This window comes from Diplotaxodon limnothrissa, linkage group LG15 (assembly GCF_057381915.1).
Source record: "Diplotaxodon limnothrissa isolate DT_005_m linkage group LG15, D_limnothrissa_male_GT1.1, whole genome shotgun sequence".
Classification (NCBI taxonomy): Eukaryota; Metazoa; Chordata; class Actinopteri; order Cichliformes; family Cichlidae; genus Diplotaxodon; species Diplotaxodon limnothrissa.
In genome coordinates, this window is record NC_140610.1 from 26,828,187 (window position 1) to 26,899,069 (window position 70,883).

Sequence of the window (70,883 nt, forward strand, 5' to 3'; positions counted from 1 at the left end):
AAGGCACAGCCATTCACATTGGCCATATTTGTCACATGAGGTAGGACTCCAGTAGGACTCACCGCTGGGTAAATGAGACGTTGACAGATCGTTTTTTGTTTTTTTTTTCTTTCTATCGGGTTTGATTTTCTTTACTCGAATAGATCAAATTATTGGTGGGGACAACTCAATAATCGCTGAATATTGGTGGGGACATGTCCCTTCCGTCCATGCCAAATCTACGCCCTTGCTTTATATATATTTTCTTTGGATCAGTTCCCTTTGCTCATTCTCAATGTAGGGATACCTTCAAATGCAGTAACCATCTCAAATGCATCACAAAAGTAATTGAAACAATCAAAACAGATGTAAGACAAGAAAGAAAAAACAATATTTCAACACCCCAAAGAAAAGGAAAAAGAATGGAAAATGTGGTACCACTGGACTTTTACTGGTTGTCAACAGTCAGTTTTTATGATGTCAGTTTCATTTAGTTACCAGTTTATTTGGGTTTGAGAACAAAAAACAACCTGAGTCCCAGGCGAAGAAAAAAGTAGCAAAAGAAAATGATAAGGTATCTCTCAGGTGGACTTCCTTTTGTTTTTTCTCCTACCGCCCTCCTGGTACGGCAGGCATCAATGTGTCGGCGTCCTGACACACAGAAGCTCTCCACAGCAGCAACAGTGTCCTAGATCCACAATACCAGCTCTTCACTCGGCACACATGGAACTGTCCCTCAAAAAAAAAAAACATTCAGAATGGTTCAAAAGGTTCAAAGAAACACTCCGACTCCTTTGAGGTAGGTACCCGTCTGTGGTTCACCGCTAACGGAAACTCTCTCACAAATGTTAATGGAACCTCTTTTTCCCTTTTAACTGGAGTTTTTCCTTGCCGTCCTTTTTCCTCTGCACCACACCTTCACGCGCACCAAGCTGCAGGTAATGCCTTCAGGGCAAGATCAGAAATTAAACTATCAGACAAGAGCTACAATATGGGAAACTATGATGCATTTAAAGAACCCTGTACTTCTGATTGCTGTGAATCTTACCAGGGTTACACTTAGCTGCTCAGTTTCTACAGGTTAAACTGGTTTTGACGTCACTCTAAAGTTAACTTACGATAACACGTCAGTGTCATCAGATCAGACGCTCACAGACACCAGGACTAACAAACGGGCTGAATGAGCAGCTACTTCTCTCCAGATGGTTCCTCCACGCAGAAAGCTGGGAAGTGTCTGGAAGATGATGTGAAGTGAAATCAGCGGGTAAGAATCCCACCTGAGAAATCTGTAAATGTGCGAACAGGATCAGTCTGATCACAGTGAGCTGGATCACCGGCTGTACAGGAGAGATGTCTCTTCATGCTGATTGGCTGTTTGCTGCTTTAGGGTATAAATGTTGTAAAGGTCTTCTCTCTGAGGTAAAGAACAATGACTTTCCAGTGATTTTCATGTGTTCTTGTTGTGATTAGCAGGTAATGTGAATTACAGTTTGATTGTAATCTGAACCTGAGTCTGCAGGGAAAAATGTAGAGAATGTGTGAAGTGGTTGAACGGCCCACATAAGCTTGGCTGAGGTTCAATTTTAATTCACAAGGTGTGGATTAAACAGTCTACGGTCTAAGCTCAGCATAAAGAGACATTTTTAAATCAGTCACCCTGGGTGGACGCCTGAAGCTCTGGGACACCAAAGTGAAATAATATACTAGTTACATCATAGTAAAAATATAATAAAAAGTTATTATTAATATTATTATTACATAATGATTCACTAGCTGTATGCATTTGATCCATAACATCCTATTAGGTGTCACACATACTGAGTGGATTTTGCCACAGTTTATACAGGTTATGAAGTTTTTGGACTTTGAAGTTCCAACATATAGATTTTCAACAACAGTCTCAGTTTCTATTAGAGAGAAAACAGTAATCTAAGACGCTTTCTCCAGTTACACAGTAAAAATGCCTATTGCAGCATAACTAAGGGAAGATTCAGCCCTAACTATATGCTTTAGCAAAAAAACAAAGTTTAAAGCCTAATCTTAAGAGTAGAGATAGTGCCTGTCTCCCGGATCCAAACTGGAAGCTGGTTCCACAGAAGAGGGGCCTGAAAACTGAAGGCTCTGCCTCCCATTCTACTTTTAAATACTCTAGGAACAACAGGTAAGCCTGCAGTGTGAGAATGAAGTGCTCTAATGGGGTGATATGGTACTACAAGGTCATTAGATACCATATTTCAAAGATTTTCAGGGCACAGTACAATAACCTCAGTTTTATCTGAAGTAAGAAGCAGAAAGTTAGTGGCCATCCAGGTCTTTATGTCTTTAAGACATTCCTTCAGTTTGACTAATTGGTGTGTTATCTGGCTTCATGGACAAATAGAGCTGGGTGTCATCTGCATAGCAGTGTAAATGTATGCTATGTCTTCTGATGATACTGCCTAAGGGAAGCACATATAATGTAAACAGAATTGGTCCTAGCACTGAACCCTGTGGAACTCCATAATTAATCTCAGCATGTGAAGAGGACTCTCCATTTACATGCACAAATTGGAGTCTATTAGATAGATATGACACAAACCACTGCAGTACAGTACCTGTAATACCTACAGCATGTTCTAATCGCTCTAATAGGATATTATGGTCGACAGTATCGAATGCTGCACTAAGGTCTAGCAGGACAAGCACAGAGATGAGTCCACTGTCAGAGGCCATAAGAAGATCATTTGTAACCTTCACTAAAGCTGTTTCTCTGCTGTGATGAGCTCTGAAACCTGACTGAAACTCTTCAAATAAACCAAATGGGTGTCCATTCCTCATCATGCTTGGACATTGCTTGTGGTGTTCCACAAGGCTCTGTACTGGGTCCAAAATTATTTATTATTTATATAAATGATATTTGTAAGGCATCTGATATATTAAAATTAGTATTATTTGCAGATGACACAAATATTTTTTGTTCTGGGGGGAATCTAAAGGAGCTGCTGGATACAATTACTTCAGAAATGTGCAAAATTAAAAAATGGTTTAACAGGAACAAACTATCGCTAAATCTAAGTAAAACTAAAATTATCTTATTTGGGAATTCCCTTAGAAATGCACAAGTGCAGATTCATGTAGATGGTGTGGAAATTGAAAGAGTACTTGAACATAAGTTTCTTGGTGTGATTATAGATGATAAATTAAACTGGAAGTCTCATATAAATCATATACATAACAAAATTTCAAGAAGTGTCTCAATCTTGAGTAAAGTAAAACACATTCTGGACCACAAATCACTCCACGTTCTCTATTGTTCCCTGATTGCACTGTATTTGAATTACTGTGCAGAGGTTTGGGGCAATACTTACAAATGTTCGCTATCATCAATCTTTATATTACAAAAAAGGGCCATAAGGATAATCCATAAAACTGGTTACAGAGATCATACAAATCCACTATTCTTAAAATCAAAAATTCTAAAATTCACAGATCTGGTTCATTTTCTCACAGCACAAATTATATATAAAGCAATAAATAACCTGCTTCCTGACAATATTCTAAAAATGTTTTCTAAAAGGGAACGGGGATACAATTTGAGGGGGGAATTAAATTTAAAACATCCTCGTATCCGTACAACATTAAAAAGTTTTTGCATCTCTGTGTGTGGAGTGAAGCTGTGGAACAGACTAAGTAAAGATATGAAGCAATGTCCAAGCATGGCGCAGTTTAAAAAGCGGTTTAAGGATATGGTTTTTACAGGGTACAGGGAAAAGGTAGAGATTTGATAGGGTGTTCTTGTCTAATATTTTCATGTGTGTGCGCATGCACGGGTTTGTTGGTATGGGTATATATATATATATATATATATATATATATATATATATATATATATATATATATATATATATATATATATAATTGTAGGTTGTGTATCCTTGAGGTGTTAATGGGGTTATTGAAAATGTGTATATGTGCGTATGTGTGTATATACGTATGTATGGATAGATAGAAACATATATGTGTATATATTTTTAAAAAAAATTACACATAACATATAATGTAATTGCAAGGAGGTATTTCTGTAGTCTATTGATACTAGATAGTGGAAAAGGGGTGGGATTAAATAAGCTTATGCTTCTTCCTGCTCCTTTTTGAACATGGACGTTATTTGGAGTTGTGGTTGCTCGTTTTCCTTTTGTTTGCTTTGTTCATTTGTCTCTTTTAATTCTATTTTTTTTATACTTTTTCAACATGTTCAAAATAAAGATTCAATCAATCAATCAATCAATCAATCCCTCTGCAGATGATCTGTTAGCTGTTTGACAACTACTCTTTCAAGGATTTTTGATATGAAAGGAAGGTTGGAGATTGGCCTATAATTAGCTAAGACTGCTGGGTCTACAGATGGCTTTTTGAGTAAAGGTTTAACTACAGCCAGCTTGAAGGCCTGTGGTACATAGCCGATTATTAGAGATAGGTTGATCATATTTAAGATCGAAGAATTAATTAATGGCAGGACTTCTTTGAGCAGTTTTGTAGGAATGGGATCTAAAAGACACGTTGATGGTTTGGAGGAAGTAATTATTGAAGTTAACTCAGAAAGATCAGTTGGACAAAAAGAGCCTAAATGAATATCAATGGTACTAAAAGTAGCTGTAGATAATATTACATCTGTGAGATGATTATAGGTAATTTTTTCTCTAATGATTAAAATTTTATTTGTGAAAAAGTTCAAGAATTACTAGTTAATGTTAAAGGAAAAGGAATAGGCTCAACAGTGCTCTGACTTTTTTGTCAGCCTGGCTACAGTGCTGAAGAGAAACCTGGGGTTGTTCTTATTTTCTTCAATCAGTGACGAATAGTAAGCTTTACGGAGGGCTTTCTTATAAAGCAGCAAACTATTTCTCCAGGATAAATGATGCTCTTCTAAATGTGTGACACGCCATTTCCTCTCCAGCTTACGAGTTATCTGCTTTAGGTTACGTGTTTAAGAATTATACCAGAATGTCACAGTCAGCGGGGGCAGACCATGTGGAGGGTGTTTGGAGGACCCAGGTGCGGACACAGACGAAGGAGGCAAAACTTTTACTAAACTCAAAGCCAGCCTTTATTAGGGCCGGTAAACATTAAAGCAAAAATAGCCAAAAATAAACTAAGGCAATGACCTAAACAAAGAGCCTAAACTGGGAAACAACTAAAGACTAAGACAAACTAAGACTCTGACTTGAACTGTAACTATGAGCTATGAACACAACATGAAAAAGCTAAGAACAGAACTCTGGATTGGTACATGAAAGACTATGAAAACATGACAGGAGCAGATTACTATGAACATGACTAGTAACAGAGTTCGAAAAACTATGACTCATGACGTGTAGCTAGAGTGACAGGAATGATAACAGACAATGCAACACAGACTGAATGAAACACAGAGACTAAATACCCACAGGGATGATCAGGGGAAGTGGAAACACACGAGGAAGAACAGCTGACACACATGAACCTAATGACAGGATAGGGGAAGTGAAAACTAAATACAATGAACAAAGAACACCAGACTCTTTCAAAATAAAACAGGAAACATTGAGACATAGACATGACACAAACTTCAAAACAAGGACCACACAGACATGAAACATGACAGGTAGACGCATGGCCCAGGAGACAGTAGAGGGGGAGATGACAGAAACAACTAAGAAACAAAGGACTAAACTGTAACCTAGAAATTAACTAGATGAGCTAAACTAGAACACAAATGAATACAAAAGGTAAGATACATAAAAACTCAAACACTGGGTCACACGACCCAGTACCTTGAAACAGGGAGTCAAGCACATCTGATTTGAGGCCTTATCCAGTGTCATACATGGCGAGGTAAAGCACAGGCCGCCCCTCGAGGTTTCTGGTAGTTAGAATGACTCTGGGGTGTTGATTCATTTAAACTAACATAATCATCCTGCTGCAACCAGGTTTCTGTAAGGTAAAGTAAATTGATTGTCTCAAACAAGGATGCTGTGGACTCAAGAGCAGACTCAATTGCTCGAACTATGTACAATTTATTTGTAGGAAAAAAGTACTTAAACAAGGCTGATTCTAACAGAAACTATACGCAGGAACTGAGGGAGACCAGAGGATGGAGAAACGGACGTGGAACACAAGGAGAACACGAGGTTTTACTGATCTGGAAAACAATTAGAGTGGTACTAGTGGAGAGTCTTGTGCTTACTTGAAAACACCGGCTATTAGGCAGAGGAGGGGTTGCCGTGGGAGCGTCCCAGGGATGGCTGAGAATGCGGGGAAGCTGGTCCAGGTTCCAGGGTGTCCAGGGGAGAGGAATTCACCGTTGAAGTACGGGCTGGAGGGCAGGCCGAGGAGATGGTGAGTCCTAGGGTTCTAGGCAGACTGGAGAACGGAGTGGAAACAGAACCAGCGCTGCTGATGAGCACGACGGGTGATGCATCTGGAGAACACAGGATCAACCCACGATCCAGGCAAACGGAGTCCAAACACAGCGGAGGCCAAGTTTACCACTAGTGGTAGCAGGATGAATTGGCAAGGAGTGGCAGGAAACGCTGGCTTAAAAACCCTCCAGATGGAGGCCCGGAAATTGGAAGCAGGTGATGAGCTGGCCAACTCCACCGCAGGAACCTGGACCACATCCGACCAGACACTCCCATGGCATATGACATCGATTTATTGATCAATTATTAAGACATGTACCAACAGAGACTTGGAAGAGAGAGACCTAATGTTTAATAATCCACATTTCACTGTTTTACTCTTTAGTTCAGATGTGGATGCTGTATTGTTCTTTCTTTGTGTTTTTTATGTTTGTTTTTTGTCTGTTTGGGAGCTGACACAGTCTCTATGGAGATGGGTTTTGGGGAGGGTAACAGGAGGAGAGAAGCTGCAGAGAGGCGTGTAAGACTGCAACTCTACTTCCTGGTCCCAACGCTGGCTAGCCCTATTTTGGAGGGTTTAATACATTTGTCCATAATTGTCCAGCCTGTCTCAGCTTGTCTCACCAATGTTTCTTTCACTGTTAACTATTAGTTTGCTGTTTCCGTGTGAAGGTGTGGGCTTTGCTATGGATCAGTGTGAGCAAAGAGAGGAGGGAGTCCCTCCCTCTGCAGCCACTCTGTGTGGGGAACATGAGAGCCAGACCAAAGCTCAGAGGTGAGAGGACCGTCTCTGACTATCAGGACTCTTCTCCATGTCACAGCTCAGCACTCACATCACTGCTCCATCATTATTCACATTCAAAGCTCTGTTTGTGTTTGTGTTAGACCAAAGCTGTGGTTCAAATCACACTCTGCTGGACCTGAACATGAACCCAGCTCTGTGTCTGTAAAGAGTGACAGGTCCCTCGACAAGCCGATTGATTATAAAGAACAATGGTCTTCAAAAAGTTCTAAAAGGTACTGTAAGTTTTTGTTTTCATGTATATGTTTCAGAGGACAGTGACTCAGGGCACTACACCAACATGAGGTTGGATTAAACAGAGAGATACAAATTTTACACTGACAGAGTGAAACTTCAGTGTTCTGAATAAAGATATTACAGCAGTCACCTCAGGCCCTTAATACTGTAATCTAGACCCAACAATCATAATCTCCTATGAGAAAGTAGAGATAGTGTCTGTCTCCTGAATCCAAACTGGAAGCTGGTTCCACAGAAGAGGGGCCTGAAAGCAACATGAACACAGAAATTACATCCTGATTGTTTCCCAGTAAACCTTCTCACTGGTTTCCTGTTTTTCACTACTGCTCAATGGCTGTATCCCAATTCAGGGTCTGCAGCCTTAAAGTACACAGCCTCAACGATCCTCAAGGGCTGCGTACTTAAAGACCGCTAAGGCCAGAAGTGCGAGGCTTGTGAAATGGGACAGTCTAGCCTCCGTTGCGCTGCCCAGGTTGCCTAGCAACCATGATACTAACAGCTGGAAACGTTTCATACAGCTTTGTTTGACAGAAATGAAAGAGAAAATCTTTTGTTCATTTGTTTGTTTGTTTCTACATGAGCTTTGATCATTCTCTGTAAGATTAAGGTCAGCTATTGAACAGCGTATATTTTAAAGTAAAGGCTTTAAAACCAAGTTAGTACAAACGTCACTAATGTCACATAACTTTGCCGACATGTGGCCAACAGTAATGTTTAATGTTCTTTGTTATTAAACATTTGCACATAAATAAGTGACATAATATTCAGTACTTACTTAAAGTTTACTCTTCGGCCGCCCCTCATCCGCGTTTTTTTTTCGGCAAAATTATCCACACCCACCGCCGCGCTATGCATTCTGGGATATGTTGGGCCAAGAAGTCTACACCGCCACGTCCTTAAAATTCAGGGAAATGAAGGACGCATTTCAGGGCCGCATTTCGAGCAGCCTTCGAATTGGGACAGCCTTCGTCACGTCGCTGTGACGTAATCGGCCTTAAAATGCGGCCTTTCAGGCTGCAGACCCTGAATTGGGATACAGCCTTTGTCTCCACATTACACTGCTGTAACCTCTGTGAGTTCAAACTGATCAGAGATGCTCATGTCTGACCGATGAGGCAGTGATGTCATCACTCAAATCTGTGTGTGTGTTTTATGTAGAAGAAAAAAGCTGTGGTACAAATCATACTCTGCTGGATCTGAACCTGAACCCATGTCAGCGAGCAGCAAACATCATATCAGACTGAAAAAGAAGCCCTTATTTAAAAAACAGTAAGTCTGTTTATTATACAGAAATAATTAATCAGTTATTATTCAGAAGTTAGCATGTTATGACCAGAGCGATGTGTGTAAAATGATAACATGTCCCATATAAACCCAATGAGTTAAATAAAGCACAGCTCCACTCTTTGCACTGCTAACCACTTTGCTTTAAAGTTACTGAGTCTGAGTTAAATTGCTGCTGCAAATTTTAGAGATAAACATGTCAAAATTACATGTCTCAGTTCCCTGTGAACCAATTACTCTTCTACTCCTGCGGCCTTAACCCTTGTTATGGGTTAAAAAAAAATAACTCTTTGAAAAGTACATGTTTAAAAAAAAAAGAAGTTCAAAAATCTTCATGTTTAAAGATGGATGAAAATACTTAAGAAAAAAATCCTGGTTGAGGTTGTCATAATTCATGCAAGAAAGGGTTAAAGTTCACTTCATACAAATCAAGGTTAATCTCGGCGCACTTTACAAAAACAACAAGGTCAGTGTTGAGGGGGCCTAGGGGCGGATGTTTGGGGGTGGACCCAAATGCAGACTCAAGAGGACACAGTGATGAGATTTAATAATCAGAATCAGAATACTTTATTGATCCCTAGGGGAAATTATTTTTTATTACAGTGCTCCATTATAAACAAACATTAACAAAGACAGACAATACTCTAACTAAGAATAGCACAATATATACAGGTATATATATACATAAAAGTCACTTATTAATAAATAGCTGAAAAAGAACATGTGCAAGAAGGGTGTAGCTGTTAAGATAAGATAAGATAAGATAAGATAGAACTTTATTAATCCCTCGGGTGGGTTCCTCTGGGAAATTCGATAATGCCTGTTGCAGTAAACAGTGTGTTAAGTGGATGTGTTGTACAGGGAGATGGCCAAAGGCAGCAATGATTTCCTGTGTCATTCAGTGGTGCTTTTCGGTAATCTCAGTCTCTCACTGAACGTGCTCCTGTGACTGACCAGCATGTCATGGAGTGGGTAGGAGGTGTTATCCAACATTGTCTTTATCTCCGACACCACCTTGAGGGAGTCCAGCTCCATCCCCACATCATTACTGGCCTTACGAATCAGTTTATCGAGTCTGTTGGCATCTGCGACCCTCAGCCTGCTCCCCCAGCATGCAACAGCATAGAGGATCGCACTGGCCACAACAGACTCGTAGAAAATCCTGAGCATTTTCTGGCAGATGTTGAAGGACCTCAGTCACCTCAAGAAATAGAGACGATTCTGGCCCTTTCTGTAAAGTGCTGTGGTGTTTGTAGCCCAGTCCAGTTTATTGTCGATATGTACTTCAAGGTATTTATAGTCCTCCACAATGTCAACTCTGACCCCCTGGATTGAAACAGGGGTCAAGTATTTCCTGGTCTTCCTAAAGTCCACGATCAATTCCTTGGTCTTTGCCACGTTGAGCTGCAGATGATTCTGCTCACACCACGTGACAAAGGAGTCGACCACAGCCCGGTACTCTGTCTCATCATCCCTGCTGATGCATCCAACCACCGCAGAGTCATCAGAAAACTTCTGAAGATGGCAGGTCTCTGTGCAGTGGCTGAAGTCTGTGGTGTAGAGGGTGCAGAGGAAGGGGTGCCCCTATGTTGCTGATTACCTTGTCAGACGCACACTGTGGGAGACGTACATATTGTGGTCTTCCTGTCAGGTAATCAACAATCCAGGACACTAGAGAAGCATCCACCTGCATAAACTTCAATAAAGCAGGAATGTAGTGGACATCTCTGAGGTGATGTAGAACAAACTACAGAAGTGATCATTTGTAAAGTTAATAACAATCAGTGTGGGGTCAGTGGGGTGGATCAGAGAGCGTGGAGTGGTGGAGGTGTGCTCCAGAGAGAAAAGGAATGTCAGTAGATATGGAACTCTCTGTGCCAGGAACTCTCTGCAGGAGGGGGAGATACAAGGGTACCTAGACCCGGTTCGTAGAGTACGCTTGGGGAGTGTGATCGTGTGTACAGCGTCTCTTTATGTCTGTCTCCACGTTGGTTGAGTGTGGAGTAAGTGCATATGAGAGCATGAGGGTGGGAATGGATGTTTGTGTCTGTGTGTGGCTGTATGTCTGTGTCTATATGTCAGGTTGGGTATCAGACGCCACCTCTCTGGGGACATCTCAGGCCCTCCAAGGTTTGGAGGCCTATCTCCACCCACCACCACTTCCCCTGCCAGTGGCGGACTCCCTCAGGTGTCGGTGCGTTGGTGGTTCTTTGTGTCTGGGGGTGGGCGTCCGGGTACACACCAGCTCACTCCTTGGCGGCCGCTTATCGGGGCCTGGAGCCTGGGGCTCGCTCGGGCCACTTCAGAGGTGGGGTGCCCCCGGCCTCTCGGCCTGGGGCTCGGTCACTCAGGCACAGCTGGCTGCCGGCGGAGCTCACGGGCGCGTCACTGCAACTCCCCCTGGCTTCTGCTCCGCGGCTGCTGAGTGAGCCCTCATCTGGGACTCTCCTCAGCTCTTACTGGGACAGTGGCGCAGCTGCCCCTCTGTTGGTCTTCCTTGGTCTCTTGTGTTCTGGGGGCCTCTGGATGTCTGGAGTTTTGATCTCCTCCATACCTGCTTCATACCCTGGAGGACGGGGCTGTGGCTCCCCACACTCCCTAGCAGATCATTACATGGAGAAACCTTTGGAATGCAAGCATGCTGATCCACACAGGTATGCACACAGGTGTACACACGGGTATTCACAGACGCGGACTACAGCTTTCTTGGCTGCTGCCTCAAAGCACATTGTGCGCTGTCTATCTTGCGTGCTGCACAATATCGTTTATTATTTAGTATCTACTGATATCTACTGCTAGCTAGTTTATTGTGATGGTGCTGTTTTTTTATTATGTTGCTCTTTGCTGTTTGCTTTCTCTTCTGTTTTTTTTCTCCATACAGGTGACCCAGGTGTTTTGTTTTTTTGTTTGTTTGTTTTTTTCTCTTTCTTCCCCCCCTTCTCACCGTCTCTTCTCCCCTTTGGTTTTCTTTCTCTCCCTCTCTTTCTTTCATTCTTTCTTTTCATTCTTTCTCCCTGTCCTATCCCCCAGTCATGTCTTTATTTTATTTTCAGTTTGTAGCAACTGAAAATAAAATAAATTCATAATTATAATAAAGGTCAATCAAATGGACCAATATGGCAAGGCCATGATGATCCACTTGGTAAAATAAATCCGCTTGGCATCTTTCTTGGCCTTAAGACAACAATTCTGATGGCTAAAGATCCAAACGGGACACACAAAAAAAAAAAAAATAGATATGGAGACCGAAACTATTATAAAGAAGGGACAAGTCCGAGTTCAGATTTTCAGAAAGATTAGAGATGAGTAAAGACAGTTTGGACATGTGCAGAGCAGAGACAGAGGATGTGAATATGTAGCTGCCAGGCAAGAGGAGAAGAGGAGCTCATCATCACTTAAAAACATAACACGTCTTCCACCTGTGCTCTTAAAGCACTTTAACTCGGTGGTTTATAGCATCAGTTAACAAGCGGAAGCTGGAATGTAGCTCTATGTCATCAACTTCTTCTCTCACAGCCTGTTAAATTTCAAGTTCTTTTACTGATTAGTAGTGATTTGCATGTTGTGCACAGCCAATGCAGCACAATAGCCCCAAGCTTTAGGTGATGAGATGGGAACAAAGTAAATGTGGGGCAGAGATTACAATGGTGAAGTTAACAATGTTACTAATTCTCCTTATTTAAAAAATAACTCAATAATCCTAAAGTTTGATACAGTTTGTTTTGTGCTGAGTCTTCTTGTTCTTCTGTATTCACTTGTGTGTGTGTGTCTGTGTGTCTGTGTGTGTGTGTTGTGTTTAAGCAAAAAGACACAGAGCAGCTTGGACTCTGCTGTAACAGAAACTGGACCTGAATCAAGTTGCGAGTCCGCGAAGAGCGAACAGACGAAAGACAGACGCAGCAAATTTCAGAGCTGGCAGTTGTCTAAAAACTAGTAAGCTTCACTGTGTGTGTGTGTGTGTGTGTGTGTGTGTGTGTGTGTGTGTGTGTGTGTGTGTGTGTGTGTGTGTGTGTGTGTGTGTGTGTGTGTACGTGCGTGCATTTGCATATGTGTGTTTGATATAGTTTCTTGCGCCCACTGGTTTTGTTTCGTTATGATGTTGCAAAAAAAAATAATTTGTATTCACACATTTTGAGAGCAATGGCCTCATAAGGAGAGTTCATGATGGTCAGATAATCCTGAAAAAGGTAATATCTGTCTGGAAACCCTCTTCTTGGCTACACCAAGAAATTTTGTCCATAAAACCAGAAGTTTTTTACACACTGAAAAAAGCAGCTCCAAGAACACTAAGTACAATTATCTGTGTGACTGCAGATTACAAGAAAGAGCTGGAACAAATATAGTGACATGCAATAGCGTCATATAAAAGTATAGAGAGTAAAGGAGAAGATTGAGTGCTCAGTGCATCATTGGAGATCCTTCCTAAGGACTCCTTCAGTATGCCTCCTTGTACTGAAATCATTTGACCCATGTGGTACCAGTTTTTTTTGGTTTGATTGCATGTTTTTACTTTTTGCCTCCACACCAAGTTTTCACCTTACATGCCCTACTTTTTTTTTCAGTAGATGTTTTATGCTGAATTTTTCAGTGGAGTGTGTTAAATCTGTGTACTTCTAACAGTGTCCTTCAGGAAAGTCCAGACGCACAGCTTGCACCCAGCTGTGGGTCTATAGAATGGAAGATATTTTTACAAGATGGACCCCAGTCTGTTGATAACAGGTAAGAATATAAGAATTTCATTTTGCGTCCTCCTTGAATACATCATATCCAACATTTAGATAAGTAAGTCCCCAAAAGTTGATTTTGATTATCTGGATGTAGCGTTTTCAGTGGGATTGGGGAAACCTGCAGTCAGCTGAGACTGAAGAAGTCACTTGGATGAGTGATGAAACATTTCTCCCACTGAAAACACAACATCCAGATGAACAGAATCAAGCTTTTGGGATCACATACAAGTATTTACTTTGTTTCCATCAGAATTTATTATAGAAAGGAACCCCTTAAACAAACTGTACTTATACTAAAGTTAAATGTGTTCTGCAGTGTTGACCAGCAGGTCCTGCACCATCAAACACATCTGGACTACGTATTTATGGTGAGTGGAAGTCTAGATTGTTTTCTAGAAGTAAAGTAATTAAACTTTATTTTATTATGTTCCAAAACCCCAGTTCCAAACCGTGACTTCCCTCCATGACAATAGACGCACTCCGCTCCCAACTCGTGGTGGCACACAAAAAAACACAGCTCAGCAGAATAATCCACTATAGCGAGGTCTTTAACACACATTAGTCAACGGCTGTACTTAAAGTGTTTGACGCCGGCAGGAGCTCAGCCACCCTCTTAAAGCCAGTGCTCCTGACAACGGTAATCAGCTGGCCACGGATATCGAACGGCAGGTGTGGCTGCCTCCAGCTCAGGAATAATTCCTCCAGCAAACCAAAACGTGTGTATGTTATTTACGCGGATGTAAATAACACACACACAAACACACACAGAGAGACTGAGTAACAGGAGAGAGATAGCAGAACACAATAAACACATGAGCCTTGGACCCCTAGAACAAAGCCGTGACAACTGGGTACATTGTTTAGTTATGCCTGTATATAAATATAAATAATTTATTTGATTTTATTTTTATTATAACTTCAGCAGTTCAGTGTGGTGGTAGCACTGTTCCACCATCTGGCCAGCGGCTTTCTGTGTAAAGTTTTCCCTGTGTTTGTCTCTAGGTGCTCTGGCTTTCTCCCACAGTTCAAAGACATGCAGTTGTTGGGGTTAGGTTAATTTGATTCTAAATTGCCAATAGGTGTGAATGTTATCTGTCTCTCTGAGTTAGCCCTGGATCAAGGCGCACACTGCCTCTCACCTCATGGAATCAGCTCCAGCTCCTCTGTGACTCAGATAAGCGGAAGAGGGAGGATGAATGGAAGCAATGAATAAATTCTGGCACATTAACTGTAGTGTATTATTACAAAGGCGTACATTTCTCGTCAGTCTCAACTGAAGTTAAACAACCTTTTTCTGGGTTCCAGATGTTGGAGGAAAACATTTTCAGTTTTGTGAAGAATGAGCTGAAAAAGATCCAGAACATTCTGAGTCCAGGTTACCCCAAAAATGCAGAGAATCTGAAGGAAAATGAGGAGGTGTTGGAATCTGACGAGGAGGAGAGGAAGAGTACCAGCGAGTCATTTCTGAGAATTACAGTGGATTTCCTGAAGCGAATGAAGCAGCAAGAGTTGGCTGACCGTCTGCAGTGCAGTAAGAGAATTTTAACACAATGGAAAGCAGAAAAAGAAGCAACAGAAAAAGTTGACATTTCAAACTCTGTTTGTATAGATTCTACGCATCTCCATCACATCTATGAAGTTTTCTGGCAGAATAGATTTAATGGAGTGTGTTTAAAAAAAAAGAAGTTGACCTTTTATTAAGCTTTATTAACTTGTCATTGTTTTTATTTTGTAGGAATTCAGACTGCAAAGTGCCAGCGTCAAGTCAAGGCTAACCTAAAGAACAGGTTCCAGTGTGTTTTTGAGGGAATTGCTAAAGCAGGAAATGCAACTCTTCTGAATCAGATCTACACAGAGCTCTACATCACAGAGGGAGGGACTGCACAGGTTAATAATGAACATGAGGTCAGACAGATCGAAACAGCATCCAGGAAATCAGACAGACCAGAAACAACAATCAGACAAGAAGACATCTTTAAAATCTCACCTGTTAAAGATAAGCCAATCAGAACAGTGCTGACAAGTGGAGTGGCTGGAATTGGGAAAACAGTCCTAACACAGAAGTTCACTTTGGACTGGGCTGAAGACAAATCCAACCAGGACATCCAGTTCATGTTTCCATTCACTTTCAGAGAGCTGAATGTGCTGAAAGAGAAAAAGTTCAGCTTGGTGGAACTTGTTCATCACTTCTTTCCTGAATCCAAAGAAGAAGATAGCGGCAGCTTTGAAGACTTCCAGGTTTTGTTCATCTTTGATGGTCTGGATGAGTGTCGACTTCCTCTGGACTTCCACAAAACTGAGACCCTGACTGATGTTACAGAGTCCACCTCAGTGGATGTGCTGCTGATAAACCTCATCAGGAGGAACCTGCTTCCTTCTGCACGCATCTGGATAACCACAAGACCAGCAGCAGCCAGTCAGATCCCTCCTGACTGTGTTGACATGGTGACAGAGGTCAGAGGATTCACTGACCCACAGAAGGAGGAGTACTTTAGGAAGAGATTCAGAGATGAAGAAAAATCAAACAGGATCATCTCCCACATCAAGACATCACGAAGCCTGCATATCATGTGCCACATCCCAGTCTTCTGCTGGATCACTGCTACAGTTCTTGAGGATGTGCTAAAAACCAGAGAGGGAGGACAGCTACCCAAGACCCTGACTGAGATGTACATCCACTTCCTGGTGGTTCAGGCCAAAGTGAATAATGTGAAGTATGAAGAAGGAGCTGAAACAGATCCACACTGGAATAAAAAGAGTCGGAAGATGATCAAGTCTCTAGGGAAAATGGCTTTTGATCAGCTGCAGAAAGGAAACCTGATCTTCTATGAATCAGACCTGATAGAGTGTGGCATCAATATCACGGCAGCCTCAGTGTACTCAGGAGTGTTCACACAGATCTTTAAAGAGGAGAGAGGACTGTACCAGGACAAGGTGTTCTGCTTCATCCATCTGAGTGTTCAGGAGTTTCTGGCTGCTCTTCATGTCCATCTGACCTTCATCAACTCTGGAGTCAACCTGCTGAGAGAACAACAAACAACATCTCTGCTGTCTAAAGTAAGACCCAAATCTAAACTCAAACATCTCCATGAGAGTGCTGTGGACAAAGCCCTAAAGAGTCCAAAAGGTCACCTGGACTTGCTCCTGCGCTTCCTCCTGGGTCTTTCCCTGCAAACAAATCAGACTCTTTTACAGGGTCTACTGAGACAGACAGGAAGTAGCTCACAAACCAATCAGGAAACAGCCCAATACATCAAGAAGATCAGTGAGAATCTGTCTGCAGAGAAAAGCATCAATCTGTTCCACTGTCTCAATGAGCTGAATGATCATTCTCTAGTGGAGGAGATCCAAAAGTCCCTGAGTTCAGGACGTCTCCCCACAGAAAAATTGTCTCCTTCTCAGTGGTCAGCTCTGGTCTTCATCTTATTGTCTTCTGAAAAAGAACTTGAAGTGTTTGATCTGAAGAAATACTCTGCTTCAGATGAGGCTCTTGTAAATCTCCTGCCAGTCATCAAAGCTTCCAACAGAGCTCTGTAGGTGGATCTGTGAATAGGTCAAGGAAATTGGATATTTTTTATTTTGTATGACTTAAATAAATCACTTTGTCTTCATTGGCAATTGTTCCCCAGGCTCAACAGATGCAACCTTTCAGAGAGAAGCTGTGAAACTCTATCTTCAGTTTTTAGCTCTCAGCCTTCTGGTCTCAGAGAGTTGGACCTAAGTAACAACAACCTGAAGGATTCCGGATTGAAGCCGCTATCTGATGGACTGCAGAGTCTTCACTGCAAACTAGAAACACTCCGGTAAGGATACAATTAATTAATGTTTAGATTTTGACTTATTTTAAAGGTTTTTCTTTAATGTTGTGTGATTTAATCATGATTCAATCTCAGTCTGTCAGGTTGTCTGGTAACAGAAAAAGGTTGCGCTCCTTTGGCCTCAGCTCTTCGTTCCAACTCATCCCATTTGAGAAAGCTTGAGCTAAGCAACAACAATCTCAAAGATTTTGGAGTACAGCAGCTTTCGATGGCACTTGAGAGTCCTCACTGTAAAATTGAATCTCTGAGGTCAGAATATAGCCAACTAATGCTCGTGTGAAAATGTCCAAATGTTGAAATGGGTGGCCAACATCTGTTTTTTGTTGTTTTTGTTGGGTTGTTTTTTTGTTTGTTTTTTGTTTTATTCTTTGTTTTTAACTTCATGACCTCTATTTATCCAGTTTGTCAGGTTGTCAGGTCACAAATGAAGGCTGTGGTTGTTTAGCTTCAGCTATTAGCTCCAATCATTCTCATCTACGAAATCTGGACCTGAGCAACAACAATCTGCTGGATTTAGGAGTCAAGCTGCTTTCCGCTGGACTAAAAAGTCCACACTGTAAAATGGAAACTCTGAGGTCAGAATACAACTGTCTTAAATCAATCTTAATGTTCATCCAATGGTGCAGATGGTCAATAAGTGTAGGTTTTTCTTTACTTTCTGCTTGAATTTTGTTTTTACTAACTCTAGTCTATCAGGTTGTCTGGTAACAGACGAAGGGTTTGCTTCTCTGGCCTCAGCTCTTAGTTCTAACCCGTCTCACCTGAGAGAGCTGGATCTGAGTTACAATCATCCAGGACACTTAGGAGTGGAACAGCTATGGGCTGGAGTAAAGGATTCACACTGGAGACTTGATGTTCTCAGGTACAGGAATATGACAAGATCTTAAAATTTCTTTTCACAGATGAACCACAGAGGTTTCCGAAGAATGAATCTACATCACATAAGAAGTTTATACTTTTCACATTTTTTGTGTAATATATTTCTTCTGAATAGATTGGTTAATGGTCATAATTATGTGCAACATGCATCTATAATGCAGAGTATTCTTTTGTGAACTTTGTCAATAATCCAGTGAAATACACTGGATTATTATCATGATACGGTTATAAGCAACACAAGCAGGTTTCAAAAAAATGTAAAATGGAAACTGAGGTCAGGGTACAGATGTCTGTTAAATCACTCTTTATGTTCATGATGGTGCTGATGGTCATCCCAACTCTTCTTTCATCCAGGGTGGAGCATGGTGGAGCACACAGGTTGAAACCTGATGTTAGGAAGTGTAAGTTTGACTGCTGAAAAAAAGCCACCTGTCAGTTTGTCTTTAAACCCTATCTTTAAATGATATTTTTGTTAGTTATTATTATGTCTCCTCTCTTCTTCCATCAGATTTCTTTGAACTTGAACTGGACACAAACTCAGTAAACAGGAAGCTCAAACTTGCTAACAACAACAGGAAGGTGATAGTGGGAGCGGAACAGTCGTATCCTGATCATCCAGACAGATTTGATACCTGCTCTCAGCTGCTGTGTAGAAATGCTCTAACTGGTCGCTGTTACTGGGAGGTCGAGTGGAGTGGGGGGGTCTTTATAGCAGTAAGTTACAGAGGAATCAGTAGAAAAGCAGATAGGACCGACTGCAGGTTTGGCTGGAATGATCAGTCCTGGAGTCTGAGCTGCTCTGATGGTGGTTACTCTGTGTGGCACAATAACCGGGAAACATCCATCTCCTCCTCCCTCATCAAGAGCAGAGTAGGGGTGTATGTGGACTGTCCTGCTGGCACTCTGTCTTTCTATACAGTCTCCTCTGACACTCTGATTCACCTCCACACCTTCAGCACCACATTCACTGAAAGTTTGTACGCTGGGTTTAGACTTAGGTCATATGACTCCTCAGTGTCTCTGTGTTCTGTGTAAGAGTCTGTGGGAAATGACCGCAGCTTCAGATAATGTTGATGATGCATGATGGTTCACTTGGGTTTCCACTTGCGCTCTGTCATCTTCCGTATCGACGCTGGAAGACCAGCTCAACACTAACTGCATATCTTAGATAAGAGGAAATTACTAGAAGTAGTCTTACCATTACTAACATCTAGCAATCAAAAAGAAGATGGTCATTGTAAAAGTATTAATCTTCAGGAACTAATAGTCAAAACACAAATTTTAAAATAAAACAATAATAAAAGGCAGGCAATAGATAATAATAGATGACAACATACCATGACCTTACATACGACGTACCAAAAAAGCTGAATGAATCTTGAACTACAACAAATTCTTCACCTAAACAGACACATCAATGACATCAGTGATATGTCTGTTTAAGTGTCTGTTTGGTTTGGTGAGGGTTAAGCATCAGAGTTACCTTTGACTGAAAAAGTTTAAAAATCAAAAATCAATGATTCATCACTGACAGACATAATTATTCAATACTGCTAGCTCACATGAAATAATTCATGTGTGCACTACTACAGACTTCACAACTGACTCTAACGTGGCTCTGACATTGTAACATTAAAACAGTGTTAGGAGATCTATTTCTGTGAGACCAGGTTTTTTTGTGCATCAGCACAGATGCTTATTAGAGGTACCTGCTTCCGTTAGAGAAATGTGAGCCTTTTTTAAAGTCTGCCATTGTTTCTACACTACCCGTTGTTGTGAGAGCCTTCAGCTGCCACACAGTCCACACAGCATTGCAATAATGGCAACCATCACACAGAGGGAGGATGTATCCAATTTATCATGTTTATATTATTCACTCTCATTTTTTTTCTCTTTGCTGCAGAGATGTAACAGTGTGACATCTGTCGCTATCCAGCTTTTCTATTACTGAAGTCGAATTCATTCGTTAAAATCCAAATAAGCACTTAACACTTTGAATTGTGGGATTTGTTTTCTTTTCCAAAAGGTATATTAGTGTATCCTCTTGTAAAGGAAGCATCAAAGTGCAGATACCTTTGTGTTGGTCCACTCCCACTCTGTGAGTTGTCTTTACTTAGAGACCTGCAGCAATAAATGCACTTCTATGTGATTTATGACTGATTTTGAAAAGTGCTTTATTGTTTTTTTATGTTAATTTTACTGTTATAGACACTGTCCCTGTGTCCTCCAGTCTGTGAATCGTAAAATGTTTCAGGACGACAGAGGACACTTGTAGGAGGAGCTATAATCAAGGACACGTACACTTTGCATAATTGTTTTTAACCTTGAACACATAAAAGAAGCAGCCAAACCCCGGCCATGATGAGAGTGTCCCTTATTTTTTATACATTATTCTCTCTCCTCACCCCCAACTGGCTGCAGCAGATGGCCGCCCCTCTGCGAGCCTGTTTCTTCCAGGTAAAAACAAGCATTTCCTTCCCACTGCCGCCAAAGTGCTTGCTCGTAAATTGTTGGCATTTTATCTGCATTGTTGTAGGGTCTTTGCCTTACATTATCAAGCACCTTGGGGCAGCTGTTGCTGTGATTCGGTGCTATATAAATAAAAGTGAACTGAATTAAATTGAATTTTTATTTTTGTCATTTTACGTGATCTGCCCTTCATTCTTTCTCACTGTGAAATTTTAAAAATGCACAGCCTGTTGTTTTAATTTAAAGTAGTTCCATTAAAAAATATTGGACACTTTTATGCCTGTGAGACATTAATAAAGCATTAGTGGGATGGACTCTGGCTTTTCTTTTTCCCTACTCTGTACCTTGACTTCTCCCCCGTCTCCTGCCTGTGGCCCAGGAATCAACCATAGGTCTCCATGCTGAAGATGTCTCATTTTCTAAAATGGATCTGTCAGAGGGACAATAGCTGATGCTGACAGGTGTGTATAGATGTATTTTTAAAGTATAAACAAATAGAGCAATAAAATCAAACTCAATTATGAGCTGTCCCTCGGAGAAGGGCTCATCTCAGACTCATGTAAAACTAAAGAAACTAACCTTGAAGGCTTTCCTATGATTCCTGTCATGTGAAACTTTATTTTTTTAGGAGATAAAACTGTTCAGATTTAGGTCACATAACTTCCAGACTATTTTCACGGCCAGAAGCCGTCACTGTGGAATGCACTGAATATTGATCCAAAATCACAGGAAGATTCGGCTGATCCAGAGTTTCAGTCTCACTGTCACAGAAAACACGGAGGATCATCCAAATCTTAGCACTTGGTTCCTCCTATGCCGGGCGGCGCATCGGGCAGCTAGTGATCTCCATAACTCTGCCATTGCCGGTCCCAAGCCCGGATGATAAAGGAGGAGGGTTGGGCGTGGGGCTAGCAACCCCACCCTGTAAAAACTCCAAACATCCAAATCTAACCTCAGTATTTAGGCTTCTGAAGTTCAGGCTCATTAACTTTAAGAAGGAAACATACTTTGTTCTTGCGATCTGGACCTACTTGTCCCACTGATCCAGCACTGAAGCCATGTACACTGTGCTCGGAGACCTCTGGGGAGTTTGTCTCCGTCGGTCTTAAACTCTAAATCTCTGCTTTATAATCTGCGCAGGAAGAGGGGGCGTGTCTCTTTACTTTACCTTCTTCCGCATTTATACATCCGGGTCATGCACGTGTTTTTCCGGTGACACGAGACATAAACAAACGGCACGCGGCGGGTGTACGTGGGTTAAGTCCGGATTGTGAGTCTTACCGGTAACAAACAGATCCCGGATGCAGTTGGAGAGGCGGTTAGCATGGTGAAGTGTGTGGTTTCTGGGTGTCCGAACCGCGTAGCTCACTACACCCGGGGGGCCTTCCAGCCACCCCCCAAGAGGTTCTTCAGCTTCCCCAAAGACCCGACTCGGGTCCAGGTACGAGCTCCGCTGTGTGTCCGCTGGCTTTGTATGAAGGAGGTTTACTTTGAAAAAAGTATTTTATTATCCTGAAAAAATTTCCAAAACATTCAAAGACTTTTCCAAGCCTTTCCTTCTAAACCATGAAAATGTTTTAATGGATTGCATTTATATAGCGCTTTTCGAGAACCTCAAAGCGCTGTACAATTCCACTATTCATTCACTCTCACATTCACACACTGGTGGACGCAAGCTACAGCTGTGGCCACAGCTGCCCTGGGGCAGACTGACTGACTGAGTTTTCAAACTCAGTTTGCAAACATTCCCAGGCTCACGTTATTACGTCTTTGTTTTTAGTTTTAAAGTAAAGAAATGGTTTGGAAACTTTTTTTAAAAACACATGAAAACCAAACTGAGTGACGTCAGCAAGTAAAAGTAAGTAAGTGAGTAAAATTTTATTTATATAGCACCTTTCAAGATAAAAATCACAAAGTGCTTCACATAAGCTAAAACATAAAAAAATCAACCAAAAAGCAACCGTTGCTGTTTGCTCTCATGAAACACTGATTAAAAATTCAAATTCAAATTTTATTTGTCACGTACACAATCATACACAGTACGATATGTAGTGAAATGCTTGGACAACTGCTCGTGACCTAAAGAAAACAAAAAAGGAAAAGGCAAAATCATAAGATAGGAAATTAATATGAAGAATTAAAAAGGGTAAATTTAACTAGGAAGGAATAAAATATAAATTAAGGTTAAAAATGAAATAACTGTACAACACAAATTAGAATGAAGGGTAAATTTAACTGGGAAAGAATAAGATAAAATATATAAATTAAAGTTGAAAATAAAATAACTGTACAACAAAATACACAATATAGAACTATATAAGAATGTATGAAGAAATATAAATAAATATATACACAATAACAGCAGCTGTACAAGTATTAACTGGAAATGAAGAATATAATGTCCAGTGTTGTGCAATCCACATTATGTCTTGTACAGTGCAGATATGCTTAAAGTGATTTAAGTGATGAAGTGAAAACAATGTCCAGAATGTCCAGTGTGTGTGTAAGAACTGTATGTGTGGGTCAGTACTGTGTGGTGGTGTGATTGAGAAACCGTATCGCCTGCGGGAAGAAGCTCCTCCTCAGTCTCTCTGTGTTGGTCTTCAGGGAGCGGAATCGCTTTCCTGACCTCAACAGAGAGAACAGTCTGTTGTTGGGATGGCTGAGGTCCTTCACGATCTTCCTGGCCTTGGTCCAGCACCGCCTGCTGTAGATTGAGTGCAAGTCAGGGAGCTCGGAGCGGATGGTGCGCTCAGCTGATCGCACAACCCTCTGTAGAGCTCGTCTGTCCTGCATGGTGCTGTTCCCGAACCAGGTTAAGATGTTTCCCGTCAGGATGCTCTCTATGGTGCAGGAGTAAAAGTTCCTGAGCACCTTGGAGGGCAGTTGGAAGTCTCTCAAGCGTCTGAGGTGGTAGAGACGCTGACGGGCCTTTTTCACCACGGTGTTGATGTGACAGGACCATGACAGGTCCTGCGTGATGTGAACTCCGAGGTATTTGAAGCTGTCCACTCTCTCCACTGGGCACTCGTTGATGACGGGGGTCTGGTAGTTCCTCTCCTGCTTAGTGCTGAAGTCCACTATCAGCTCCTTTGTCTTACTGACGTTTAGAAGGAGGTTGTTCCTCTGGCACCAGTTCTCCAGATTCCTAATCTCCTTCAGGTAGGCCGTCTCGTTGTTATCAGAGATCAGGCCCACCACGACGGTGTCGTCAGCAAACTTGATGATGGTGGTGGAGCTGGTAGTGGCCACACAGTCATATGTGTACAAAGAGTACAGCAGGGGGCTCAGGACACACCCCTGGGGGGCTCCAGTGCTGAGAGTGGTGGAGGCTGAGACATGTCCGCCATCCTTACTGCCTGTGGTCTGCCAGTTAGGAAGTTGGAGATCCACTGACACATAGATGAGCTGAGTCCCAGATGCTCCAGCTTGGTGGTGAGTGTGGAGGGAATTATGGTGTTAAATGCAGAGCTGTAGTCTATGAAGAGCATTTTAACATAATTCCCCCTTCTAGTGTCCAAGTGAGTGAGTGAGTGATGTGTGGAGGAGATGAGAGATGGCATCGTCTGTGGAACGATTTGGACGGTAAGCGAACTGTAGTGGGTCCAGTGTGTCTGGTAGTGAAGAAATGATGAAGTCTCTGACCAGGCGTTCAAAGCACTTCATCACTACTGAGGTGAGGGCTACAGGGCGATAGTCATTGAGAGAAGCAGGGTGGGGTTTCTTCGGGACAGGAACAATGATGGACTCTTTGAAGCATGTGGGGATCACTGACTGAGATAAAGAGATGTTGAATATCTCAGTGAACACAGGAGCTAGCTGGTATGCGCAGTCTCTTAGGATACGACCTAGGATGCCGTCTGGTCCTGCTGCTTTCCTGGTGTTCACTCTTTTGAAGGCTCTCCTTACTTCATGCTCGGAGATGACGAGCACGTTTCCGGTGCTGGCAGTATCTTCCTGTCTGCAGCCGTTAGCGCTGCTAGCACTAGCATTGTTGGAGTCCTTAGCTGCAGCCTCGAAGCGAGCATAGAAAGTGTTCAGCTCATCTGCCAGAGTCACGGCCGCGTTCGTCATACCGGTTGTTGGTGCTTTATAGTCCGTTATTGTCCTTAGTCCCTGCCACAGGTTCCTAGAGTCACTCTGTTGCAGTTGTGACTCTAGTTTCCTCCCGTAGCGCTGCTTCGCCTCTTTCACCGCCCTCCGCACGTTATATGACGCGGCTTTGTACGGGTCCATGTCCCCCGTCGTGAGTCCCGTGTTGTAGGCAGCGGTGCGGGATCTCAGAGCGTCGCGGATGGTTTTATCCACCCACGGCTTCTGGTTGGGAAACGTTGTGACAGTCTTTGTCTCCACGGTATCATCCGCTAGTTTCCCGATGAATCCCACAACCGCTTCCGTAAACACGTTGACATCATTATCGGAGCTGTTTCTGAACATGCCCCAGTCTGCGTCATCGAGTGCGTCCTGTAAAGCGGCCACCGATCGATCCGTCCAGCGCGCGACCTTCCTCTGAACCGGAACTTCCTGTTTCAGCCTTTGTTTGTATTTTGGCACGAGGAAGATGGCGGCGTGATCAAATTTGCCAAATTTGCCAAATTAGTTCATGGACCAAACCATGAACTAATAATGCTGGTTTTTAATTTCATTAGAGATGAGTTATTGTGATTCTGAGGGCGTGCGGCAGCAGGCAGATGGAATAAAAGATGAAATAGGCGTTAGAACTTTGGTGTAGGTCATGAAATCACTGTGTTGAGGTGTGGTGCAGTTTCCCCTGCAGTGCCTCATGTGGGGTGATCAGGTCCAACTGACCTGCAGTAACTCTGGCGGCTATGCTCAGGTTTGGCTGGCCGCCCTGAGGGAGACGCACAGGCAGGACACTGGAGAGGACCTTTTAATCTGTGAAGACCACTTCCTGCCGGAGGATATCTGCAGAAAGGGAGTCACCAGTGATGCCATTCCGCTCATGCCCCCTTGCCTGGATGGGCAGCTGGGTCTGCTCAGTGCCTGGGAGGTCGATTCCTCTGAGGAAGACGAGCAGTGGCACGCCGGAGGCTGCAGTAACGACAGAGAGGAAGATGAATTTAGAGAGGAACGTCCAACTGCACCGAATCCACAGCAACAGGTGGGAGTCTGTTCTGATTTGGTTAGTTGTGATTTTTCAGAAACTGCTGAGGTTGAACTGAAGGTCTCTGTGGATAGCTGCGTGCTTTGGACAAACTGCACACACGCAGCACATGTGCAGAAAAATGACAGCAGCTTCACTGTTAGTTGGACATGAAGAGGAATGAGCAGCGTGTTGACGTGTGCTGAAACATTTCTCTGATAATAATTAGCTAATATTTTAAGAAAATGAATCATCTTTAAAGCTGTGAAATAAAAAGTATGTCGGAAACTCTCTAATGAGATTTACTGCTGTTCTTTCATAAATCTGGTTCAACTCAATCACCAAATTAGAAAGGTCAATTAACTAAAAGAAAAACTAAAGTAAATACAGCAAAAACAGAAGTGGCCCTAAAATTGAGCCCTGTGGGACGCCTAATGACAGAGAAGCAGAAGACAATTCAGAACCGAGAAGGATGGTGGAGAAAGTTCTGTTTGCTAAGTGTGACCTAAACGAATTAAGTGCAGTGCCACCAATGCCCACTAGATCATTTAATCAAGATAGTAGACTATTGTAGTCTACTGTGTCAAAGGCAGCTGTTAGGTGAAGCAAGACCAGAACAATGTGGTTACCAGAATCACATGCCAGAAGCATGCAGTTAAAGAGCATTAGTGCACGGGCACCAAGCAGGCATCAACAGGATCCAGGGGTCGCTCAGACAGACACAAAATTCTTAGGAACAATCCGTGCGCTGTTCGGAAAACAGGAGAAAAATTCCTTGGTGAAACTTCAGCTTCACTGACCATTTCATTTACAGTGGCAGCGATGACACAGAGACTTGGTTTCATGAATGACATGGGTCACAAAAGCAGAGCGACACATGAGCAGCCCTGTCACACTGGTGCCATTATTCCAGCCAAATTCAAAGTCATCAACATGAGTCAAGCATTAAAAGCCGAGGCTCATTCATCAATCATCTGGTTTCCATTTTTTTCTTGCTCAGCCATCATCTTTTACACATAAATAAACTGCCCCTCAGTAGGCTTCCAGAGGATGGCTAATCAATGAAAAGTAGTACAGTAGTGCAGCTTTAAAGCGATAGGAGCTAAAAAAAAAAAAAAAAAAGCTGCTGCAGAGGATGAACATGTCAGTCATGCAAAGCTGCCCTAGTGAGAAACATTGGCCCTGATCTTGACTCTAATGTGATTCGATTGATTCATTTTATAGTTTCTGTTTTCCAGGGTCCGGGCTGGGATTGGGACGACAATATCAGGTAACTTACGTCTCTGTGTTTTGTGTTGTCTGTTAATTAAAAAGTTCTAACTGCCTCTCGCAGCTTGTTAGTTCAGCACAGTCTCAAATGCAGTCTTCTTTTCTTCTGCAGTGCTTCCCTCCAGCAGAGCATCAAGCGCGGTGAGTCTTAGTATTCTACTCATTTCTAATCCTGGACTCTACTGCAGTACCTTTGAATGATTGTTACTGAATCAGACACAGTTTTGGTGAAAGCTCGGCACTGTGAAGCAAACGGCTCCGTTGTGTTCAGGCAAACCTCTGGGCTCGTTGACTCGCGGTTTCCTGGAGCTGCTGCTGGCAGCTCCTGACGGCTCCCTGGACATCAGGCAGGTGGCAGCGAACCTGCAGACCTCCGTGCAGCAAGTGCACGCCATCGCCAGGGTCCTGGACGGCATCAGCCTCATCCACAGAGAGTCGGCCCACAAGATCAAGTGGATGTGAGTCCTGAACGAGAGCATGATGGATGTGTTAGGATCTGCCTCACTATCTTTTTCCATAAATTAAGTTTTTATGTGATTCTAATTTTCCTCCAGTCAAATTTGTGCAGGTTTGTTCTGCAGTGCAGTTTTTGTTTGAGTGCCTCTCACTGATAAACAGCAGGTTTGGAGGGAAGTTAATCATCTTCAGGTTAAATTGCAGGTTAAACGCAGCCTGCAAGGAGACTGTGAGAGCAGCTGAAGATGTTTTTTCCAGTTCGGGTTAGGAGTCGGTAGTTCCTCTTTTAGCATGAACCTTCTCTGTGTGCAGAGGTTGGAGCTCCATCTCCAGCTTCCTGTGGAGGAACCAGCAGAAGTTCCATAGAGAGATTCAGAAGCTGAAGCTGGTGGAGGAAGCGCTGGACGGCTTCATCAGAAGCTGTGCCCAGCAGCTTTTCAGCCTTACGGACAACGTGGAAAACTCTTCATATCCTTCCATGTGGGACTGAGGTCAGAGGTCACCCCTCTCAGAGGCCGTCAGCCTTTCGACAGGCCACCGTCCTCCAGCTCCTCATCCGAGCTCCAAACATGTGCCGAGTCCGGCCCAGGGTCTCCTGTTGAGCCCATTTTCCTGGATTATTATGGTATTTTAAGAAAGTAGTAGGATTAGCATTCTCGATTTCTTTCTTGTTAGCTGAAAGAGTCATCTCCAGAAATATGAAAATAATAATGCAGAGATCCTGGGTTCAGTGAAACTGCAGGAAAAATCTATAATAAGTCTGAGAATCAGTCACATTGCTCAGCATCAGGTATATAAAAGTGCCTTAAGTCTACAGATTTTTGCTCTTTTCTTTAAAGTGAGAAGTTTTCTTTAACCCTTTTTTACGCTTGCCTATGTGACGTTCGAGGACATCAGTCGACTTGGAGTGTACCGGGATCAGACGGCCATCATTGTCAAAGCTCCCGAGGACACTAAGCTGGACGTTCCTGCTCCCACAGAGGTGATGCAGAGTTCAGACGGCCACGTCTCTGCTGCCTCAGTCATTTATAAGTGTGTCTGTGTTTCTTTAGGAGAGCGTTCAACTCTGGCTGAAGGCAGTGAAAGGTCCCATCTTGGTGATGACCTGTGAGGTTGGCTCTGACAATGCTGTGACCTCTGACCCCATGCAGAGGATTACCTCATTTTTAACTCTGAACGAGAGCCGCATCAGGACGACGGAGCTGCACGAAAGTATGAAAAGAAACCCTTGCTTTTTCTTTTGGCTCCGATGTTGAAAAAGAATCTGTCAAAAAATTCCAAATCACCTCTAAAGGTTAATGACTAAACCCCAGCCACCTCTGGTTAAAGTTTCCATGCACATCTGTCCAGAACTTTTTTTTTGTCTGCCGTGCGAACAAACAGCAATCGGCCATTTGGCATTAGAGATGGACCGATCCGATATTACGTATCGGTATCGGTCCGATACTGACCTAAATTACTGGATCGGATATCGGAGAAAAATAAAAAATGTAATCCGATCCATTAAATATCACGAAAGCACCTCACAAAACTTGCAACACGCCGTAACTCACCTCAGAACGTTAGCACGTCGGAGCAGTATGCATCACGTGATAGAGCGGCTGTGGCATGCTGGACCTGTCGGTGGTCTGGATAGCATTTGGAGCTTCGCTAGCAACCCGGCATTTCATCTCCGACAAAGTTATCCCGAGAGAAGTAAAGCAAGTGTGTAAGTCCATCTCTGAATGTTTGTAAAGCATTCCTGCGTTAAGCTTAACAAGCGACTGCCTCTCCTGCTGCTACTTCAATCATGAAACTGCTTAACGATCAGCTGATCGGCTTTTCTGTCGCGAGTCCGTGTCTCTAGTTTGCTTTTGGCCCATTTTGCACCAGAAAGAGGAAACCAGCGGCTGAACAACAGCAGCACGTTTAAGCTTGATCAGCTATTGTTAGAATTTATTTAATATTACTTTCTACTCCAGGATCTTTTTCTACGTAGCTGACGCTGGTAACTGTGCAGGGGCGGATCTAGCAAAGTTTAGCCAGGGGGGCCGATAGGGCATTAACAGGGAAAAGGGGGCACAAAGACATACTTTTCTTTCTTATTCTCATTTAAAATGTCTAGCTTTTAATAAATAATTATCTGACACCCAAAGTTTTAATTTGATGTAAAATGAATAGAAGTCAATTACTGTATATAGTAACTATTAAGTCTAATATATATACCCTAGTAAGCTATAGTACTTTTTCCTTTGGGAAGGTACCATCTGTGCAGTCTGCAATTTTGTTGAAGAAAGATGTTGAATCTATTTAATATTTCTTGAAAAATAATTGATTTCTGTGCATTTTTTTTCACACTGCATCAAATTAAGGTTGATTACGTCGATTAAGCATCATGAGGTGGAGCGTGAGGGGTGGTTCCCTATTTTTTATTTATTTATTTTTGTTGTTGCTGGGAGTTGGAACCCTATTAGTTAGGTTGCTTAATATTTATGCTAAGTACTCTTTAAAATACCAGAATAGGGAGGATGGTGTAGGTTTAAGTTTATTAGATTGATCAGTATTGCTGAACTATGAAATTTTTTTTTTTTTGCATACAGGTATAACAGAATAGCTTTAGTGTAGTTGTTGTTTTAAACTTGAGTATGAACTTATACAAAATGCAGCAAGATATTTAAAAAACAGTTTTGTTGATTAAAAAACACTATATCGGATTCATATCGGTATCGGCAGATATCCAAATTTATGATATCGGTATCGGACATAAAAAAGTGGTATCGTGCCATCTTTATTTGGCATCAGTGCCAACCGCGAGCACGTGAGGTCGCTGTGAATCCTGCCTTCTTTTCCTGGTGTGTTTGTTATGGAGATACTAACATCTTCACTTCAGTGTCCCTCAAAATGAAGACGTCACACAGCTATCAGCCAGTTACTTTGAAGCTGCAGTGAAAATGACTCTGCAATCCTGTTGATTGGCTCATTTGGGACGGGGGGGTGTGTCACCTGGCAGCTTGTCTCTGGTCTCATTTCTGAAGTTATTCTGTGTTTGCTGTTTTCAGGGTCACTCACTGACCTGGAGAGCCCATGAACACCAGCTGACCTCCAGGGGTGCCGGCGTGTTGCTGCATGTGTCTGATAAATGCACACAGGGAGAACATGAGGAAGTACCTGCTGACGGTGGCTCACTTTAACTCATGCTTGATGCTGTGACGACATGACAGCAGCAAGCTCCTCCTACCAGAGGAAACAGTCTGAGCACAGAAAAGGGAAAAAAACAGTTTTCATCTGGACCAATGAAACGGCTTTAACCTGCTGAGCTCAGTCTGATGCACAGTGCCTGTATTTCACTGTTTGTCTTTCTGTCCTTTGCTTTGTGTTTTTAATGTATAAATGTTTACTTCTTCATCTCACAAATACCTCAAATATACTTGGACCAATAAAGTTTTACTTTAAAGTTGTGAATCACTTCCTGTTTTCATTCATGAGGAAAAAAAAAAGCTCCAACAAAAGTGTTGAGCAGCAGAAAGTCCCAATACTCTGTTCCTCCCTTTAAAATTTCCTGAAATGCACAGCTGAAAATCAGAAGTAATAATAAAGGAGTTTTTAGTGGCATCAACTAGAATCTAGAACATACCATAAGCATTTCCAATAAAAATAAATACTTAACAAATGGTCATAATATTAATGGTTCAAAAAGAAAAACTTCATAATAAAAATAAATGTGAATTTATGTTCTGTGCTTCGGCTTTTTTATTTTACCACACATTTTGTTTTTGTCTGGAGTCTCAGGTCAGCATGAGCCACTAGCTCCTGCTGCTTTCTGCTTGTAGTAATACACAGGTACAGCAGGCAGGGGGCAGTATACTACACCTAATGTGTATTCACTTCATCTCGTGTTTCGAGCTGATTACATTTAATAATGAACTGGTTCTGATCGCATTGATCGAGTTTATAAAAAAGTTCAATCAGCTGTAAATAAATAAATACGTCATCAGTAAGAAATCCATGTTCCTCTCTCTCAGCTTTGTTTTTGCAGCTTTAGAATGTTTTAAATGACTCTCACGTGTTGCATTCATATTTGTGATCGTGTGAGTTATGAAGCTCCGAGTGTCCCAAAGGCTCGTCAGACTTGTTGCAGTTTAATTTCTTCTGTCTTAAAGACAACATTCGGGGAACAGCCTTCACCCCGCTGTGTGGACGGTGAGAGGACACAGAGCTCACCGTGGAACTGACTTTAAGAAATCTACTTGAGTCTGAGAGGGGTGGCCTGGTTACAGCACATCATCTTCCTCCTCTTCGTGTGGCTGGTCGTGGTCCAGCTGCAGGACCCCGCCCTCCTGCTGTCAGGACGGAAACACAACATGTGAGCAGAGCGGAGGAAAAGTCCAGGATCGTTCCTCGGACATAATTCTTTTTATTCCAGGACTTTACTTTGGGTGAGTTTTTGTCTTTTCTCTACTGATGTTTGTGTGGGAGTGTTCTCCCACAGCAGTGAGTCTGTAGGAGTGAGTGTTTTGTGGTGTTTTTGAGCAGAAGCTGCAGGTTTTGTGTGCTGTTCTCTCGGACAGTCCTTAAAGAAGATGACTTGTGCTTGTGTAATGTGAGCAGAGTGCTAACAGTGCGCAGCAGGTCCTGGAGGTTGGTGTGTGTGTCTGCAGACTGAAACTGGTTACATAACGTGAGTAGACATGGCATGTCCTCCTCCAGCAGCAGCTGTAAGCAGATGTTTCCTCTTTGGACTGAAACACAGACATGTGACCATCAGCTCTGAGGTATACTGATGGCAGGAAAATGCATCATCAGAGCATTCTTCTCTGCTTGTGGTTTGGGATCTTTGAAATATTAAATGACTTATAATTAGTGATCATTATTCTCCAGTGAGCCTGTGGAGTAAAATGTGTTTGGGGCCTCTGCTAACCTCCTCTGTCCTCCACAGCATGCTCACTATTACTACAGTCTGTATATAAAAGATGGAGATCTGACTAAAGCAGCTGTGACACTGTATGTAGATTTCTGATTGGTTGAAAATTTGGCAGCAGAGATCCTCACAATGAGGAAAAAGCACAAAACTAAACTACAAATCAAAAAGCAGCATTAGCCACTCAGACAGGGCCTCCGGTGGACAATGCCCCCTGGTGGCAGTTCACAGATACCATGTGTATCACAATCATATTTACACAAACAAGGAATGTGTCATGGTGCAATCAACAATGAAAAAAATCAACATCATCTTGTACTGTTTGAAGTTTGAAACTAGCGACTAATCAGGAAAGTGTTTGCAAATACTAACTACCAGCTGAACAGCAGTGAAACTTATAAAACTATAACACAGACTGGACATAAAGAAACTTCGCCTTCAAAGTAAAAGACGTGCCTCAGTTTCAAAAGGTGCAACTTCTACTTTAAAGAAACTATGGTTTGCGTTGTTTTCAGTTTATCTACAGATTGAAGAGCAGCTGGTTGGTATTTGAAGTTCATTTGTTAGCAGTCACATGAGGTTGTGGTGGTTTTTAGCTACCGGTGGTGCCAGAGAGTCACTGACCAAGGTGTTGGCCTGTGTGACTAACCTTTGTTATCCCATCAACCATCATCAGTTATCAACCTCCAGGAACTACTTAGTTTCATATACTAATAATTAGGGATGGGTACCGGTATTGGTTCTGACATAAACGGTAGTAACCAGACCGTAAAGCAGTGCACATTTCGGTGCTTTATTTCGGTGCTTTTTTTTCCTGAGCTGTGATACACTTTAGATTCTAGCCAATCGTTTTACGTTTCCAAGGATAGTAGGCGGGCCCAGGTACATACGTTCTTTTAGAACAGAGCTACAGATTAAAAATGCCCAAGGCGAAGCGGTCAAAAGTCTGGCTGTACTTCACAGCAAAATATGCAAACTCAGCAGCAACAAGTGCTTTAAGCTGATACTGTGATACTGTGCAAAGGAGGTAACACCTCGAATCTGATGAAACACCTGGCGATGCATAACGGTTTTTTAAAAGCCGAGAAATGCACCGCATTTGATAGCTTGCTGCAAGACCTCACACCGAGCACATCTACTGCGGGTGTGGTGCCTGTTATCGGACCCTGAGTTAGCAACATCCCCCAAGAACCCGAAGAGTAGAGTCCTGGCCCCTAGCCCTGCCAGTGTAGCAGAGATGATGACGGATGATGATGGCAGCAGCAGCCGTTCTTCTCTGCTTGAGTAGCTTAATGTTGTTTGTGTGTAATTTACGTTGAGGAGGCTAACCACGTTATTAAATTAATGCATGTAAGGTGAACTAGCAAACACCGTCGTAGTTACATGCATCTGTCTTCTTGTTTGATGGCAGATACTCCTTTCACCCTGGCAAAAAAGGCTAAAATGACCAAAGAAAAAGTGGGAAACAGCTAAACATGAGAGGTTTAGGACAAAGTTTGTGTTTTTTCCATTGTTTAAGCACTGCTTCCAGCCAAGAGTGATGCCATATATGCCCTATAGCTGCAGAAAAGTCTACCATTGATATCTTTTTACAAAAAAAACAGCTGAACATGAGAGGTTTTTGGACCAATTTTGTGTTCTCCATTCTTTAAGCACCGGTTCGAGCACCGTTTGAGCACCGGCACCGTTTCAAAAGTACCGGTTTGGTACTGGTATCGGATAAAACCTAAACGATACCCATCCCTACTAATAATATAATATTATTATAATAATTTACCGGTCGATCTACATCCCTACCCTCACCTATGCTCACGAGCTGTGGATAGTGACAGAAAGAACGAGATCGCAGATACAAGCAGTGGAAATGAGCTTCCTCCAAAGGGTGTCTGGCTTCTCCCTTGGAGATAGGGTGAGGAGTTCAGCCATCAGAGCAGAGCCGCTGCTCCTCCATATCGAAAGGAGCCAGTTGAGGTGTTGTGGCATCTGACAAAGATGCCTCCTGGGTGAGGTGTTTTAGGCATGCCTCACTGGAAGGAGGTCACGCTGGAGGGATTATATCTCTCGGCTGGCCTGGGAATGCCTTGGTGTTCCCCCGACAAGCTGAATGAGGTGGCAGGGGAGAGGGAGGTCTGGGCTTCTCTCCTTAGGCTGCTGCCCCCGCGACTTGGCTCCAGATAGACGTAAGAAGATGGATGGATGGATGGATGGATGGATGGATGGATGGATGGATGGATATATTTTATAGGAAATACTAATTTTTCCCTGGTGACTGGGTTGTTGGCAGCTCATATGACTGGAGCCTTTTTCACTTGATCCTAGATTGCCACATGTCAAAAATATCAAACAACATAACATGTGGTTAGTGATCGCTTCATGTGCAAAAACTCAGTATAGTCTGAATAGTTTTTATAACCAGGGAAGTTGCCCCCTGTAGGCCATTAAAAACAATGCAGGCAGATGGTCTTTACTTTTCAGATACAGAAGCACAGAATGCCACATATTTGCATTCTTCACATCGTTGGACTGATGTATCACTGCGGTCTGAGTCAAATGTCCTTTGTGTCCATGTCGGGGCCGTAATTAACATCAAAGCCGCTGTGGCGCATTAAGAAAGACTTATTACACTTATTTTATATGTCATAAAATTACCATCTTCTTCATGTGGCCTAAAACATATTGCACAAACTCTTCTTCATTAAATTCCTGATGATCCACAGCCTTTCTTCACTTGTTGTTTCCCCGAATTTCACAGCAGGAAACTGAGCGTGAAATCCAACAGCTGTCTATCTATCTATTAGGGGAAACCCTGTTAAATAAACCCCAGCAGGCCCCTGTGGTGGCTTTGTTGTGTGTGTGTGTGTGTGTGTGTGTGTGTGTGTGTGTGTGTGTGTGTGTGTGTGTGTGTGTGTGTGCGTGCATGCGTACTATCCTGGTGGGGACCAAAATCTGACATTTACTATACTGGTGGGGACTTTCAGTGGGGACCACAATCCAGGTCCCCTCGGGGTTGAAAGCAATTTTCACACTCAAAATGTGGTTTTAGTGTCAGGCTTACAATTAGGTTATGGTTAGGTTTAGGGTAAGGGTTAAGGGCTAGGGAAAGCATTATGACAATGGGATGTCCCCACGAGGATAGCAAACCAGATGCGTGTGTGTGTGTGAGGCACAAACTAAAGAGCAGGCTCATTAAAGGGTAAGTGGCGTCCTGTAGTGCCCCCAAAACCTCCAGAGAGGAGAGTTCAGGACCTGAAAACCCACCGCGCGCGCGCGCGCACACACACACACACACACACACACACACACACACACACACACACACACACACACGCATATTCATGCTTTTGTCTTTTTGAGGCCCCTCATCAGTATAATGGATTTCTGGGGCCCATCCTGCTTGTAAACCTAAACTCTGAATCCAAAAGCTGCTTGGATCGCTCGCACATCATGCGTTTACGGCTGCAGACGGACATGCTGGGTCTCCATTGTGATCTCTCTTTCTGAAACAGCAGCAGACTATCAGCAGCATATTAAACAGAGCATCTCTCAAAAACATTTGAATAAAATCTCTGTAGAAAACTTTATTTACAACATACTTTGGCTGAACTGCATCTTCTTAAACTAAAAGGCACATTTACCTGTGCTGTTATTCACTGATCTTCAATATAGTCATTGTTAAACAATGAAATTGTGATGTCTTTTGTTTTTTTAAAAGCAGCAGCATCAACATAAGACCTCAGGTGCACACATTTCAGCAAGCTCAGGTATTCACAGTAGAGTCTTGCATGTGGTCCTGCACAGGTGAGCACCTGTGTGTTTGTGAGGAGTTCAAAGCTCAGCAGGTGTTCTTGTCAGGAAACTAAATTGGTATTTTTATTCTGAAGCAGGTACGCATGAAGGCTTTGGTTTGTGGGTGTAGTGTTGTAAAGTTTCTGAACACATGTTGGTGTATAACATGAATGTCACAGCTGTGATCATAAATGATGGGTCTTCCCCATCAGCAGCACCAAAGCTTCGACTCAGTTAAACTTCGACTCAGACATGGTGTTAGCTCAGATTCATCCTCAGTCACAGTTACACACACACACACTTGGGTTTAGTGATGACATCCAGTGGCCACAGGTATGCAGACATGTATATTATCACAAGTTCTAGCATTAAGATGAGCCCAAACTTTAAAATGGAGTGTTGAGAAGTTTTTGGCATGATGCACCCCGCACGTCTGCAGTCGGTCAAGCCAGACGTGATTAGTTTCACACATCAGTGAGTTTACACACTTCTTGTAGGAGTGTGAAGCAGATGAAGCTGTAAACAAACCCTGGCGCTGCGTGCTTCTCTGCCCTCCTGACGGAATGGCTGCTGGTGAGTTTCCTGCGCTGTCGCTGACCTGGTTTGTGGTTGTTTGTGTTGTAAGACGAGCGGCTCAGGTGTCAGCGCGGTGGCGGGGAAACGCCCCAGCGGGTCGAACACTGCAGCGCTCTGTCCAGAAAACCACTGTGGAAGCTGCAGGCCCAAAGTCATGCCAAAATGAACATGCTGTATACACACACCAATATTTTCACAGCGTTTTGGGCCAGAACCAAAATATATTTGGAGGAAACCAAAGCTCACGTTTTTATTGCTACGAATGTGGTGCCATCACGCCAGGAACGTTCCCTCCCTACCCTGCAAATAACGTTTCTAAAAGTCTCTACAAACCGATGGATGACTTGAATAGTAGACAGATTTCAGGATTTCTTTGCAAACAGATTCTACCAGTAAAATAAAAACAGCTTCTGTGAGTGAGGAAAGAAGGAGGTCAGTCCAAAGCTAGAAGGAGGATGTTTTGTTCAGCATGAGTAAGAATAAAAGCCACACTGATCCCCTATGGAGGCCTCAGAGATCAATAACTGAAACACCTCAGTGATCAGCGTGACATGTGGGAGGCCAGAGATCAGCCTAGGTCTCTGACCAACAATAGAACCTGATTTTACTGAGCTCGATGCTCTGTCAGTCGAGTGTTTGGTCTTGGCTGTCCGTATGTCACATGACATCTAAACAGCATGTTAATGAATACAGAGTAGCATCATTAGGCTCTGCTGTGTGCTAATGAGAGTCAGTGTATAGTCAGTGAAAGATGGCAAGATTCTCGGTGTGATAATGATTTAGGTCCGTTGATGGAGAGAGTCAGTGTCCCAGAATTATGTGGATCAGAATTATGTCTTTGTCAACTTCAGTCATGAAAGAAAAAACTTCACATCACACTTCACAGATGCACCTTTGGAGTTTGTTTTTATACGTATTTGTTCCTGTTTGCATTCTAAACACAGATACGGACGCCTGCTCCTCGAAACCTGGAGAAAACTGTAAAAACCTGAGAGATTCAAGATTTCTTTGTGTTTTTATGCCTGTTTTTTTTTTTTGTTTGTTTGTTTTGATGATTCAGTTTCAGCTGCTTCATTGTCCATTAATACGTCTCTGCGTTGCTTTTTGTCAGGCTAATTTGTGTCTGTTGGGAGATGAGTTGCACAAAACAGCATGTATCAGAGTGCATGAATCATTTCAGATGTTGGAGACTGAACAAACACATCAGGTTTTTGGGTGGGTGCTCCACACAAACACCTCCACTCAGTGTTTGTGTAATATTCAAAGATCGACATGTTAACTGCAGAGGTCGTATCAGACTACACATCCCGGACAAGAGCAAACTTTTTTTTCTGGCTTTCACTGATGGGCCTTTCCTGGCTGACTATGGGGACGTACATCACCATTACAGTGACAGACATGTTAATCAGAGCTGCAGTTTTAGTTCCAGATCTGTGAGGACTCTTCCATCAGCAGGTCCAATTCTGAGCAGCACAGTAGCAGGATGTCCTGCTGTCTTTCTGCCTCAAACTCCACAAACTTCTCATCTGTGAACTCCACGTCCAGTAGATACACCCGGCCATCAAACTGAGATGACCTGCAGCCTCCACTACAATGGTCCATGGGGAAATCCTCCAGTAAATATAGCTGCTCAGTTTATAGGCAGTTCATTTGTTTTTCTTCCAGTCTGACTTAAAACAGACGTTCCATGTAAACAACGATCGATGGAATTTAATTTTGGGGGACAGATGGAGGATGTTGCAGGGATTTCCTGCTCTTTTCCTCAATATACATCCGAAGTGTGTATCTCCATGTTTTTCTATATCTCAAAAACTGAAGTGGGAACCAGAGCAGACAAAAATAATCCACATTTATCACTTAAGTCATGATTTTAGTCATATATGTGCAACATCAGAGCAACACACAATAACTCCTGCTTTTGTTAAAGTTGAAAACACCTGGTAGAACTTTAAAGCTGCTTCTCTCTGCAGTTTTTAAGCAGGCTGTGGCTCAGGTCACGAGCTGCTGTGATCACTGCTGCTGCACCAAGCATGATTCAAAGAAAAAAGGTGTCTGTGTTCGGCTGGAATGTGCAGTGGATTTTCCACCTAATTAACCTCCACGTTGTCGTGCAAGACCACCACTTTCTGCTCGATGGAAACAGGCGATAGGCTCAGCCGCTCTGTTGTTCTTTCTTTAAGCTGTTTAGTTTTCAGTGTCCAGCAACTGAGAGGTTTTGTTCATACACGAGGCACAAGACCAAGCTGATAAGATCCGCCTCAGCCAAGCAGAACTCCGTTAGACCACAGAGTGAAGCCGCTCCAGGATAATAAATCTAATTGGATCACATATTCACCATGATTGTCGTCCTGGTACGGGCAGGAGGTTCAGCTGGATGTTTGAGATTCTTTACACCGAGAGCACAAGACTGCAATCAACACTGGATAAAAATATAAAAATGAGTAGCCTTTTAAGAAGGTCAGAGCTGAGAGCTTACAGAAAATCCAGAATAAAATACTGAAAGGCCAAAAGACCAAAGTGCAGCTCCAACTACCCAAAAACATCTTAAATGAGTAGATCCTGATAGTTTATCATTTTTTAAGAACATTATTGCTTTATTGTTGCTTCAGTTGCTTTGTTTGTGAAGCTGTGGTGTTAAATGACTCTATGAGGCAATGGTTAAGAATCCTAACATGATGTTGATCACTTTCCAGTTAGAGCAGGGCCCATCCAAATTTCTCTGTGGGTTTATGTCTGCCCGTTTTCTCACTGACGTTGGAGTGCAGAGACACAGCGGCTGCAGTCGAGATGCTTCTTTTTTTAATGAAACATATATATCTGAATCTTTCTTTCATTTTCAGTTATGTTTGTCTTCATTTTCTAAAGTTTTAGAACAGTCTTACCAACTCGAGCACCTCCTGCTGGCTCCAAGTCTGAGGAGAGCAAAGAAGTAGGAACGTCATAAAGGCTCACGTGCTGTTGAATTAAATCTGTTCGAGCTCTGTGGCCTTCAGCGTCAACACAGAAAGTGGACGGAGCTGTCAGCCAGCATACCTCAACCTGAATTTAACAAGGCCGGGGCTGTTCTTGGCAGAAACCGCTGCTGCTTCTTTTTTTCCCACTTTGTGGCTTTGGTTGCGGTGCTGTGGACTCAGCTGAGTGTGGGGCAGTGCTCACGAAAAGACCCATTCAGAGTGGACTGCAAACAGCTCAGACTCCAGTTTACTGGAGCAAAGAGACGATTTAAAGTGTCTCTGAACAAAAGACAAAGGAGACGCAGTTTGGAGAAAATTTTTGAATTGAGAATCAAACAAGCATCTGAATCACAGAGCATCACTCTCCAAACACAATAAACACAAACATCAGGGGCCGCTGAACACACGCACACAGACACACACACACACTCATCATGCTTTGATTACTTGGAGGATGGAGGAAACTGTAATAGTACAGCTCGTGATAATGAGGTTTGTTGGGTGCCTGCAGCTGTAATTTCAGGAGTCGTCTGTCTGAAAGGCTTTGGTTGGCCTGCTGAGGGTGAAGACGGCAGTGGAAAATCTCAACATGACCGTGAAATGGGAACCGCTGTGGTGGGCTTGATGACGAGGAGCAGAATCCTCTAATATGAATGAAATTCCAAATATGGCTGCAAAGATACCCATGAAAGTCAAAAGGCTTCAGCTTCTTCTAATAATGTATATAACAATAATAATAATATAAACATATAAGAGGTGTTAGCTTTGTTTCTGCGTCCAGGCCAACTACAATTTATCTGAGAACTCATCCTCCATTTCTAAACAGGTAAACTTCACAGTTATTGGATTTTTCAATTCAGTGTTATTTTCATACAGCTCCAAATCACAACAACAGTCACCTCAAGGTGCTTTATACTGTAAGGAAGATCCTGCAATAATACACACCGAGAAAAAACGTACCATTATATGACCCCCTATGACAGGGGTGGGCAACTCCAGGCCTCAAGGGCCGGTGTCCTGCAGGTTTTAGATGTGTCCTTGATCCAACACAGCTGATTCAAATGGCTAAATGACCTCCTCAACATGCCTTGTAGTTCTCCAGAAGCCTGGTAATGAACTAATCATTTGATTCAGGTGTGTTGACCCAGGGTGATATCTAAAACTTGCAGGACACTGGACCTCGAGGCCTGGAGTTGCCCACCCCTGCCCTATGAGCAGGAAGGAAAAACTCCCTTTTAACAGGAAGAAACCTCCAGCAGAACCAGGCTCAGGAAGGGGTGGCCATCTGCCGTGACCTCTCTGCACTAAATCATACTTGTTATTAATCTCCAGGCCTCGAGGGCCGGTGTCCTGCAGGTTTTAGATCTCACCCTGGGTCTACACACCTGAATCACATGATTACTTTTTTAGCAGGCCTCTGAAGAACTTCAAGACATGTTGAGGAGGTCATTTAGCCAATTAAATCAGCTGTAATGGATCAAGGACTCATCGAAAACCTGCAGGATACTGGCCCTCGAGGCCTGGGTTTGGATACCACTATGCTGGAGGTTTCTTCCTGTTAAAAGGGGGTTTTTCCTTCCCACTGTCGCCAAAGTGCTTGCTTGGTATCAGATTTTAAAAAGCTCCTGTATAAAAGCCCCATAACCTCTTTGTGTTAGCATTGTGTGGCTGTCACTGTGTTACATCACCCTGCTGCTGCTGTTCTCAGAACAGCTTCCAACCAAACAGCGTTTCCCTCCACAGCTGCTTCCAATTACTCACATAATACTCTCTCTCTCCCTTCCTCTGTGTGTGTTTTCCCACATCATGATAAACTGCCCTTGCTGGCCCTCCCCGTCCACAGTCATACAAGTGGACTTGGCGTGAAGTCAGTAACGTCTGTGTGAAAGTAAAAACGCTCGCAGTCACATTTAGCTGTGACAGGACAGAAACTCAGTGTTCAGATACTTGTGGCTTTACCCTAAATTACATGGTGATGGCACCCATGAAGTTTTACTCCAGAGTATTTTGTTTTTGTTTTCAGTTGTTTTATGATGAACTTTTTTTTGTTTTCTTTTGTACCTCGTTACTTTCTAAGGAAGTGTGACTGTTGTTGGGAAGACCCATCAGGTGAACTCTAGTTTTTCATTTCTTTGTGCACAAGGTCCCAGGTCCCTTTTTTTCCTCTCTTACATTTTTATAAAAAGACTCATGCAGAGCCCCGGCCCTTCTTTAAACTCCTCTGTCTTCATATAGGATTTGTACGGATTGGAAAAGCATATATCCAGTTATCCTCTTTCCTATATCCTGGACACATCTTTCCATCCGTCCTTCCAGCTTCAGTTCTTCAGGAAAACGAGTCCTGATGTGTTGTGGCTTTTGTTTCCACTGCTTTCGAGCATTGTGTCGTTGTCTTGCTGGCTCTGTTCAGGCTGTTTTCCGTTGTTGCTCAGCAGGTTCTGAATTCACTTTGGTTAGTGACGGTATACTGACTGACTGGTGAAGCTCCCAAATGTATCCGGGTCTTGATCACCACCCAGCTGTGAAAAACAAAAGCTGCTGAAAAGAAGCTGCACACAGCAAAGCTCCACAGTTAGTAGCTTCATTCTTCAGCCTCCAAAGTTGGACTAAATATTAAAATAGGTAAGGATAGAAGCTCCTGTTTGTTTTAATGAGAGCTGTAAAAGTTTATTTTCTATTTTCAGTGAATCCAGTTCAGACACAAGGCTGATCTTTCACTCTGATGCAGAAGTTCATGCACTGCGAAGCAGCTTGAGGAAGTTTACTGTGAAGGAACAGGAAGGTTTTTTTTGTCAAACACTTTCACTGGGCCTGGTGTGGAAACAGAAATCAAACCACTGAAGCAGATTTTCCTGGTAGTTACTTTGTGGTGAGACACCACTTTTTCAGCCTGCAGCCATAAATAAATAATAAGTTAAATAGGTTAGCTAAATAATAAGTGATTTCCTTCAAAATAAAAGCTTTAATGCAGGGTGGATTCATGGGAAGGTTTCACATCATTAGGGCTGGAGGCTTTATCGACCACTGAACCATGAAACCGTGTAAATTTTTAAAGCCTGTGATTTCATTTATGTAATATTCCCGTTATATTTTCACTGTTGCTCGGTTTATTCCATCTTTTCTCCTCCTCCAGTTTCTCTCCATGTTTCATTGTTTTCCAGCTCCGGCTCCTCCAACTGTTGTGTAACAAGCAAAGCGAGTCGGCACTCGGCTGCCTGTGGTTTCTGGTGACTCTCGCCCTTTTGGTATTCTCTGGCTCGGGGCAGCTCTTATGTAAGACAACAGGTTCTGCTCAGGATTTAACATGTTTGGTGTGTTTTTAATTATGGTGGCTGTTAAATAAGTTCCAGTAAGCAAAGAGTACAACAACCATCATATAAGTATGTCTTGATGCATTCTCAATCATCCAGGAAAATAAATCTCCAAAAGTTGATTCTGTTCATCTGGACGTAGCGTTTTGTGGGAGAAACGTTTCGTCACTCATCCAAGTGACTTCTTCAGTCTCAGCTGACTGCAGGTTTCCCCAAATCTTATAAACAGTGCATTTGCATAATGACTGAAATCAGCCCACATGGGCTGGGAGCCCATTGTTCCTTCAGTGGGCGCTACTTCCAGATGAACAGAATCACCTTTTGGACACCATTTAAGTAAATAACACAAAGTCTCAGAGTCACACCTTTTTGTTCCTCCAACAGTGTTTGGACAGGGTGGCTCCCAACTTTAAGCCAACCATGTCTACCAGCTGAGGGACGTTTATGTTCTCCCAGCATTCAGCCTGGAGGCTCCTGGCTGAAAACATGTACACCATGTATCCAAAAAGAGAAAAAGATTCAAAGATTTGATGATGTTTGATAAAAAATGACTTTAGGATGACAGACAGAGACTGAACAGACCCCAGAGTCATGCTCAGCTGAGCTCAGTGCAAGCCCACGTGATTGGCTGACTCTCTTTCATGAGCCAGATGAACTAAACTTGTGAATAGTGCTTGTAGGCGTAGTTAGTTTTACAGGTGATTTAAAACAGTCAGTCCATTTCAATATCAAGCACAGTAAAAGACCTTTTTCTGTGTTAAATATCTGAGTGATTAGTGTTAAACTGTGTGTCATAAAGGTTTGTAAATCAGCTCTCATTCCCACCACTTATCACATTGTTCTCTTTGAAAATACTGACGGTTCCTTTTTTGATTTTATGCCAAAGTCCAGTTTGTGCTGCTTTAGTAAATCTGGCCCTGTGTGTCCTGTTGGCAGATCTTCTACAGGCTGCAATAATAGAGCTGCTTTTGAGTGCCTGTGGTTGCTGCATATCTGCAAGCCATTTTGGAAACCAGGCTTAAAACTGATCAGCATTTAGGAATAATCCTTGGAAAATTATCAGCAGGAACGGAGACTGTGACTTCACAAATATAATGGTCCAGGCGAGTCTTTGTTCCAGCAGTGTATTTTTCTCTTTCACCAAGGTTGCCATGTCCGTATGGTGACATCAGGACAGGAAGCATGTGATGGGATGTTTGACCCTTCAGAGGTGCTCGAATCAAGTGCAGCTCAGAGGAAATCAGCATGTCCTGTGTTGTGCGTGTCTGAGTGCATTTCTGATGTCACAATGTTTACAGGCAGGGTAGGAAATTCCTGCAGCTGCAGCCAGATGTTGTTGCAGTTTGTCTTCAGGTCTGTTTAGCAGGAAGCTGGCAATCCTGAGCCGACCTGAACATCCACTCATCCGGATTGAAAAGCTACTGTCCTGTTTCTCAGGCTTGGCTGTGAAATGTTGTCTAACGAGTTCGACTGTCTTGAACTCCTCAGCGTTAGTGTTCACAGTGCAGTGATTCAGTTACTGAAGATTACATGATAGTAACAGGTTTCTGGTTCCTGTGTGGTGTTTCTGAAGGTTTTAAAAGGGTTTGTGTGATGTTGTTGTGACTGAGTGTAGGTGACCCGATCTGTTGATGTATGTGTCGGGAAACTGTTGTCCTTCGCCACCTTCCCTCATCGCTGTGCTGTTATTGTCTTTCTGCTGCTTCACGTCCCCGAAGCTGTAGCTGTGCAGGTAGCGTTTCTACGACAGAGACACAAGACCTGTGTGTGCAAATAAAAAACAGATAATTCAAAAAACTGAACAGGTGGTTCCGCCTGATTGAATCTGTTTCTGTGTGCCAGTTTGGTTCAGACAGGTGAGAAAGTGTCAGCCTCTGATAAGACAGCTGAGCAGGTCCTCCTTGAAGTTACCGTCTGACTGCGAGGACTGTACCCAAATTAAAGTTTTGTCAGTCAAATTAGACTCTGCCCTTGAATTTATTTGAATATCTGGTCCTTTTATTTTCCTCTGGGCTGCCATATGACTGTTTCTGGACAATTAGTTAAAGCAAGTGCACAAATTTCTTTAGCCTTTAAGAAATGAAACCATTTAAAATGCATTCATGCTGCTGCCTGCAGAGAAATAGCTTACATTTCATTAGTCAACCATTTCCACTAGTTTGCTGTGTTGTTGTTTTATGTCATTTGAACTCGTAACTAGGGATGGGTACCGGTTCTGACATAAACGGTAGTAACCAGACCGAAAAGCAGCGCACATTTTGGTGCTTTATTTCGGTGCTTTTTTTTCCTGAGCTGTGATACACTTTAGATTCTAGCCAATCATTTTATATTTCCGAGGATAGTAGGCGGGGCCAGGTATGTACGTTCTTTTAGAGCAGAGCTACAGATTAAAAATGCCCAAGGCAAAGCGGTCAAAAGTCTGGCTGTACTTCACAGTAAAAGATGCAAACTCAGCAGCCTGCAACAAGTGCTTTAAGGTGATACTGTGATACTGTCAAAGGAGGTAACACCTCAAGTCCGATGAAACACCTGGCGACGCATAGCGTTTTTTTTAAAAGCCGAGAAATGCGCCGTATTTGATAGCTTGCTGCCAGACCTCACGCCGAGCACATCTACTGCGGGTGGGTTGCCTGTTATCGGACCCGGAGTTAGCAACATCCCCCAAAAACACGAAGAGGAGAGTCCTGGCCCCTAGCCCTGCCAGTGTAGCAGAAATGATGACGGATGATGATGGCAGCAGCAGCCGTTCTTCTCTGCGTGAGTAGCGTAATGTTGTTCGTGTGTAATTTACGTTGAGTAGGCTAGCCACTTATTAAATTAATGCATGTAAGGTGAACTAGCAAACATCATCATAGCTACATGCGGCTGTCTTCTTGTTTGATGGCAGATTCTCCCTTCACCCTGGACAAAAAGGCTAAAATGACCAAAGAAAAAGTGGAAAACAGTTAAACATGAGAGGTCTTTGGACAAAGTTTGTGTTTTTTCAATTGTTTAAGCACTGCTTCCAGCCAAGAGTGATGCCATAAATCCCATATAGCTGCAGAAAAGGCTAACATTGTTATCTTTTTACAAAAAAACAGCTGAACATGAGAGGTTTTTGGACCAATTTTGTGTTCTCCATTCTTTAAGCACCGGTTTGAGCACCGGCACCGTTTCAGAAGTACCGGTTTGGCACCGGTATTGGATAAAACCTAAACGATACCCATCCCTAACTGCAGGTGTGGTGCCTGTTATCGGACCCGGAGTTAGCAACATCCCCCAAAAACCCGAAGAGGAGAGTCCTGGCCCCTAGCCCTGCCAGTGTAGTAGAAATGATGACAGATGATGATGGCAGCAGCAGCCGTTCTTCTAACGTGAGTAGCTTAATGTTGTTTGTGTGTAATTTACGTTGAGTAGGCTAACCACGTTATCAAATTAATGCATGTAAGGTGAACTAGCAAACATCATCAAAGCTACATGCGGTTGTCTTCTTGTTTGATGGCAGATACTCCCTTCACCCTGGCCAAAAAGGCTAAAATGACCAAAGAAAAAGTGGAAAACAGCTAAACATGAGAGGTTTTTGGACAAAGTTTGTGTTTTTTCCATTGTTTAAGCACTGCTTCCAGCCAAGAGTGATACCATATATGCCCCATAGCTGCAGAAAAGGCTAACATTGTTATCTTTATACAAAAAAACAGCTGAACATGAGAGGTTTTTGGACCAATTTTGTGTTCTCCATTCTTTAAGCACCGGTTTGAGCACCGGTTCGAGCACCGTTTAAGCACTGGCACCGTTTCAAAAGTACCGGTTTGGCACCGGTATCGGATAAAACCTAAACGATACCCATCCCTACTCGTAACAGGATTGGCTTCTGGATGGTGCAAACTAATTGTGTAGATGACGTAGATGACATTCTGACAGTATTCTTTGTTCCCATTGGTAGTTGTTGCAGTGATGAGCCACAGAAAGTGACGCAGTGCTAATGTTTCACAAAGTCAACCATGTGGAGAGCTGTCAGCCTGAAGTCTGGATCTAGCGTCGCTAAGTTCTTCTAATGTTCTGCTTCTAAATTCAGATAAAACTGAGAGAGAATCCTCCCTTAGTTATGCTGCAATAGGTGTAGGCTGCTGGGGGAATCCCATGATGCACTGGGTGTTTCTTCTTCACTCACTGTGTGTTAAGAGACCTCTCTGCACTGAATCATACTTGTTATTAATCTCTGTCTCTGTTCTACAGCATTTCTTTTATCCTGTCTTCCTTCTCTCTCCCCAACCGGTCACAGCAGATGGCCCCGCCCCTCCCTGAGTCTGGTTCTGCTGGAGGTTTCTTCCTGTTAAAAGGGAGTTTTTCCTTCCCACTGTCGCCAAAGTGCTTGCTCATAGGAGGGTCAAATGATTGTTGGGTTTTTCTCTGTATGTATTATTGAAGGCTCTACCTTACAATGTAAAGCATCTTGAGGTGACTTTTGTTATAATTTGGCACTGTATAAAAATCAGCGAGTCAGCACAAAAAACTGAATTGAATTGAGGCTTCCGCACAGACTGACTTGGAGGGCTACACCATGAACGTCATAAGTGTTTCAAGAAACATCAGCTGGATGGTCCACGCTTCGTGATGAACCCCTTCCGTGATGCTTTGATGGTTTTGGGTCAGACCTCACAGCGTCGTTACAAACTGTCAGCTCAGCAGATTCCCTCGGTCCTCTTTGTGTCGGCTCGTCTTTGGTCTGCATCGGTGTCAGAGGTGTTTTCTCAGCTTCGGTCTGGCTGCTCAGTCACATCAGGATCATTTCCATGACTCTGCCCACAAAACAGGCCCGAAAACACAACGCACAGCAGTCGCAGCTGCAGCGTTTGTCTTTGCTCACCTCAGTGAGTTTACTGTACAAGCTTTCACATTCCTCTGAGGCTCAGAGGCTCCGACCTCCAAGAACCAAACCCGGCTGAAACAAACCACAGAGAGCCGTAAATCACAGCCTTACCTGCTCTTACACAAACACTCCTTTCTCTGGTTTTCCTCTTAGATGCACTTAAAGGACGCTGTGCTTGTTTACAACTGTACACAAGCTCTTCAATCACAGACAACAAGGAGAACATTGTCCTTCTACGGCCTCCACCAAACATCTAAATGTCACAAACATTGTGGAGAGCAGGCTGAGGGCGGAGGTGTCAGCCAGAGATTTGAAAAATAATTTTTTTTTCCTTTGTAGTCTTAATTGTGTTCTGGCAGTTGTTCCTATCAGATATGATGTTTGACGTAATCGCACCAATGAAACAATGTCATGGTCAGTTTGGGTGTGGACCGCATTTAGAGAGAAACAGATGATAAATGCAAGTCCACCTTCATCAGTGCCGCCTAAGCAGATGAAATCAGAAGCTAAACGAAAATAATTAAGAAAAATTAAAGCTGAAAAATGAGGAAAACTGTCTTTATAAGCAAAACCCTGAGGAGAGCTCACAGAAGGAGCACTCACATTCATACTCAAATGATTGAGCTCAGGTTAAACATCTCAGTGTGCACAGAAGTCCCTCATTCACAGGACGGCCATCAGAATAAAGTTTGCATGAACATCGTCACACGTGCAGCGATTATTAACATCTATATGTTTGTAAAAAGATTTATAAAGTCCTAATTCTTTTCATATATATTATGAACATTTCATCATCTCCCTGTGAATGCAATGTAAAATTCTCTGTTTTTGTTTGTTTTGCGTTCAGCATCTCTTTACGTAACTTAACAGACACCAAAATTTGTATCTGCAGTTTTGTTACAACTATATACAGAATGAATAATTAGGAGTAAAATCCTTATTTATAACAGATGAATGAAGCTGAAGATGTCCTGATTGTGTGAACTGCTATGTTTATGTGAAACTAATCATTCCTGTGTTACACACAGAGAGATATTCATTTAACATATACACGAATTACTGAGAAGGCAGCTATTGGAGGGTAATTGATGAGCCTGTGGGTAAATTTGGATCAACAGCCAAGATAAGATCCCAGTGGATGACAAATGGATTCTGAAGTTATTCCCCAAAGAAACTAGTATATGTCCTATGCCCCCTGAAACAGCAGCCGTATGCTGGGTTTTTCCCGGTGGATATAAAGAGGTCTTGTTTACCACAGAGCCTGCAGAGCATCACCACATGAACCATCAGCCTTCAGCAGGTCTGGATTAAACAGCCTAAATCGCTTCCACCAGGGAGGATCAGGTTTCTGTCGTGGTCAGATTTCAGTGAGATATGCTGGAAAACATCCTCTGAGCCAGAGAAGAAGTGATTAGTTTCTGATGTGAATCCAGGAATTTTCCTGCGTTTGGATTTTTGGAATGTTTTTGGAATGTTTTCACTTTTCCTAATGACGTGCCTTTACTTAAATGGAATAAAAACTGGCACCTGCCCCTCATGGTTGTATATTTAGATGCAGATCGAGATGTAGATTTGAAGCTTAACAGATGCCGTCTGTTTTGCTCCTTCAGCCTCTGTTTACTCTGTGGTCGGGCTCTGTTGACACGAACTTTGGTCTAACCGCTGAATCCTGTTAATTTCTGTTTGTCGATGTGTGTGGGGGTGTAATTTTGCTCCTGGCCAGGTGTCCTGCCGTTGCACAAACTTGTCTGCAGGTTGATGTGAACCTGAAGAATCTGCAGTCTGACTCAGACCAATTAAAGGTGAACGATGCAGCCGATAAACGGGACCATCAGCAGAACTCTGATTTGTTGCTCTTAGGCGACGGTCTGTTTCCATCACATCTCCGCCTCTTGGCAAACTCTTGGCTCAGAGTGCCGCTGCCAACATATGGCTCCTTTTACCCAGCGAGGGTTTTGTGACCAACGTAATCATTCAGTGTCATTTCGTCTCCTTTGAGTCTACTGCTTCCTTTCAGTCGGAGTTAATTGCAGTTTTATCTCCGAGGGAAACAGCACGTGTTGTTTAAATGAAGGCTTTTTGTCCAAATCGCCCGTACGGGACCGTGACTGTGTGTAACGCTTCTGATGGTTTTACATTCAGAGTCCCCGGAGGGAAGTAAACTCCTTTCTGCTCTGGACTCATTTAGCTGCAGAACAACAAAAGAAGTTTCATACACTGCAATTTAAAATGGAGGACAAATCATTTAAATTGGCTCGATCAAATGTCCATGTACATGAACAGATGTGATAAAACTCTATTAAAGTCCTCGTGCTCTCTGAGTAACTCTCAGAAAATGGCATCTAAAAATATCGCTTCAGTCTGAATGTGCGAAACACACTACGGCATGAGTGTCTCATGGAGTACTTCTAAGCTGGATCCATGGAGGCCACCCCACAGCCTACGGGACCACAAGGATCCTTCTCCCATAAGCACACCTGACTGTTTGGAGATGGTTTTAGCTGCCTATCGTGGGTGTGCACATTATCAGACCATCTGATTTCATCCTGCGGCTGATTGGTTTATTTAACCACGCAGAGGTTTTGTAGGTTGTGCTGCATGAGGATGTTTTTTGTATCATCTTTCAGGTACGATCCATCCAGGCAGTGGCTGCTGCTGCACGTAGAGTAATCTGACACATTTAATCTGCAGGAAAATAGAATTGAAGGATAAGAAAGCTGAGCATCAACTCAACTTTTTAAAATAGAAAATCCAGCAGCAGCTTTTCTGACTTGCTGAGCACCACAGCACTGAGCTGAACTCTGTGTTTTTACTCTTTACTTCAATTTGTCTGAAGCTGAATGATTAGAATGAGCCTCCTGGACACTGTGTGCAGCTACGCTAATCGCTGATAAGTCCTATAAGGTTTAACGTAGTCGCTCTGTACTCTCATCTCTGTTTTTCTGTGTTTTGATGGATGTTTTGTGGAAAAAGGCCTTCACAGCAGCAGCAGCATCTGGCGGCTGAAAGGACGAGCTGTGGACACTCGTCTCCGTTCCATCCCCCCTTTGCCTCTGAGTTCACCCGCTGAAGGACAAAGTAGGAGGAAGAAAGGTTTAAAAGGCCCGCACACACATCTTCTGTTCACCCATCACACACTTGAGTACACGGTCATGGAGAGGCCGTCAGCTGTCAGCTTCCAGTCAACTGATGTTTGGATTATTTCGATCATTTAAGTGAACCGGGGGCCTCTGCAAGTCCCCAGGGGGCCACGGGAGTCACCCTGATATATGATTTGAAAGCCCTGAGTTGCCAAAACATTGTTGAATTCAGCAGCAGTAATGTTGAAATATGAAAGAAGAAAATTTATGTCATTAGTTACAGTCAGAAGTATCAATCTTCCAGAAACCCAGAGCTTCAGCCGGTCAGCCTGAGACCAACCTAGCGCATCATCGTGTTTGAGCCAAGACGACGACGGTCCTGAGCAATGAAAAGTCCACTTCCTGTTCCTGTGTTTGGCTTTTTTATGACATGTCCACGACTCAGTTACAATTAATTACTGAACCGGAGGAAGAGACATAATCTTATACCATGAATTACTAATAAGAAATCACATCTGCCCCTCGGCACGCTTCCTTAACTCATCCAACCAGATGAACGTATACATCTTTTCTCCCTCTGTGTTTATTATTTCCTGTTTTATTGTAGATGTCATTTGTTTGAGGAAGTTTGCAAGTCAGACTCTCGACTTTCATCTTTTTATGTTTGATCAGCACTTTTTTTTTTTTAAGAAAAAAATGAGAGGATAAAATGTTGGTCCCAAAAAGCAAAGTTTTATTTTATCACTGTGGGATTTAAGATAAGATAAACCTTTGTTAGTCCCACATGTGGGAATTTTTTTCTTCTTCCTGCTGTTCAGGTATCAATAAAATTATGTTGACAGTCCAAAGCAGAAACAGCTTACTGATAGAAAATAAAATGATCACTGTCCAGATAATCTGTCAGTCTTGGATGCTCGAGCAGCCACATACTGAACAAAGAGTGATTACAGTCTGATGAATGAGTTACAGATATTGTTCTGTAACTCATTCATTGTTAGCATGCAGTGTGCTACTAAGCTTCATGTTTTTAAGGAGAAGTATTCGATAAACACTGGCTGAATTCTGTGAGGAGGAAAGACTATGGGGGTGTGAGGCCTGACATGCTAACTCTGATTTATCGGCCGTTTACTCAGGACCTGCGGATAACCTCCTGCCGGCTGAACTGAAACCGCATTTGATCTGGACTCAAACCTGATTACTGTCTGTTTAGCTCTACAGCATGGCCCGAGTATTGTGAGCTGCCCCGACACCAACAAATGCTTCATCCAGTTAACCGACCATTAGCCAGACGATCAATCCATCACAGCAGCTGCAGGCATGATGGTAATGTGGGTGGTGGGAAGTGGGGGTGGACAGAGCGTGTGTGTGTGTTGTTGTTTGTTGATTGCACCGATCATACTGCGTTGGCTGTTTGTTTGTTGATGAATGAAGTGATGGGGTCTGTCGGTGTGCTGCGACTGCTGCAGCTCTTCGTCGATGCGATCGTACCACCAGCTCCTCACTGGTTTCAGAGCATGAAGCTGAATCATGGAGCAGACTTCAGGCTGTGACAGGCATGTGGGATCCATCAGACCTGCATCTGCAGAGCTCTGCTGGAGGTTTGAGGATCTCCAGAGGAGGAAGCAGCTGCAGCGACCACACCAAACCCAACACTCAACCCCACCTGAGTCCAGGGCCACCGCCCGTCTGCCCACAGAGCCAACACAAGGACCCCAGTCAGCCAGGGCAGGAAACAGACCGCCCTCCCAAAAACCCACCCCTCCCTTCCAGGCACACTTCCCCTGATGCACAGAAAGCGGCTGCAGCCCAACCCCCTCCTCCTCCTTATCGAACTCTCACTCTGTGCTTTCCCATGGGGAGGGGGGAGCACTCATTTTGCTCCTTGGCATCTTCCTCCACAAACACCCCCCAACCCCCCATTTGTGCTGAACAATTAATCCCAAAAAAGTGCAAGAAAAAGAAGAATTGTGAGTCTGCAGCTCAGGGAAAGCAGTTTAACTTCCATTGTGGAGTAAATCCCGAGGCCGATGTGGAGGCACTGATGTTCCCGCATATCCAAACTGCATCCTCTTTGTTATCTTTGAGGTATTTCTCCTGTAACGCGTTACAAAAATGAATTATTATTAATATTATTATATCTTATCAATCAATAAATCACTCAGCTGAGCCTAAGTTACATCCCAGTCGCAAGGCCGGTCTGTGGTGCTACGTTTGTGTCCAGTTGTGTAGATGTTTGCCTGCAACCAACACAAAAGTCTGTGAACTGGAGAACCAACGGCACAGCTCGCGTGAACAGGAGAAGCACAGGCGGTGACTGCCGTGACTCTTCTCATTGTTTTTAACACTTTGCTCTTCTGAAAGTAAGAGTAGCACACAGATCGCTTGTTTCCGGCACTGCTCCCTGGTGACAGTGCACAGCTACAGCATGCAGACGATGTCCCGCTAACCGCCTGTAGCCTTTGTTTGACCACAACACTGTCACAAACCCACCCAAGCGTGGTTACCTTTGGTGTATTAAACTAAACTGGTCCTGATCCAGATGAGTAGTTTCAGTGTCTCCGTCATCCTCCTGTCCACGTCACAGTAAATGTGTTTCTCTGAAAACATAACTGGGAATGAAGTTTGGTTGTATGGTGAGCAGTGTGGAACTGAGTCTGTTAAAAGCTTCACCTCCTGTTTTACTGAAACAATCAGCAGTGACAATTCAGCAGCTGCCACAAATCTGTAGTTTTCTGTGAACTCAGCTCTTTCTCTGGTGCTGTTCAGACACTGTTGGGTCTTTGAGGGTTGAGTAATAAATCAAGAACAGATAATCTGCCTGGAAGCCCGTTTGCTGAGTCATGTTTGCCATTTCTGGTTCCAGGACCATCAGTAACGTGTTAAAACAAGTCTGATCTAACTTCATCTCCTGAGGATGAATTCTTTAGATGTGAATGATGTCAGGACGTTTCCTCTGTAGCACCACACTCATTTATATTTAGGTTCTTCTTGAAATGCAAACAAATTTTTAAATTTTCAGTTTTAATATTTAAAAAGTCTCCGGCTTCATTTAATCAATGCTCCATGTTTGGTTGCGTGCACCCACTGACCTCAGGGTCTTATGCGGCTTCGGTCCAATGCTGTGGACACGCCATCAGGGCGGCTTTACACCACCATTAACAGCATTTTTCTCCCAGTACATAGTCTGGGCCCATCAGCAAGGAGTCTGGACGTGGAGAAGCAAGCTGGCAGGCAACAGCGGCAGAACGCACAACGTCTTCTTGGATGTTGTGCCTGCTCAGAGGCACTGCAGCACCGAGGGACCTCAAACAACCTGTCAGAGAGAAGAGCAGTTTTTTTTATCTTGAAAGTATTTTCACTTTGTTGCATTTCCACCTCTTCTTGTGTTAAACTGAAACTTTAGATTCATATTGGAGCAGTCACAGAGCAGAGCCTCGTCATTTTCCTGGCAAGAAAAAGTGTGTTTTGCCAGTTGCGGCACATTTTTAAGGCCTTTGCTGAGACCACTGGACTGAAAAGTACATGGAAAATAAACGTGTGTAAAATAACACTAAAATATGAGCGCAGTTTTTCATTCAAGTTTGAATTACACCATTGAGTTTTCACTTCACGGGATGCGCGCTGGAACAGCGGCCTGATGGATGGTGCTCGTTTTCCCATCCGTCGGTTCATAAACACGATGGCCTCGCCGAGTGTCTGAAAGAAGAAAAACTGACTGCTACAGATAATCAGTTGATTAATCATTTCCTTTCTTTAATCTTTCCCACACAAAGGCTCATCTATCGGCTCTCATCAAGTCCATACTATACTTCATTAAAGATTAATAAAAGCAAAGATCAGCATATCAAGTACAAAAGCTGAGTGTTTGCAGCGTGTTTGTGTATCCACTGCTGCAGGAGCCGTCTCAGTTTCCTGCTATTTACGGCTGATCTGGACTTCCTGTTTCCTGCGTCCCCTTAGCCTCAACACAAAAGCTTCTCTGCACTGAGGAGGGGAAAAGAAAACGCCTAACATGTGATGTTAAACGCAGGAACGCTCGCTCTGAGTCATTCTCCTTCATAGGATCTCTTTTTGCACTGGCAGGACATTTTGTTTGTTTCACTCACTTATGTCTGACTCATGTTAAAATCACCAGAAACCCAAAGTGATCTGAACATATGAAGAACTGGAAACCAGCAGCTGGCAGTGGGGGAGCTCCGAATCTGAGGTCGGTCATGGTCTGTCCTGTTTCTGATCGTAGATTGTAATGCAGACATGAGTTGTTGTTTTTTTTGGGGGGGGGGTTCTGCACGTGCAGCAAAGCAGCATCAACTTTACGTAAAGATGGGCGTAGCCAATCGATGCTGCATTCTGTGTAAAGTTCAGCAGGGGACTCCTCTCACAAGTCTATGAGAAGATGAGCCTCCTGCTTATCTGATCTTTGAGCTCAAAAACACTTTGGTCAATCAATAATTTCAGGGTGGTGATGGGGCGGAGCCTATTGCAAATGTCACAGTGGGAGAGACAAAGTAGACTCTGTCCATCACATTCACACCTGCAGCCAATTTACAATCATCAGCGAGGCAAACAGAGAAACAGACAGCTGGTCAGTGAGTTCAAGCCTTCTTCCTGCCAGCTGTGGATTCAGTGAAGTTAATTTTGGAAGTGAAAGTCACATTAGACTCAAACACCAAGGGAGGATTTAGGCCTTGAGACTGACAGGTTGTAACCGTATGCAGTGTAAGATCCACAGTGGCTAAAACACCCAGCATGAAGCTTCACAAGCGAACTTCATGAACCAACAGGAGGCTTCATAGCAGCCATGTACAGTTTTTGGTTGCAGCTTATCCTCAGCTGATGGTGAAGCAGAACTTTTTTTTACTACCTACAAACCCGCACAGGTCTCACTCTCTTTCTACTCCAACGAAGTCAGGAGACATTTTCCCTGAATTTCTTTGTGTCTTTGTGGCCGTTGGAAAGTGTGTACAGTGCATTTTGGCTTCCATCACAGTGAACGCTGAACATAAAGTAAAATTACATTTGTAAAACGTAAAAACAAAAGTCGAAAAGCTCAGCTGTAAACATGGGGGTGGGGTCTGCGTGTCTCGTCACGAGTACCAGATAAAGAAACTGTTGGACCTGCGTTTGGTGAACAGGTGGCATTCCTCCAAACGGACTCAGAGGAGATTCAATCTGCACTTTAATCAGATTCTTTTCAATGCACATCTGATGAATTCCTCCAATATGGCAGCCGTGCGCCTGCCTGAGGAGGGGTGAGGGTGTGTGTGGGGGGTGGGGTGTCAGAGGGATCTTTGTTTTGGAAGAATGTGAGAGGTTGCCCGTGGTGGGGCGTCCTGTGAGCCGGCAGATGGCCGATGGGACAAGCAGACAAAAGTCTCCGGCAGACTTTTCTCCTTTCAGAGCTTCTCGTCTGAAGAGCAAGACACAAAACAGCACCAGCTGGAGGGGGAGGTGGGAGGAGGGAGTGATGGGTGAAGGCCCACCATCATCATACGTGGGTGTCATGAAGTCATTCCTCTGAAATATTCCGTGTCCTAAACTCTGTCAGTGTCCTCAACCAGAAAACATCTTCAGTCCTTTTTTATATGCCTTAAAATGAGCCATGAAAGATCTTTCGGAGTCTGGGATGCTGGATTGGATGTCTCTGAGAAGACTTTATAGTCGCTCCTCCTCTGCGTTGGAGGGTGTTTTATGCTTTAACCCACCTGGATGGCTGAAGGCTCACTTTAGCTTCACATAAACATGAAATTATTGTGATTTTTAAATGAAATGTGCATAACTTAGATCCTAAACAGTGACCTTATCATCTTCTTGTTTCCTCATAGCGTGCCATTGGGTTTAAGGTTAGCAAAGATGCTCAGACCTCAGTGTGTGGATGGATTAGCTAAAGTTTCCCTTAATGAATTGTTTCAGATTAAAACAAACATTTTAAAGGACAGAAGCCATGATGAGCACAAACATTAGTCCTTTGAAGATTCATGTGCTGTGAGATGTAGTACCTTTAAGAATTGGCGGTTGAAGGCCGGATTGATCCGATTTTTCTGATCTGATCGGGTCTTGACCTCCTCAGACTCAACCCAGGGAGCACTGACGGACGGAGTGTTTGCTCATGAAGCTCCAGGACACTGACACCTGGTGGGAGGTTCCTTAAATCCTTTCTTCTCTCTCTAATTAAACTTCTCTCGCCCCTCTTCATCTGTCAGCTGTCGAGGTTTCTCTTCACCACTTTCCGTCTCGGTTCAGTGGATAAAGGTCAAAGGTCAGCGATGCGTTTGGGAGCCAGCAATGCGTTGTGTTGTCATCTTCTCTCCTCTCTCGTCCCCCGTCCTTCCTCCTGACCTGTGGGACAGGATGGGTGTCGTCCTGCCCGAGCTAGCTGTCTGTACACACTGAAAATCAAGTCCACCATGACCTTTGACCCTTCCCGTGCTCACTCAGGAAATAAGTCCAGGGAACTCTTTATCGCACTGCAGAAGACGATTAATGATTTCGTCTTTTCTGGGGGGTTTTAGACACTGCTGACGAGTGCAGCTGCAGTGGAAATCAGAGCAAACACGACAGGAAAAACGAATCTTGGAATAATAATTAATAATAATCTCAAACAGAAAAAGCTTTCCTCTGCTCACAGATGTTAGTAGCTCGTTGCTGCCTCACTGCACACAGGCCGGCTGTTAGATCCCAAACTGTTGGCTCGTTTCATTCACACAGTGTTTTTGTCATGCAGACTGAAGCGATGCATCTCTGGGCAGTTTGGGGATCATGCTCACGTGATGAGTCTGTTGAGTGGGCAGAGGCATACTCTCCTGTGGAAAACAGTCTTTTTCACATGTTTGGAAATATAAACATCACACTTTGATTCTCTGGTTGGTTTTTGTACAACAGGCTTTGATCTACTTTTGCTGTGAGTTAACACAAAGATCTCAGCAGCTCTCCAATCAAACATGACTTGTGTAATGATTTTTCTATGTGCTGCGTCTGTGGGTCTGAGTATCGTTGGAGCTGAGGGGGAAGGTGATGGTCATATTAATCAGTAAGGACTGTAATTGTCACTGGCATCCCTTCGGTTTGTTGTCCCGCTGTGGGAATGTGCGGCCAGATCTCTGGGATTACGCTGAGGGTCTTAAAATTGCTCCTCTGTGATGACCTCAGCCTGCTGCTCGGTTACAAAAAAAATGTCACAGAGAAAACAGAGAGAAAACGTGGAGAAAATTGGTCAGCATTCCTGAAAACCAAAATAAACAGAGGACGGAGCGGGGTCTGGTTTTCAGGAAGAAAAAAAACTCAAGCGGAGACGTCATGGAAGGGGAGGAAGGGGAGGGGTGGGGTGGGGGAGTCGTACAAAAGGAAAGTCTGTGTGCTGACCGGGCCCCTCCCTCTCTCTGTTCTCCTCCAACAGATGAGCCAGCGCGAAGAAAGAGGGCGATCCACATAGACTAACACAGAGGGGGAGGGAGAGCGCGAGAGCAGCCGGAGCAGAGAGCTTCATTAGAGACGAGAGAGAGGAGGCAGCAGGACGGAGGATGAAGACGCTGCCGAGGGTCTGAAACACAAACAGGTAAAAAAACTTTATTCATTTATAAAAAAAACTTTGTTTCAGAAATCTGTCCTCGTTAGATTAGTTCCTAAAGGTTTACAAGAAATGTCACATTTAGATCTCTCCTCTTCACTTTCAGTGAAAATTGATTTTTCTGATTGTCCGACAGTCAAAGCTCTGCTGAGCAGTTTCATTAGTCTTCTGAGTCTCAAATTAAAACTCCAAATAGTCCTGCTGTTTTCTGCATTTTTAGTTTGAGCAGCAGAGCAGTGTGAGCAAAGCTGTTTGCAAGAAAATTTCAGAAAATTAAAGTTTTAAAAGTTGTGAATGAATGTGTGAAAATGAATAGTGGGTTGCACAGAATAAAGAAGAAAACATATGTGAAGCACATCAGCAGTCATGGTGTCAGAGCAGCAGGTGGTACTGTGAGCTGTGCAGACTCGGTTCAGGGTCAAGGGTCATGCTGCAGGCTCAGGTCACTTCACTCAGAGAACGTGTAAAAATGGTTTGACACACAGCAAATATAAGCATGTTGGTCCAAACTTAGTTTCCTTGGTTCACCTGAAGGCAGCTATTAGGTTAGCTGTGTGCTTAATGTCCGTGATGAAGCTCCATCGTATGTTTGGTGTTCAGTCAGATCACAGTTTTAAAGGTCTTTGAGGGTGATAAAGGAACCGGTCATGTGACTTAACATCAGCAAACAGCAGTGTGTATACATCCAGCTGGTGCACTGAAGGTCTTCAGGATGTCGCATTGATAGAAACGGTGCAGTGATCATTTCTGTGTGTGTGTTTGAGCAATCGTCGTCTTTTGATGGTTTGAAATTTGCATTTTAAAGCCTCAACACTTGTCTGTAGAGCTGGTTTGACCGTTTAGATGACCTCCGTTATCGGCTCATGCTAATACAGCGAGCTGTCCACAGGCTTTTAGCATGGGAGGCACTGACTCGTGGCTGAAGCCGGCCTCAAGTGGCCACCAGAGGAACTGCAGCTGGACGGCTGTCTTACAAATATCATCTGCAAATCTACCAGAAAATAAACATGTGACATCTGGGTAATATTGCTGTGATAAGGAAGAAGGAAGTTTAGATGCTTCAATTATTTTGTGCATTTGAGAATGGACTGCAGTAAATGAGTGAATGTTTAATGTGTGTTCACAAATGTGGGGTCACTGAGTCTTTAACTCATCTTTGGCTTCCAGTGGGACTGATTATAATACTGCCCATAGTATTTGATGTAGTATTTTAGTACTGACTGTATTATTTGATGTAGTATTGTGTGTAGAAATCTCTGTTGCTTTAATACATGCTGTGTGTGTGTGTGTGTGTGTGTGTGTGTGTGTGTGTGTGTGTGTGTGTGTGTGTGTGTGTGTGTGTGTGTGTGTTTGTTTCCTGGCTGTTGTGTCGCTCGTTTTTGTGCCTCACATCTGATGATGTGATCCTCCTCCATCCTCTTCCAGGTCATCATGGGAAACGCAGACAGCCACAGCAGCTTCGTCTCCCCTGCCAAGCCCTCCTGCTCCTTCAGGTTTTCCTCCAGGAGGGAGGAGGTGACATCGGCTCGCAGCTGGTGGAGGAGCAGCCAGGGAGGCTGCAGGAGCCGAGGGAAAAGCTACCTGAACCACCCAATGGCCAGCTCACCCTACACCTCATGGCGTTACGAACCAGCCCCTAAAGCGGCCCGAGGAGGCGCCAAGCTGAGAGGGGGGTCTCCTCAGAGGCTCTGCAGGGGGGAGTTTGGGGGGGGTGAGCGGGCGTCTCTGGAAAGCAGCGGCAGCCCAAAGGTGCTGCTCAGCAAAGATGGCAGCATGAGGGTGGAGTTCACCAAAGCTCGGGTGGAGCCAGAGAGTCTGAGTGGGCTCCCCGCCATCACTGCCGCAGCGACCACCACCACGAGCGCAGAGGTGTCACTGCGCACCAGCAACGGCAGCTCGCTCAGCTCCGATGGCTCTTGGTACGACTCGCCATGGGGGAACAGCGAGCTGACGGATAACGTGTTTGTGTGCAGGCAGAACGCGGACAACAGCAGCGGCTACACCACTGCCACCAGCAGCAGCGGCTACAACACCTTCTTCTCCGCTCAGGGTGAGGACATCTCACCTGGATTTAGCTCCAGCCTCCTCTTCCCCACCACAGAGACTAATGTATTCACCGCCGCAACTGCAGGTTACAACACCTGCTCCTCTGGCCGGACGGAGGATAGCGGCATTGGAGACTCGGAGCTCCTGCAGCCGGACCTCACGGATTTCAGCCTGATTTCAGCTCCTGGGGTTTACAGCAGTCACAACACGCTACCCGCCTTCCCCACCGACGCTGGGACCCCCGCCGGGGAGGCAGCGCTGCTGGATGATGTCACACAGAAAGAGGAGGGATCAGCCGGTGATATGGAGGAGCATTACTCCTCCTGCACGCTGCCCTGCCGAAATGTGGAGTCTGCGAGCGCCGCCTCTGCCAGGAATAACCGAAAAGACTTCCTGAAGAGCCGAATCAGACGTCTGAGCGACTGGACAGGAAGTCTGAGCAGGAAGAAGAGGAGGATCCAGGTGAGAAACAATAAGATGATGAAGTCATGCTGTGGGCGGAGCTCAGTGGTTTGCCACCTGCTGATGATGGACAAAATGACATCATTTTTTGTTTTCTGACTTTTTACATTTAAGAATGTTGATTTTCAACATGAACTGACATCCCTGATAAAAGTGCACAAAATCATAATATTTTTTTAAATCTTTGAATTCTAGTGTTTGACAAAGTAGAGGTATATGTTTTTATCACTTGAACATAATCACAGCCTGTAAACAAGAAGAAAGAAAGAAAGAAAGAAAGAAAGAAAGAAAGAAAGAAAGAAAGAACAAGGTCAATAAAGATCATCAGAATATCTTAAAATGTCTTCAAAGTAAACTCAGTCTAAAACAAAACCTTTAAAAGTTTTTATAAACTCATTAGTAGATCATTCTTTTAATATATTCTGAGAAACTTAAAACTGGTTTTAAAATTAATATCTTCCTTAATCCTCAGACTTAAACAAGTCGTCGAACTAGATTAAAGTCTCATCATGACTAACAACATTACACATGGAGTTAAGTACGAACGCCATTTTCAAACATCATCACACATCAGTAATCTGATGGTAAGCTTTCTCTGTGAGAGCTGGTCCAAAAAAGCCCGGCTTCCTGTTTACAGCCAGCAGAATGAGGTCACATCCTGTCTGCAGTGAGGGAGCTGGAGTAGTGAAGCTTGTTGTTCGTGCTTTTTAACTCAGTGCTGATGATGACGGGGATAATGAAATCAGACGCTGATGTAGTTTCCTCACACTGGAAACCCCAAACACCCCACCCCCCACAACCTGGGTAACCCCCTTACATCAGCGTGACCTCATGAGGACTCGTTTTCCCACACTTGAGTTCCTCCAGATGCACGTCAAACATCAAAGGACTGACGAATAAACTTTTATTATCTGCTCTCTTGATTGTCTTTGTTTCGTCTGCAAGGTTTTTAAGATGTTTAACCCAAAAAGCTTTCTTTGCACTGCGTCAACGTTTCACTGGAGTGCCGCAGTCTGTGTGCCGGATTATTAATTACAATCAGAGAACTTTATTAATCCCAGAGGAACAAAACAGAAACCCTTTGAAAGCATCAGTCTAGCTTAAATCCTCTGCAGCTTTGTGTCACAGTCACAGGAGAATCCATCTTTGCTCTCTGAGATTGATGTCCTAGTGATACATCACAGTGGACTTTTTATTGTTCAGTCTTTCCGGGGCTTTGATCCCGCTCATCAAAAACAAATCACAGTGCTGGAGGAACTTTGATCTCTTGGAAAATTCCTGGAGCTTTTCATGGGAAAGCACCAAAACAAAAACATCACATAGTGACACTGGAGAAAGAAATGTTTGGGAACCTGGAACCAGACCGATCTAAGGGCTTACGTTTCATTTACCCCTTGTTTAGATTTCCGTGAGGGCTTGGCTCTGCTCGGCCAATCACAGCACTGTGTTTGATACGGGGGAGTTTGATACAGTGATTGCATGGACAAGCACTTCAGTAAACATCCAGGATCCTTTAAGTCCACTATTATCTCAGGAATAAAAGACCTGCGTGGTAGATTTTCTCTAAAGAACAAACAGCTTAACGCCCTGACTGATAAGAACTGTGCGTTTCTGTACCAACTCACTCTGCCTGTCTATAAACAGCAAGTCTCCACATGTCGTCACTGTCACTTCACAATGACGGTTAAATGTGGAAAACTGCTCAAAAGTGTTGCACAAACCTGGACGAGTCACTCAGTTGGAGGTTTAAAGTAAAGTCAGAGCGGGCATCAAACCCGCGCCCTCTAAAACCAGCAGGTTGTCTTATTGGCTCAAGAGCAGTGATGGATTGTTTGTTTAACGCTGACACTGCAGCGTGAAGCATATTCACACCCCGTTAATGCTAACAGAGGGGAAAATTGTGGTTTGGAATAATACTGCCTGGTGCTGGGCGCTGTGTTTGAGGGCTGCTGTGTGCCTCTAGTGGCCGCAGACGGAATCACAGCAGTCAAATAAAGTCCTCTCTGATTTCTCTGCAGGAGCCGTTTGCCACCGACACAGCCGATGTCTTCATCAATGGACTGAATGCTGGGGCTGTTAGCTGCAGCACGCTGTGTTCCTCCGACCCTCTCCACTCCCTGAACCACAACCAGTTCCCAACGCTCCACTGCGGCTCCTCCAGGAGTCTGAACCAGAACAGTGATGCTAAGCGGCAGAACATCTATGAGAACTTCATGCAGGAGCTGGAGATGGGTTGCAGCAGTACGGCTGACAGGACGGAGCCATCAGAGGGGGACGGAGACGAGGGTGAGGAGGACGAGGAAGAGATAGATGGGGATGTGGAGGTGGGAGAAGGGGAGCAGCTGGATGTCCTGTTTGAGAAGGAGCAGGGTGTGGTGCGGCGGGCCGGATGGCTCTCTTTCAAACCTCTCATCACTGTTAACAAGGACAGAAAGCTGGAGCTGGTCGCCCGCCGCAAGTGGAGGCACTACTGGGTCACACTGAAAGGTACGGCCGCCTGCAAGGACCAGAAAACAGAAAGTTGAGTTCAAGTTTCAGGATTAGATCTGATCTTATTTTCAGTGAAGGGCAGAAAACTTGCGTAGGAGAAGTCTGGTGATGCCTTTAGTGCCTCTGCTAGAGCTGAAACCAGGCTTATGCTGCATACAAGGCAGCAAAAGAGTCTTTGTGCACCTGAGGCACAGTGTGAGTTTCCAGGTTCCTCAGTGTCACTTTCGGGTTACATTAACCAGGATGTTTCCAGTTAGGCAGTGGGAAGGTCTATAATCAGCCAGCTGATTATAGATTCAGCATGTTTCAGGAATTACTGACGAGTAGTTTTTGAGTTGACTGTTAACCGACCAACAACTATTTATCACTTCTGCTCTCAGCACAGAGAAGGTTAGGACTTCTTCTTAAACCAGAGGAGTCGCCCCCTGCTGGGCATCAGAGAGAATGTAGGTTTAGGCACTTCTAAATGAAACTTGATTTTAAAAAAAAGTGTTCTGTTTCATGTTAAACATTTTACTGAAGTCTTTACCATCTGTGGCATCAACAGCTAAAATTTATAAATCTCTGTGAAATAAACTATTTAACGTAGAATTAACGATGGATTTTGTCTGTTCAGGTTGCACTCTGCTGTTTTACGAGACATATGGGAGGAGCAGCGGCAGCGCCGACCAGGAGCTTTCTCCTCGCTACGCTCTCCTGGCTGATGACAGCATCGTCCAGGCCGTCCCTGAGCACCCAAGGAAGGAGCATGTCTTCTGTCTGAGCAACTCGTATGGAGACGTGTACCTGTTCCAGGTGAGGGAACCGCCAGCACACTGAGAAACATGATTTTACTGGAGTATCCTTGAATGCAGCACCAGCATAAGCAGCTGTGGTGTTGGGACATTTCTGAGGTTTTCTCTTCATTCTTTCATTCTGTGATCGCTTTCCTCCAACTGCTGCCTCCATCTTTTTTCCCATCGCTGTGGCTCATTTGTGAGCAGCGTGAATGAACGGGGTGTGGCGTCACACCAGCATTTGGTTTTCTCACCACAAACATCCACACTGTGGGACTTTCTCTGCGTGTCTTTCTGTTGGTAATGACTGTGAGCATTTCCCCCTCTGCTGCCAGCTCCACACCACCCACACCGAGGAGCAAGCAGACAAACAAAGAGTAGATTTTACTTTTACTCCGACAAAGAAGAGGAGGCACAGATGTGTCGAGGCCCCGGATGAACTCCTGGCGTTCCTTCTAGTCGATCTTGAATGACATGAGCGGCAAAAGTCTGGATGTCAGAGGTCAGCGGGGATAAAAAGAGAGGCCGATTATTACCTGTACTCTCGTTGGTAAAGGTGATGTCATCATGTAATTTAATAATTTATTTCTGTGATCACCACCTCAAACTTTTAGGAGCTCCTCTTGATTCCCAGAGTCACTCTGACTAATGCAGCAGAGTCTGCAGACACACAAATCACCTTCCTCCCAGAGGAGGAGGTGGAGGTTTTGTCAAGGGCTGAAAGCAGCTGAAGATGACGAGCGGAGAAGGCTGAAAGCCTGCTAATGGGAATCACGACACCCAGCTAATTACTGCAACAAATGTTCCTCTTTACGATGATGACTTGATGAAGAGCGAGCTTTAAACCCTGCCACACGTCCCCTCGTAAACAAAAACAGCTGTTAACATCAGGACATTAAGTATGCTGCTTAAACGCAGAAACCAGACCATCAGAGGATGACTGAGCCTTGCTTCCTGCTTTCAGCAGCAAATTTACATTTAAAAGTTTCTGTATTTAAGGTTTTTGTTGTTAAAACAAAGCGCAATCAGCAGCTGAATATTCAGAGTTAATAAAGCAGGAGGCTCAAAGTTTAATACTGTTCTGTTGCTTAAAATCTGTCTGACTCCATCTTGTCTCGCCCTCCAGGCCACCAGCCAGACTGACCTGGAGAACTGGGTGACGGCAATCCACTCGGCGAGTGCCTCTCTGCTGGTGAAGCGTCAGAAGAAGGAGGACACACTGCGCCTCCTGCGCTCTCAGAGCCGCTCGCTGCTCCACAAGATTGACATGGATGGGAAGATGAAGAAGATGGCCGAGCTGCAGCTGTCCATCATCAAGGAGCCCAAGAGCAGGAAGGCGGTGGAGAGCCAGGTGAGTGCGGGGAGAAGTGGTCCGGTCAGGGCGGACAGCACGTTGGTATTATCACCTACACCGGTCCTGAATATGGGCAATGCTTTAGAATGACCCTCACAGCCATCTTTGAGTGAAGCACACATGAACATCAGACCCGACTCTCGCCCTGTTGTCTTTGAGCTTCACGATACCTTCAGTGTCTGAAGTTTGCTGCTGTCTCTGTGTTTGTTGCAGAGAAATTAGACGATCCTGAAACTGTGCAGCAGACTGTGTTTCAGTTTAAGGGTTTCTTTTCTGCTCAGCATCAGTGTGAGTCAGTTAGGTTTCATCAGCATTGCTTCAACGGACATCAGGTAACAGCTGTAAGAGGAGAACTGTCAGTAAATCTTGATGAACGTGCAGTTTCTGAGTCTGTGGATGGACTTTGTTGTGCCACAGATTAGCTTCAGGCTGTTTTGCGGGTTTCTTTGTTCTTGTTGTTAATTTCCAGTGACAGCAATGTGCAGACAGAGAACGTATCATTTAGCAGCCTGCTAATCTTTCCTCTGAACTGTGAAACTGATCCCAGCGCTGCAGTTTGAACTCTGAGATTAGAGGCTAATCTTCCTGCTCAACATTCAATTACACATTTACTGAGAGGGAGGGGAGGGCAAACAGAGGAGGAGAAGGAGAGCCTCGATTTATTGGAGAGAGTCCATCAAGAGAAGAGGAAGGAGGGGAGGAGAGGAGAGGAGATGAAAGGGAGGACAGGATGGAGGGATGAGGGATAATGGGTGATAATCACACAGTAAGGGACAAAATAACTTCATCACAACAGAGACTGAAGCAGGAATTGACAGCAGCAGCAGTCTGCCCCACCCAGGAAATACACTTTACCTGATGAGTGAATGGAGAAAAGATGGCTTCTCTCAGCGCCTTGCCATGACTCACTGACCATGTTTCATGGTTTTCATGGCCGTCTGATGAGTTATTATCATTGTTTTATACAGAAGCTGTGTTTATGTGTGACCCTGTGTGTGCTCAGATCCAGCAGTGGGAGCAGAATCTGGAGAAACTGAACCTGGATCTGTTCAGGCTCAGGTGCTACCTGTCCAGCCTGCAGGGCAGCGAGCTCCCAAACCCAAAGAGCCTCCTCGCTGTGGCCAGCAGGCCCTCCAAGAGCATGCTGGGACGCCTGGGAGTCTTCTCCGTGTCCTCCTTCCATGCTCTGGTAAGTAGAGGCTCGACGCTTCCCTTTTTTTAAAAAAAAGAAAAGAAGAAGGAAATTAACCAAATCTGCCTCTCTGGACTCTCACAGGTGTGCAGCCGAGAAGAGGCCACACTGAGGCGGCGCTGCCGGTCTCTTTCGGGAGGAAACCGGAGGAGGGGTCTGCCGTCCTCCCTGAAGGTCCTGGATGATCTCAACAGGCGCGGCAGGGGTGGCAAACACTCAGCTCACCAGGTATTACACTGCACCCTTTTCTTGTCCAGTTCAGTGCTGTAGTATGGTGAGAGGCAGCGTGCACCCTTCTGAAAATAGTTTGAAAGGTGAAATATTCACATGGAGTCAGAGACAGGTTTAAGAAACGTTCTACTCTGAAGTCTTTTCACATGGACGACTAAAACCAGCTCATCTGATTCAGGCTGAACTCATCGTTCCTCTCTGCTCTCTAAAAACAGCCCAGAAGAAGCGTGCTGTCATCTGTCGTTACGAGGCTAAGTTTAGCCTCTCCTCAGTGCATCATCCAGCTGCAGTTCCCATCATGCCTGGCTCCTGACGGTCCCCTCGTGATAAACAGTGGGTTATTTTTGGCCTCTGAGGGTCCGGAGGATAAATCTGTCAGCGCCACTTTGCTTTGTCGTGGATTCTCGCAATTCAACTGAGCCGATACACGCTCAGTGGAAAAACTGCCTCATAGTTTCATAGCTGCAGCGTCTGCAGGATCGCAGCACGTTACCTGCTCCCTCCTGCCCTTGAGCAAGGAACTGCGCAGGATGCTTCCAAGCAGTAACTCCCGCTCTGAGCCAAACATCTGTGGATACCTTGGTGAGGGGAATTCTAGCCACATGCTGCCTTTGTTCGACTGAGAGTCCTGCTTCGAGCTGAACGCCTAATCAGTCAGCTGTTTATTTCATCTTACACAAAACCGACCAATCAGAGAGCTCAGAGGGCTTTTTGTATGCTGTCCTGCTCTTGAAAGTCAGAATGATTTATTTCCAGCAACTTTTTATTACCATAATTCATTTTTCTTCGAAATGTAATGAATGTAGGGCATAATAAAGCCTTCTGAGCTGCTGCACCTCTACTTGTTGTGTGTTGAAGCCCAGCAGACGGTAACACAGAAAGGTCTTTCTGTGGACAGAGACGTCTTCAGGCTTGATGGAGGTGTTCGTAGTCAAGCCTGCGGCAGCTTGTTCTTTGTGCTGAGCACTTGTGGTCAGACAGACCTGCAGCATGTTTGTGTGCAGCTGGATCTCCATTCCGGTTCTGCTTTCAGATCAGATCTGATGCTGCAGGCTGTGGTTTCCGGGTGGAGCAGCTCCACTAGAGGACATGTGGAGCTGATTGCTGCTCGCTGTGTCAACTCTGCAGGAGATATACACTTACCGGAACTCGCCGCCTCCATTTCACTGCCATGTCGGGGGGTGGGGGTCATTACTGTAAAATCCTTGATTCCTTCCAGAAAACAGAAGTTTTCGTACTGACGAGTGTTTCCTGCTTAATGTTGGTCTCCAGTCATCATGTGACTCACTGTGTCCAACCGTCCACTCAGACCACAGTTACGACTGTTGTGGATGTTTTAAGGTGGTGTCGAGGAAAGGCATGCGAGTCCACGATGATGATGATGCCGATGTGTTCAGTGTCAGTCGGTGGTCCCAGACTCCAGGCAGGCTGATGGCGGCTTCACAAACCTGTAATTTCAGTGCAGCTCAACCTGCTCATTTTTTCCCATGATTCCCTGGGGCTAATTTAGGTTTTGATGCAGGACAGAATTAAACATCCCAAGTCTTTTATCATTTTTAATTACGTTTAAATATAGGAGGGAGTATTTTTAGTTTGTCTTTAGTCATGACTGTGTTTGTGTGTTTGTGTTTGACTACAGCAGTACATTATGTGGACTTTGTAGAAAGCAGCTCACTGGTTAAAGATCATGACGCTTACAGAAGTCGCGTCGCTCCTTTGAAGCACCGTCAGGAAACACTCGGGTGGATGTGAGCGACTCTGAAGCAGGAGTCACTGATCTTTTGCTGATTAAGCAAATATGAAACAGGTTATCGCTCAGAGAAAAGACGACTCAAGCTGGAAGATGATGTGACACTGATAGTTGTGTTCAAAATTGTCACCCATCAAACTCACCAAGGAGGAAAAGGAGGAGGAGGTGGGAGAAAGAGGAGGAGGACAGTTTGTTTAACTGCACAGCTTTTTGAGGACAACCTTCTGAAGAGGAGGAGGTGGGAGGAGGAGAAGGAAGGGGAGGAGGTGATTGAGAATTAAAAGCTTCCAGGCTGTTTTATTCTGCCAGGATTTCTTTGTTCCTGAGAGTTAATCCTTCACAGGAGGCAGGAGATGACTCCAACACCTCCTCTCCACATGACCTCCCCACCAAACCCCACCTCCTGTTGTCACATGACCTCCACCTTCTTTCTTCTGCTCCCCTTTTAACCTCCTTCCTCCCCCTGTGTCTCCTCTGTATCCCACTGTTCCTCTTTACCCTTTTGTCTCCATATTTCATCTCCTGTGATCTTTTCAGCCAATCAGAGCTCCGGATTCTTCACAGGCTTTTCTTATTTTCCAGTCCACCTCGTCGCTTTAAGTCCTGTGGAGAAAGTCTGAATTTTAAGAATCACCTGCCTATTAGTTTAATGATTTTATAGTTTTCTGCCTTTAAAGCTTCAGTTTATCTATGTTTTTATCAAATGCATTGATGATTTTACTGATCAGAGCTTATAGAAGCTAATCGCTTATAATAACTGAAGGTAAACCTCGTAGGTCGCTCAGTCCTTTAAAACCTGTGCTGATGAGTTAAAAGTTTAATTTAAAGTAAAATTCTTCCTCTGTGCTTCTTCTGCAGAATCTGGACTGCGCTCCCAAACAGATGGAGGCAGCGCCCCCTGCCGGTCATAGTGCAGATCTGCCGGTGTGTTCACTGACTTACCTACAACTTCTCTTTAATTTTTTTCTGCGGGCAGAATGATGATAATTACTGGATTTGTATTCACATGATTCCTGCGAGGTCATTCTCCCGGTTCACTCTCCTGTGTGTGTTTTCAGTTGCGTGATGAACAGCAGCTTCCAGCTGTTGGTGTTTTTACTCTGAACATCTGTCGACCTGACGGCCACAAAGACTTCGGTGAGAAAGAAAAACTCATCACTGAATAAATAAAATTCGTATAAAAACATGACTGGTTTGTGTTCTGAGAGGATAAATAATAAGCATATTTACCTGTGTGTGATGTGCTTCTTCTTCTGTGAATCTGCAGGTTTTGCAGTGACGGGTCACGTGGACGGAGCAGGAAAAAGTCATGTTTTTGTCAGCGAGGTGGACCCGCTGGGACTTTCATCCAGAGACGGTAAAACAGAGAACGGTTTCAGGTTTTATTTTGAGGGAGACCCTGCATTTCTGACAGTTTGAGGTTTTGAAGGTGTCCAGCGGGGGGCGCTCGAGGCTCTGCTATCAGGCTGTCACCTGTGCAGCGCTACACCTCCAGAATGGGAAAAACCCTGTCTGTGTTTAGGATTTTAAAAAATGTAGAAACTTTAAAAAACTTTAAAAGATGCAGTTTAATTTTTCTGTTTCCAATCAGGCCTCAGGGCCGGAGACGAGGTCCTGGCTGTTAACGGCGCTCCTGTGTCTGGACTGGACCTGGACCTCCTGCAGAGTCTCTTCAGACATCAGAAGCTGCAGCTGCTGCTGAGGAGGGATGAGTCACCTGAGGCCGAAGAGCCTGCCGACCTCTGGCCCGACCACGCTGACCCCTTCCACCCCGGCCGCCAACCACCGGCCACGAACATCCACACCTGGATCACAGGTACAGCAGAGACGCTCTGGTAACAGCATCATAATGTTCAAACACATTTCACATTTATATCAAACCGATTTCCACTTTTAAATATAAACTCAACCATTTTAGTCACAGCTGTTTTATTGATCAGATTCATTTACAGAAACCAGAATCAAAGGCTTTTATTGTGAAGGCCAGTTAAAGCAGCAGGAGTTCTCCTGTAAAGATCACAGATCACATTTCTTCTTCATCTCACAGATTCCTCTGTCATCACAGATGCAGACAGCATCCTGCCTCCCGTTTTCGATGACACTTCTTCGAGGATACCTCAGGACACCAAGCCCTCAGAGGAGGTGAGCTTCAGTCTGT

The 70,883-nt window shown here is 44.0% G+C and overlaps 3 protein-coding genes across 9 annotated transcripts in view; all 3 read left to right on the forward strand.

Annotated features, from left to right (window-relative positions):
- The first annotated feature begins 13,744 nt into the window (after positions 1-13,744).
- Positions 13,745-19,141, forward strand: LOC146617649 (NLR family CARD domain-containing protein 3-like). 7 transcript variants are annotated; one of them, XM_085372658.1, is made up of 9 exons: positions 13,754-13,777; positions 14,715-14,940; positions 15,145-16,942; positions 17,039-17,212; positions 17,303-17,476; positions 17,629-17,802; positions 17,916-18,089; positions 18,461-18,507; positions 18,615-19,141. In XM_085372658.1, exons 1-9 carry the CDS (start codon positions 13,775-13,777, stop codon positions 19,139-19,141), a joined length of 3,297 nt encoding a protein of 1,098 aa, XP_085228784.1. In that variant the 5' UTR covers positions 13,754-13,774. The 7 variants fall into 7 exon arrangements, with proteins under 7 accessions (XP_085228790.1, XP_085228784.1, XP_085228785.1 ...); XM_085372659.1 differs by lacking the exon at positions 17,303-17,476 and having other exon boundaries at positions 17,629-17,835; XM_085372661.1 differs by lacking the exon at positions 17,303-17,476.
- A 2,758-nt stretch (positions 19,142-21,899) lies between these two features.
- Positions 21,900-30,808, forward strand: LOC146617650 (transcription factor E2F6-like). The gene is made up of 9 exons (XM_085372680.1): positions 21,900-22,016; positions 25,413-25,697; positions 26,918-26,949; positions 27,061-27,089; positions 27,220-27,406; positions 27,717-27,872; positions 28,272-28,386; positions 28,457-28,616; positions 30,443-30,808. Exons 1-9 carry the CDS (start codon positions 21,900-21,902, stop codon positions 30,469-30,471), a joined length of 1,110 nt encoding a protein of 369 aa, XP_085228806.1. The 3' UTR covers positions 30,472-30,808.
- A 29,014-nt stretch (positions 30,809-59,822) lies between these two features.
- tiam2b (TIAM Rac1 associated GEF 2b) overlaps positions 59,823-70,883 on the forward strand; it is a 17,423-nt gene continuing 6,362 nt past the window's right edge. Inside the window, exons 1-11 of the mRNA XM_085372651.1 lie at positions 59,823-60,932; positions 62,951-63,419; positions 64,039-64,217; positions 65,325-65,549; positions 66,556-66,741; positions 66,829-66,972; positions 69,584-69,649; positions 69,784-69,862; positions 69,993-70,082; positions 70,317-70,541; positions 70,773-70,867. Of these exons, the coding sequence (XP_085228777.1) occupies positions 59,856-60,932; positions 62,951-63,419; positions 64,039-64,217; positions 65,325-65,549; positions 66,556-66,741; positions 66,829-66,972; positions 69,584-69,649; positions 69,784-69,862; positions 69,993-70,082; positions 70,317-70,541; positions 70,773-70,867 (2,835 nt within the window). The 5' untranslated portion in view covers positions 59,823-59,855. The remainder of the gene's footprint in view (positions 60,933-62,950; positions 63,420-64,038; positions 64,218-65,324; positions 65,550-66,555; positions 66,742-66,828; positions 66,973-69,583; positions 69,650-69,783; positions 69,863-69,992; positions 70,083-70,316; positions 70,542-70,772; positions 70,868-70,883) is intronic.

Excerpts from the sequence above, each read along its gene's own strand:
- LOC146617650 (XM_085372680.1), top strand. The coding sequence starts at position 21,900 with ATGGTGAAGTGTGTGGTTTCTGGGTGTCCGAACCGCGTAGCTCACTAC. Across the intron at positions 27,407-27,716 it reads GCCCACAAGATCAAGTGGAT|AGGTTGGAGCTCCATCTCCA; the intron begins GTGAGTCCTGAA and ends CTCTGTGTGCAG. Across the intron at positions 27,873-28,271 it reads GACAACGTGGAAAACTCTTC|GCTTGCCTATGTGACGTTCG; the intron begins ATATCCTTCCAT and ends ACCCTTTTTTAC.
- LOC146617649 (XM_085372658.1), top strand. Across the intron at positions 17,477-17,628 it reads TGTAAAATTGAATCTCTGAG|TTTGTCAGGTTGTCAGGTCA; the intron begins GTCAGAATATAG and ends CTATTTATCCAG. Across the intron at positions 18,508-18,614 it reads GAAACCTGATGTTAGGAAGT|ATTTCTTTGAACTTGAACTG; the intron begins GTAAGTTTGACT and ends TTCTTCCATCAG.